At 46.8% G+C, this 71,325-nt stretch overlaps 2 protein-coding genes across 4 annotated transcripts in view; one reads left to right on the plus strand and one right to left on the minus strand.

The window, feature by feature from the left end:
* Positions 1 to 3,477: 3,477 nt before the first annotated feature.
* Positions 3,478 to 56,197, plus strand: rab27b (RAB27B, member RAS oncogene family). 2 transcript variants are annotated; one of them, XM_086187622.1, is made up of 6 exons: positions 3,478 to 3,725; positions 43,579 to 43,750; positions 45,977 to 46,065; positions 50,263 to 50,366; positions 50,462 to 50,585; positions 53,384 to 56,197. In XM_086187622.1, the coding sequence occupies exons 2-6, from the start codon at positions 43,598 to 43,600 to the stop codon at positions 53,568 to 53,570; spliced, it is 657 nt and encodes a 218-aa protein (XP_086043748.1). In that variant the 5' UTR covers positions 3,478 to 3,725; positions 43,579 to 43,597; the 3' UTR covers positions 53,571 to 56,197. The 2 variants fall into 2 exon arrangements, with proteins under 2 accessions (XP_086043748.1, XP_086043749.1); XM_086187623.1 differs by lacking the exon at positions 3,478 to 3,725 and adding an exon at positions 27,806 to 28,334.
* Positions 56,198 to 60,036: 3,839 nt separating this feature from the next.
* Positions 60,037 to 71,325, minus strand: part of LOC147244349 (uncharacterized) — a 51,124-nt gene continuing 39,835 nt past the window's right edge. For both annotated transcript variants that reach the window (XM_086186985.1, XM_086186986.1), the window contains exons 9-23: positions 71,212 to 71,310; positions 70,328 to 70,486; positions 69,926 to 70,114; positions 69,702 to 69,760; positions 69,438 to 69,585; positions 69,255 to 69,359; positions 68,454 to 68,606; positions 67,229 to 67,396; positions 66,570 to 66,743; positions 65,321 to 65,410; positions 65,151 to 65,234; positions 64,605 to 64,723; positions 63,976 to 64,084; positions 63,246 to 63,409; positions 60,037 to 63,011 (exon numbers count right to left, since the gene is read on the minus strand). In XM_086186985.1, coding sequence (XP_086043111.1) covers positions 62,885 to 63,011; positions 63,246 to 63,409; positions 63,976 to 64,084; positions 64,605 to 64,723; positions 65,151 to 65,234; positions 65,321 to 65,410; positions 66,570 to 66,743; positions 67,229 to 67,396; positions 68,454 to 68,606; positions 69,255 to 69,359; positions 69,438 to 69,585; positions 69,702 to 69,760; positions 69,926 to 70,114; positions 70,328 to 70,486; positions 71,212 to 71,310 — 1,947 coding nt within the window. In that variant the 3' untranslated portion in view covers positions 60,037 to 62,884. The remainder of the gene's footprint in view (positions 63,012 to 63,245; positions 63,410 to 63,975; positions 64,085 to 64,604; positions 64,724 to 65,150; positions 65,235 to 65,320; positions 65,411 to 66,569; positions 66,744 to 67,228; positions 67,397 to 68,453; positions 68,607 to 69,254; positions 69,360 to 69,437; positions 69,586 to 69,701; positions 69,761 to 69,925; positions 70,115 to 70,327; positions 70,487 to 71,211; positions 71,311 to 71,325) is intronic.

The following is a 71,325-nucleotide window of genomic DNA, read 5'->3' on the forward strand; positions in this document are numbered from 1 at the left end:
AGTACCTTAGTGCTAGTACAGTAGTGTTAGTACAGTAGTGTTAGTACAGTAGTGCTAGTACCTTAGTGCTCGTACAGTAGTGTTAGTACAGTAGTGCTAGTACCTTAGTGCTAGTACAGTAGTGTTAGTACCTTAGTGCTAGTACAGTAGTGCTAGTTCCTTAGTGCTGGTGCAGCAGTGCTAGTACCTTAGTGCTGGCGCAGTAGTGCTAGTACAGTAGTGTTAGTACAGTAGTGCTAGTACCTTAGTGCTAGTACAGTAGTGTTAGTACCTTACTGCTAGTACCTTAGTGCTAGTACAGTAGTGTTAGTACCTTAGTGCTAGTACCTTAGTGCTAGTACAGTAGTGCTAGTTCCTTAGTGCTGGTGCAGCAGTGCTAGTACCTTAGTGCTGGCACAGTAGTGCTAGTACAGTAGTGCTAGTACCTTAGTGCTAGTACAGTAGTGTTAGTACCTTAGTGCTAGTACCTTAGTGCTAGTACAGTAGTGTTAGTACCTTAGTGCTAGTACAGTAGTGCTAGTTCCTTAGTGCTGGTGCAGCAGTGCTAGTACCTTAGTGCTGGCACAGTAGTGCTAGTTCCTTAGTGCTGGTGCAGCAGTGCTAGTACCTTAGTGCTGGCACAGTAGTGCTAGTTCCTTAGTGCTGGTGCAGCAGTGCTAGTACCTTAGTGCTGTTGCAGCAGTGCTAGTACCTTAGTGCTGGCACAGTAGTGCTAGTTCCTTAGTGCTGGTGCAGCAGTGCTAGTACCTTAGTGCTGGCACAGTAGTGCTAGTACAGTCGTGCTAGTACCTTAGTGCTAGTACAGTTGTGCTAGTACCTTAGTGCTGGCACAGTAGTGCTAGTACAGTTGTGCTAGTACCTTAGTGCTAGTACAGTAGTGCTAGTTCCTTAGTGCTGGTGCAGCAGTGCTAGTACCTTAGTGCTGGCACAGTAGTGCTAGTACCTTATTGCTGGTGCAGTTGTATTAATGCCCTATTGCTGTTCCTTAGTGCTGGTGCAGCAGTGCTAGTACCTTAGTGCTGGCACAGTAGTGCTAGTACCTTATTGCTGGTGCAGTTGTATTAATGCCCTATTGCTGTTCCTTAGTGCTGGTGCAGCAGTGCTAGTACCTTAGTGCTGGCACAGTCGTGCTAGTACAGTAGTGCTAGTACCTAAGTGCTGGCACAGTAGTGCTAGTACAGTAGTGCTAGTGCAGTCGTGCTAGTACCTTAGTGCTAGTACAGTAGTGCTAGTACCTTAGTGCTAGTGCAGTTGTATTAATGCCCTATTGCTGTTCCTTAGTGCTGGTGCAGCAGTGCTAGTACCTTAGTGCTGGCACAGTAGTGCTAGTACCTTATTGCTGGTGCAGTTGTATTAATGCCCTATTGCTGTTCCTTAGTGCTGGTGCAGCAGTGCTAGTACCTTAGTGCTGGCACAGTCGTGCTAGTACAGTAGTGCTAGTACCTAAGTGCTGGCACAGTAGTGCTAGTACAGTAGTGCTAGTGCAGTCGTGCTAGTACCTTAGTGCTAGTACAGTAGTGCTAGTACCTTATTGCTGGTGCAGTTGTATTAGTGCCCTATTGCTGTTCCTTAGTGCAGGCGCAGCAGTGCTAGTACCTAAATGCTGGTGCAGTAGAACTAGTGTCCTTACACTGGCACAATAGTGCTAGTACCTTAGTGCTGGTGCAGTTGTATTCGTGCCCTATTGCTGGTGCAGCAGTACAAGTGCTGGTGCAGTAGTGCTAGTATGTTAGTGCTAGTGCAGTTGTATTAGTGCCCTATTGCTGGTGCAGTAGTGCTAGTATGTTAGTGCTAGTGCAGTTGTATTAGTGCCCTATTGCTGGTGCAGTAGTGCTAGTATGTTAGTGCTAGTGCAGTTGTATTAGTGCCCTATTGCTGGTGCAGCAGTACAAGTGCTGGTGCAGTAGTGCTAGTATGTTAGTGCTAGTGCAGTTGTATTAGTGCCCTATTGCTGGTGCAGTAGTGCTAGTATGTTAGTGCTAGTGCAGTTGTATTAGTGCCCTATTGCTGGTGCAGTAGTGCTAGTATGTTAGTGCTAGTGCAGTTGTATTAGTGCCCTATTGCTGGTGCAGTAGTCCCTAAGTGCTGGTATGTAGTGCTCTGTTGTATGAAGCAGCCCTTCAGTGTGTACAAGCCATGTTGTAGGGTTCTTCTTCCTAAACCTGGAGAACAGTTCTTCAAGGTCTTGACCATCGTTGACCATCCAGCTCACAGTGTGTGACGTTGCAAACATTACATCACGTGACTGACTGTGAAGAAGCGTGAGAGCCACCCAGACCCGCGTTGCCCTCTGCCTTGAGACGCGCGTCAGTTGAAGTCGAGCGTTTCCACCTGTTGAAGAAGGAGGAGGAACATGGTCGGCTTTAGGACCCAGGCAAATCAATTCTCTGTAGGCTTGATAAAAGGCAGCATCAGCGACAGTGAGATGTTTCCTTCATGTGCTGCAGGAATTATCAGCTCGAAATATATGGCCGTCCAATTTGGGTGAACTGAATTAAATTGACCGCTTCTACAATCTTTGCCTCTAGACTAGAAACATTGATGATGTTAAGAAATATTTTCTTGGTGATTTGAAGATTTGTAGCTTCAGCTTCTGTTCCTTTAACCTGGAAAAGACCTGGTGTAGTATATCATTATAAAGTCTGAAATAAAAGCTCTCCTCTGATTGTATTTCAAATAAGCATAAATGCACAAAATGCTCAATTTAGAGATGTAGGTGATCAGTTTGAGTCCATAAATTACCAACCAGTGAATTACAAGCCAGCTTGGCGACATAGAACTCCACTGGAGAGAAAAAGTATTAAAAAAAAAACCTGACAAGACTATAGAGGAAATGAATATAAAACTGTGTTTTTTTTTTTAGATGTAGTAAGAACACATGGTGCTCATATTACCCACAATGCTAATCAACCACCCTCAGTGGCGAGAAACTGAGGAGCACAATGATTGATAAAATGCGTCAATCCAGTAACCCTCTAGATTAGATATTAGATTTGGAGCTACGAAGCATAATCCATCATTCCTTCAGTAAAGGGCCCTTCACGTGGATGATAATATTCAATTTCCATTGACTCTGTTTGAGTGTTGGTTATTTTGTTGTATTTATTTGTAGAAAAGGGACAAAGAAGTATTACCAAACTACAGATACATAGAGAGAGAGAGAGCAAATGAGGCTAGTTCAGTCCTGGGTTTTATGCCCCTCTAGCATTACCAAATGTCACATTATAAGTTTGCATGAAGATGCATTTCATATTTAATTTTGAATTTTTTTACACCTTGTATTTTATAGCTTTAGTTGACATCATTTGATCTAAACACCGTTATGAGTGACATCTACATTCAGCTGCTAATTAATACCCCCCCTCCCACACACACACACACACACACACACACACACACACACACACACACACACACACACACGTACACGTAACTGAAAAACGACATCCGTGTTGGGAGTTTCCGAGGTGTCCCTGAAGGCGTCACGAACGTCAGTTCTCCACCCCTGAGGAAGCCGAGCTCCGTCCGTCAGGCTCCGTCTCAGGTCTACTCTTCCTCGGCTGCACCTCTCCGACAATCAGAGCCGAGAGCAGGTGGCGGATCTTCCTCTCCATCGGGACTTTGGGAGAAATGCGACGTCTGGGAGGAGGAGACGAACTGGTCAGAGACCCGCAGCAGCCCGCGGAGAGGACGGTGTGAGTTTGTTTCCTTCGCGTCAACCACAGGTGAGTGGCAGCGGGGGGAGAGCGCCTGGCGCCTGCTGCAGCTGGGGTGCTGGTGGTTGTGTGTCCGTGCGTGTTCATGTTGTTGAGCATCAGTGGCAGCGGCTGGAGGCTGGAGGCTGGAGGCTGGAAGATGGAGGCTGGAGGCTGGACGGAGGCTATGAGTCATAACCCGGCGCTACTGCCTCCGCTGCTGCTGGGAGCAGAGTCCGCAGCCTCATTCCTGCCCACACAGCTGCACGGTCCTGCTTTTCTGAGCAAATGGAAGCCTGTTATGTTATTGTGTGTGTGTGTGTGTGTGTGGTGTGTGTGTGTGTGTGTGAAAGACCTGTCATGCTTTTTGCTTTGAAGAGTTTGCACATGGCTTCTGACCCACCAGGGTAGAAACGATCCATCAGGCTCACACAGGAAGACACTCCTAATAAGTGTACTTGATATGTACTTTTGCTCTGAGACTGTCAGCTGCTGGCAGGAGACATAGCAGTACTACAACATGCAGTGATACTCTACCATCTACCAATCCGTCCTTCATTGTCCCAACACGAAAATATCAACTAAGTTTCTCCCTTTTTCAGTCGTTCATCTTTCTTGAGCCTGTGTAGTCTGGGAACCCCTGGGTGTCACCCAGCTGATAAGTCCCAGTAAACCTATCAGAGAGGGAGCGACGTCCTGCTCTCATCACCCCTCTGATGAATGTCATAACCCTGCCATGACCTCCTGCTGAGAACTGGTACAGGGATCTAGGACAACCATGAACGAGCCCACGTAAAGGGGCGAGGCGAGCTGTCGTCTCATGTCAGACGGGTCCCAAGACACGTTTCGAGCTTGCGGTGCCGCGGAGCAGTTGAGCCTCCAACACTGGAACAAGGACAGTGAGGAGCAGCAGATGAAGGAAGAGATGGATCAGTTCTACTACAGCACATTAGTCCCTGAGCCTGCTACACCGATGAGAGGCAAATATTCTCAGATGCAGGAGGGGGATGCATTTGTTTCCATTCATACAGTAAATCTAGAGAGAGCAACAGCCAGCGTTCCCTGGTCGTGCTCCTCTCTCTACTCCTCCTCCTTCTCCTGCCTCCCACCTGCAGCATATTGACAGGGACCAGCAGGATTCAGCCTTCCTAGGATGATGAATGATATGATCAGATTCCCAACTGACAGTGAGACCTTACTGTAGTTACAGAAACTCTTTTTGTGTGTGTGTGTGTGTGTGTGTGTGTGTGTGTGTGGCCCCACTATCATGGTGTTTTATGTTTTTTTAAGGAATAAGTTTGATGGCATGTTGGGGTTAATCCATATGGTGCTTTCATGTACTCAGTTAAAACGTAGTACAGAAGGAACACGTGAGTGGGAAGGAGGGTCTCATGTGTGAGGTGTTGACGTGGTCCTGCTGAGTTCTGGAGCCGTAATTGAGTCTCTCAGCTGGCATCTGTTTGTTGCCGTGGTGAACTTTGATCCTGTTGTTGAGGTAGTTAATTAATTAATTTCTATTGTTTGATGCCCCCCCCCCCCCCCCGTCCTGTTGCTTGGCCAATGAATATCTGCTTCTCAGGGATCGATCCTGATGACACACATTGCTCTGCAAAATGATCGTGAACTTGTGTGGCGTCTCGTCCAGCTTGTGGGTCGGTTTGGGGTCTTGACCCTCTGACACGGGTCATGTTAGCATGTGCCGAGCTGCTCCTCATGGTGAGGTGCAGTTTTTACAACTGCTGTGATGAGGAAGGGAGGGAGGGAGGGAGTGAGCGAGTGAAGGAGTGGAAAAGTTTATTTACCTGTATAGAATTTAAAGTGCCAGAATATTAATAATAGTACAACACTTTATTAATACTTTAATTAATCTGACTCAGGAGACCATCAGCTGCACTCACCTTCCTGGGGTGCAGGGTGGGGGTGGGGGGGTTGGGTGTTCAAGACTGTTACTGTTATTGTTGATGGTATTGATGGCGGTGAAGACAGGAAGGTGGAGGAGCTGTTTCATATAATAGGAGGAGAGCCTGTTGTCTCCTGTAGGTTGTGAGGCGGTGGATTAGCTGGAAGTGAGTCGGCCGCCACCACTTCCTGCATCAGACCAGCGCGCTCGCCGGTGTGCTGATGCAGACACGCTGTGTCCCAGCTGCTCCCCGCAGCATCTCCAGGCTCCTCCCACTCTGACCCCGGCGGGGTCGCGTCAGGTCGCCCCGTCATTTTTAGGCTCACTACTGTTGGAGCAACATTCTTTGAACCCAAATTTTCTACACAAACCTCTGAAAGTATTACCTTAGCTTTTAAAACCTCTCTAGCTTTGGGTGCTGCAGGGGAGATAACCTGTGGGCTCCTGCAGGGGGCAGGGTAGAGCTGGGGGGGGGGGGTTCTAGCCCAACTGTAGCTAGAAGAGTCTTTATTGTAGGTTAACAGCTCAGTTATACAAAAGCTGAGTTTCTTTGTTCATTTCTTTGATTGATGTAATTTTCATTTTCATCAGCAGTAAATGTGTCACCTTCAAATGCTCAAGAATCGAGGTTTGAAATTCTGGTGATTGTGTCTCACAGCTGTATTTGTGTGAATTTGGCGTTGTCTTAAAGAAGCCTGCTGCTAACTATGACTGAAAACATTCAAGACATTAACCACGTTAGCAGCTACTGACAGTAAACACTTAGCGATGTAAACTGGACCAAAGGGGTCTTCAGTGCTTTACCGGTGTATTCTCATATTTACGGGCTGACCTGATAGTGGTCACTCAAAGCCCACGAGCCTTATTGGACCGGCTGCAGACTTTTCTGTGAAACGTTTAAGTTTGTGTGTGATTGAGAAAGAGACAGACTGAAAGAGAGAGAACAGGAAGTGACTGGGGGAGACGGATCGATACTCGCGTTGGTTGTTCTGCTCACTAATCAGTTTGGAAGTACATTGTCTCGTCTCAGCTGCCACGTTTATCCGCCCTCGTAAATAGCAGGATTACAACTGCTGGGAAGGGAACTCTTTGCCGTGCAGTGGCGTTTAGAGTCTGATATACACACACTTGCAGCAGTTCTCCGAGGGACCCTCACTGCACTTGATCAAGATAATAAACACCTCCAGGTGGGTCAGTGTTTTCCACATATATGCAGGCAATAAAAACAACCCGTATTCAATGGTGCCTGTAGGCTGATAGCTGAGAGTAAGACATGTTCAAGGTCCCCTCGTACACCCAGAATTTTGGGTTTACTCGTGTGTTTTTTAAATTTGAACCAAGTTAACCAAGATCCGTTTCTGAGTTTATCACTGGAAAAGTATCTGCAAATACTTGACACCATCCAGCGATCAGAGGTCTGCACCAGTGAGAGCCAACAACGGGGTTCAGCAGAACACCAACACTGTTCCAGTGAGATGCGTGCGTCTAAGACGTCAGCTTCTTGATCCAGCTCCCAGGAAAAGTGCCAGTGCCTGGAGAGGAACAGCAGGGACTTCACCCACACAGCCCATTAAAGAGAAATACAGGCAGCAGTCCTCTGCCAGGAGGGAAGTTGACCTGGAAAAAGCCCAACCAAGTACACTATCACACCAGACTGGAAAGCACACTTTCCTGAAGCATTCTTGTGAGCAGCTTACTGGTGAAATTCCCTCGTCCTGACAATAACAAATCAGCAGTTGTTGGTGCTGATGGTGAAGCAGCCTCTGAGGATGCCGTCAGAACCGTCCGTTGGTCCTACCTGGACCTCAGCTCGGGGGGAATCTCACCCTGATCTTCATCTCTTCCATTTCTCCCAAATTCAAATGGAAAGTTTCTGGCAAGTTGAATCTACAAATGTGCTCAAGTCGGTGTCAGTGATGGCGTCACCCCTGCCTTGTAACGAATCAGTCCAGCTGACAGGTGAGGCATGCCAGCATTACTGAGCTAAGACCTTCCACTCGTCTTCTGTGTGTCAAGGTACCTGATATTAGCAGCAGCTGGACCAGGCTGAACCAGAGGGTCCAGACCTGCTCAGTGACTGATGAGAGTGCTGCCATGCCACAACTGGGAGGATTGCAGCTGCCAGGAATCACGTCCAGATCCTTGTAAGGTGGCGCCATGCACGAAGGGCGTGTCAACAGGCCTCAGGGTCTGAAGTGAACATTCATTGAGCAGGCGACAGCTCTGTTGGACGTTCCTGCAGTCACCACGTCAACGACGCCTTTCCTCCAAAGGAAACTGCACATTTGAAAGCGTTCTTTTCTGGAGCTGCGCAGCCATGAGCCACGGAAGCAGGTTATCCTTGTCGTCAGGTTCCCTCCTCTTAAAGTCTCAGGGAGTCTTCAGTTAAATACCTGAATAAAGGTCAGCGCTTAACAGAAGCAGCAGATATTTGACCTCTGCTGAATAAAACACTTCAGTAAATACTGCACTCGTATAGTTTAAAGGGTTTGGAAGAGTAAAAATATTGTCATTGCAAGTGCAGGAGAAGAATCTGAAGAAGAAGAATCTTAGTAGTAGTGACCTTGGAGTCATGTGACCGTGGTGTAGTTCCTCCATAAGCTAACCTCCAAAGGCTTAGCACTGCCAAACATTGGATTCAGGCTTCCAGCATCATCAGAGTGGTTCATTCGTGAAGATGATATTGATGAACTGAACCTGGAAGATCATCCACTTTTGTTCACCACAGAGCTGATTTACGAATTCAATCACCCACAACCACATGGAACAAGGAAATGACCACTTCCTGTTGATGGAGGAACAAGGAGATGACCACTTCCTGTTGGACTACAGAAATACTTCCATCCCTCACACAATCACCCCCTGTTGGACTACAGAAATGCATCACCAGCCCATGACGTGTCATCAGGTGGATGGATTCTGTTCATGGCAGACGTGAAGTGCTCACTAGCACGAATTTCAACAAACCATTTGAAAGTTCTTGGATTTGTTACTTGAGCTCCTGAGAAATGGGAGTGAAAGCAAGAGTTGCATTTCTACTTTTCTGGTGTGTTTGGAGATGTCAGGCTCTCTATCATGGGGATGCTCCAGCACCGTTTGGCTGAAACCTTTTAATTAAAAACTTTGTTTCCGAAGAGGCAAAGATCAGAACTAGCAGAAAACTGAGAGACAGAGAGGTTTTTTTTTTTTTGGGATAAATTCTCTGTGAATTAATAAACTGGACATAAGCACAAATGAGGAATATCAGTGACTGCCAAGAACACGCTGTGAGACTAAACACAATCTGTACTCATTTGTCTCCATCTCTCAACTTTCATCCAATTGCTCTGCTACTTTTTATCTGTCATGCCAGAAAAATGTTTCCCTCTTTCTTCATTTCCACCCGTACGCCTCCATCTTTGATGTGAGGACTTTCTCTTCTGGTATTTGAAAGATGAAACAGATGTAGTCTTTCTGCTTCCTCTCTGCGCTACGTGTTCGTACTCAAAGTTTTTCTTCAGCAGCTTTGACTCAAACAGACTTTGATCAAGTTAGAGATCATGTGATCCGGGAGACAGAGCCTCTGTACAGCATCTGGTCCTTTGGTTCCAGGGTACAGTGTTCCTGCACAAACCATTTCCCTGCCTCTGACATGAACCCTCTGCAGTTCTGCCACTGTTGGTGGCCGGAGGACAGAAATCAGTCGATTTCGTGCAAATTCACTGGACCCACAACACGGTTCCGGTCCATATTAAAGCTGGTTAATATGACAAACATAAATGAATGAAGAAGAATAGTGTTCTACTTTGCTGTTGCAAAAAGAAAATCAGTTATGGTGTCTAAGAAGGGTTTTTCTTTTAATGTGATGTTTATGTTCAAGTACTTTTTAATGGAGGAAGGTTTGTGTGAATGTTTCTGTGTGAGCTGGCAGACTCAGAAAACTAGGAAGGAGAGAAGTCAGGCAGCCAATGGCCAAGAGATCCGCTAGTGGAGTAGAAAAGAAACCAACCATGGACCATCTGAGCAAGTGATCAGAAGAATCAAAGTGATCTTAATTATTCCAGGATTGAGGAGGGCCGTTAATAACTGGTCGTTATTTTTAGTGAAACATGATTGAAGGAACGAAGGAAGCTAAACAGTGACAATAGAAGGTTCTTCACTTGAAGAACATCCCCCATCCACCTGTTGTTCCATCCATCCACCCGTCCATCCCTCCAGTCATCAATCCGTCCACCCCTCCATCCTCCATGGAGGAAGCATGGCTCAGAGGTAGAGCGGCCGTCTAGCAACTGAAGAGTTGCTGGTTCCATCCTCACTTCCCCCGGTGACCATGTCCAAGTGTCCTTGAGCAAGATACTGAACCCCTAATTGCTCCAAATGAGTAGGGTGGTGCCTTGCATGGTAGCTTCCACCATCAGTGTGTGAGTGTGTGTGTGTGTGTGTGTGAGTGTGAATGAGAGGACACTTTAAAGCGCCTTGAGTGCCACGAAGGTAGAAAGGCGCTGTATAAATTGAGTCCATTTACCATCCTTCCGCCCGTCCATCCATCAATTTATCCACCTAGTCCTCCATGCATCCGTCCTCTCACTCCTCTATCCACACGTCTATCCATCAATTTATCCACCTAGTCCTTTATGCATCCGTCCTCTCACTCCTCTATCCACACGTCTATCCATCAATTTATCCACCGAGTCCTCCATACATCCGTCCTCTCACTCCTCTATCCACACGTCTATCCATCAATTTATCCACCTAGTCCTCCATACATCCGTCCTCTCACTCCTCTATCCACACGTCTATCCATCAATTTATCCACCTAGTCCTCCATGCATCCGTCCTCTCACTCCTCTATCTACACGTCTATCCATCAATTTATCCACCTAGTCCTCCATGCATCCGTCCTCTCACTCCTCTATCCACACGTCTATCCATCAATTTATCCACCTAGTCCTCCATGCATCCGTCCTCTCACTCCTCTATCCACACGTCTATCCATCAATTTATCCACCTAGTCCTCCATGCATCCGTCCTCTCACTCCTCTATCCACACGTCTATCCATCAATTTATCCACCTAGTCCTCCATGCATCCGTCCTCTCACTCCTCTATCCACACGTCTATCCATCAATTTATCCACCTAGTCCTCCATGCATCCGTCCTCTCACTCCTCTATCCACACGTCTATCCATCAATTTATCCACCTAGTCCTCCATACATCCGTCCTCTCACTCCTCTATCCACCCGTCCATCCATCAATTTATCCACCTAGTCCTTCATGCATCCGTCCTCTCACTCCTCTATCCACACGTCTATCCATCAATTTATCCACCTAGTCCTCCATGCATCCGTCCTCTCACTCCTCTATCCACACGTCTATCCATCAATTTATCCACCTAGTCCTTCATGCATCCATCCACTCAATGTCTCCATCCATCCATCCACCCAGCAATCATCCATCCATGCATTCATCAGTTCATCCACCCACTCCTCCATCCATCCATCCATCCATCCATCCATCCATCGATGTCCTACAGGCATCTGTCTTCTTCCCTTTGAAGATCAAAGAGGAGTTTCTCTGTGCTGAAACTCATGAGAGGGATCAGTTCTAATAATATGAATTAATTAATTATTAATTCATGTAATGATAATAATGATTCTATTGATCTGATCTGCTTGGTTGTTTGGAGGAAGCGCTCATCTGCTCGTCAGACTTCATTTTTCCCGTATGAAGATGCAGCAGATTAGAAACTAATCACAGTGCATGAATAATACATACGAGCAGCAGCAGTGGATGTATCCACAGGAGCGCCACACTGGGATTTGTTCACCTTGTGTGTGTGTGTGTGCACGTACATGCTTGCGTGTGTTTGGTTTGAGTGTATATGGTGAATGGTGTTTTGATTGTATTCCCATTGGTAATATATACATTTAATATTCAGCAGTTGCAGTAATTGCATGGTTTCTTGGTTTTTGGTGACCTGGGTGTGTGTGTAGGGTCAAAGGTTACATCAGTGCAGCTGGTGTCCTTCATCTCTGCCTGATACACACTCATATATGGAACTTGTGTCTTTGTAAATTGTTTGGTCTCAGAATCCCTCATCCACTCTCATGCTGCTGGAGTGTAAGCATCTGGCTGCAGACATTAAGTCGTATCATGGTACCACTGCTGGGAAACATGCAACAGCTCAGAGGGGGTTTTCCCATTGGGCGGTGCAGCTCTTTATTTCTTCCAATAGTAGGAGCCTTGGCTGGAGAGGAGAAAGAGGGGGTGATGGAAGGGATGGGGGTGATCGGGATGACGGAGGGGGTAGGGGTGATGGGGTCTCTACCTCTCCATTGATCCCAACAGTGTGAAAACACGTTGACCAAAAATTTGGGCTTAAAGCCTGCAGACGGAGCTCAGACAGATCAGAGTCGTCAGCTCGGTGCTGTCAGCAGGACGAGCTGCTAATAAACAGTCTAGTTTTACCAGAGTAAAGGAGCGTAGTACAAAGACCATTCTGTCTAGTTGACAGATACTGACATGTTTTGTTATATACAACGTGGGTTGTTGTTGTTGGTGGTGTGTGTGTGTGTGTGTGTGTGTGTGTGTGTTCTGTTGCGTTAGAAGGAGTTGAAATCTGATCATATTTGGATTTTGCAGGAAGGAGCAGAGTGATGCTGCACTGTGGTCAAATATCACCTCCTGTAACCACCAGGTGGAAATCAGCTTGTCGACATCTTCGGGACGCTCCTCATAGATCTGACCACATGACCAGTTACTACAGTTCCCTGTTCTGTGGCCCAATATCCAAAATGGCTTCCACCTCGACATAGTAACCCCTCTGTCTCCCCAGTGATGCAACACCCGGACGCTTCTTAACGATTTTGAGATGATGTGGTGAAGTCTGTAGGAGGAGGGCATCAATGTGCAAATAAAACATGTCATTATCTTGCCAACAGGTGATGCTACAAGTAATCTGCCCTAAATTTTACTGGACTCTTCCTTGGCTCATGCCCGGCCACTCCACCACGTTTTGAGAAAATCAGCCTTGTAGTTTTAACATAATTCTGATAACAGTCAAATGTTACGGAAGCATGACCTCCTCCATGAAGGGATGAAGAGGAAAAAAAGACAACAGCTGGGGGGGGGGGGGGGGGTGTTGATGCTCCAGAAAAGACTGATGTGTACCAGTTTTGTTCTTTGCTCTTCATGAGCAGAAACAAAAAGCTGCTCAGAGTGTAAAAACCAAGAGATGTGGCAGGAGGGAGGGAGGCAGGGAGGAGTAACGCAGGAGAAAAGAGGGAGTGACAAAGATGAGAGAGAACGAGATAAAGTAGAGGGAGGGAGCGAGTGAGGAACAGCTAGTTGCCTGGTGACAGGGAGAATGAAGAGATAAAGTGAAGAAGAGGAAGGAAATGAGGAGGAGGCGGAGGAGGAGAGGTGTGGAGTTGTTTTCCAAGTGCAGAGTTACTGGTCACGATGCTGCTGTCGTCCTCGTACCACGCTGGCTCGGCTTCTCTCAGAGGGCCAGCGGCAGAGCTGCCTCTTTCCTCTCTCATCATGGGTTTTTAATGATAAGACAGACTCAGATTTGTTTTTTTTTCAATTGTCTTCCCCTGTGCCTGAGTCTCATATCCTGATGTAGGTCATCATCTCATATCCTGATGTAGGTCGTCATCTCATATCTTGATGTAGGTCGTCATCTCATATCCTGATGTAGGTGGTCATCTCATATCCTGATGTAGGTGGTCATCTCATATCCTGATGTAGGTGGTCATCTCATATCCTGATGTAGGTCGTCATCTCATATCCTGATGGAGGTTGTCATCTCATATCCTGATGGAGGTCGTCATCTCATACCTGATGTAGGTCGTCATCTCATACCTGATGTAGTTCATCATCTCATATCCTGATGTAGGTCATCATCTCATACCTGATGAAGGTCATCATCTCATACCTGATGTAGTTCAACATCTCATACCTGATGTAGTTCAACATCTCATACCTGATGTAGATCATCATGTCATACCTGATGTAGGTCATCATCTCATACTTGATGTAGTTCATCATCTCATATCCTGATGTAGGTCATCATCTCATACCTGATGAAGGTCATCATCTCATACCTGATGTAGTTCAACATCTCATACCTGATGTAGGTCATCATCTCATACCTGATGAAGGTCATCATCTCATACCTGATGTAGTTCAACATCTCATACCTGATGTAGTTCAACATCTCATACCTGATGTAGATCATCATGTCATACCTGATGTAGGTCATCATCTCATACTTGATGTAGTTCATCATCTCATATCCTGATGTAGGTCATCATCTCATACCTGATGAAGGTCATCATCTCATACCTGATGTAGTTCAACATCTCATACCTGATGTAGGTCATCATCTCATACCTGATGTAGGTCATCATCTCATACCTGATGTAGTTCAACATCTCATACCTGATGTAGGTCATCATCTCATACCTGATGTAGGTCATCATCTCATACCTGATGTAGGTCAACATCTCATACCTGATGTAGGTCATCATCTCATACCTGATGTAGGTCATCATGTCATACCTGATGTAGGTCATCATCTCATACCTGATGTAGTTCATCATCTCATATCTGATGTAGTTCAACATCTCATACCTGATGTAGTTTAACATCTCATACCTGATGTAGGTCATCATGTCATACCTGATGTAGGTCATCATCTCATACCAGATGTAGTTAATCATCTCATATCTGATGTAGTTCAACATCTCATACCTGATGTAGTTCAACTTCTCAAACCTGTTGTAGTTTAACATCTCATACCTGATGTAGTTCAACTTCTCAAACCTGATGTAGTTTAACATCTCATACCTGATGTAGGTCATCATCTCACACGCTAGCCACATATGTGATATGAGAGAACTCTGTGTGTGTGTGTTGTCCGATAGTTACACTTTTAATCGGGTCTGCCACGAAGTGTGAGACAGGTCACAGTTTTTGCCTGCCAGTGACAAATGTATTGTATCAGATGAGGACCTGAGATGGGCCCCTGCTGTGACTTTGCTGTGGCTAGCTGGCCCCTGCTGTGACTTTGCTGTGGCTAGCTGGGCCCTGCTGTGACTCTGCTGTGGCTAGCTGGGCCCTGCTGTGACTCTGCTGTGGCTAGCTGGCCCCTGCTGTGACTTTGCTGTGGCTAGCTGGGCCCTGCTGTGACTCTGCTGTGGCTAGCTGGGCCCTGCTGTGACTTTGCTGTGGCTAGCTGGCCCCTGCTGTGACTTTGCTGTGGCTAGCTGGCCCCTGCTGTGACTTTGCTGTGGCTAGCTGGGCCCTGCTGTGACTCTGCTGTGGCTAGCTGGCCCCTGCTGTGACTCTGCTGTGGCTAGCTGGCCCCTGCTGTGTCTCTGCTGTGGCTAGCTGGGCCCTGCTGTGACTCTGCTGTGGCTAGCTGGGCCCTGCTGTGACTCTGCTGTGGCTAGCTGGGCCCTGCTGTGACTGCTGTGGCTAGCTGGCCCCTGCTGTGACTCTGCTGTGGCTAGCTGGGCCCTGCTGTGACTCTGCTGTGGCTAGCTGGCCCCTGCTGTTGCCAGCCTGCCCCCTGCTGTAACCCTGCTGTGGCTAGCTGGGCCCCTGCTGTGGCAAGCTGGGTCCCTGCTTTTGCTTGCTGGGGCACCACTTTGACCTTGCTTTTGCCAGCCTCTCCCCTGCTGTGGCTAGCTGGCTCCTACTGTGACCCTGCTGTGGCTAGCTGGCCCCTGCTGTTGCCAGCCTGGCCCCTGCTGTAACCCTGCTGTGGCTAGCTGGGCCCCTGCTGTGGCAAGGCTGGGTCCCTTCTTTTGCTTGCTGGGGCACCATTTTGACCTTGCTTTTGCCAGCCTCTCCCCTGCTGTGGCTACCTGGCCCCTGCTGTGGCTAGCTGGCTCCTACTGTGACCCTGCTGTGGCTAGCTGGCCCCTGCTGTTGCCAGCCTGGCCCCTGCTGTAACCCTGCTGTGGCTAGCTGGGCCCCTGCTGTAACCCTGCTGTGGCTAGCTGGGCCCCTGCTGTGGCAAGCTGGGTCCCTGCTTTTGCTAGCTGGGGCACCACTTTGACCTTGCTTTTGTCAGCCTGTCCCCTGCTGTAGCTACCTGGCTCCTACTGTGACTCTGCTGTGGCTAGCTGGGCCCCTGCTGTTGCCAGCTGGGCTCCTGCTGTTGCCAGCTGAGCTTTGTTGTGACCCTGCCATCTGTGGGGAGCTGGGCCCCTGCTTTTGCCAGCTGGGCCACTGCTGTGCCCCTGCTGGACCCTGCTGTGGCTAACAGGGACCCTGCTGTTGCTAGTGGGGCCACTGCTGTGACCCTGCTGGGCTAGCTGGGGCCCTGAGTAGGAAGTGCTGGTTTTGCACAGGAGTACAGGACCCATTGATGGAGGGGTGGGGCCATGGGTTGTGTGCTGTGTTTTGTTCAAGTTACTGAAAATTAGTAATTAGTTACTTTTTGGAGAAGTAACTAGTAGGTCTGTAATCAACCAAAGAAATTCTTGGTCGACTGAAGCCCTCAAATTTAGACTATAAATCAACTAATTTTATATTTGAAAACTAGACTGTGTCAACTATCAGCACAAAACCTGTTGAGGAATATTTAGACAATTGTTTTTGTCAGGTTATAATAATTGACAGACGCTATCATTGGTCCTGACAGAGCCAGACTGAACAGAGGAGCTCGGCATCGCGGCTGAGACACAATTAGACTTTTAACTTAAAACTTTACGCTCAAACACAAAAGGCAAGTCCACTGTAAGAATTTTTACAATTAAAACAAAAACAATTATTAGACTAAAACATTGAAATGTCAATTCTGATACGTTCATATACTCAAAACTGACGGGGCAACCTAAGGTGGACACGTTAGCTCACCGTTTCTAGGTGATAGGCTGTGTTTGTAGTGGAGCTCTGATATACAAACTGCTGTTTGCAAACTTTGCATTCGACTTTTTTTCCATTCTCTATTTTCATGAAATGCTGCCACACTGCAGATGTCTTTGACGTGGTGGACGAGGACTGACATTAAATGACACCGTGAAAATTAAATAGACATTCATCAAACCATCAGACGTTGGCCTTCTAGTACTCTTCAGTCTGTCTGTCTCTAGCGGGTCGGGCCAGTCCAAAATAGCAAAACAAGGGGGGTGTTCAAAGATAGATTGTTATCTGTGAAACAAGGGTGCTTTGAAAACCCTTTCCTCCTGATGAAATTAACGTGGCAAAAAATCGACCAATCAGAATTTTGGTCGAACCAGAACGTATTGACTAATAAATCGACCAGTCGACTGGGAGATTACAGCCCTAGTAACTAGTAGGGCCTGACTGATAAGGATTTTTATGGGGCCCATGCCAATTTCGATCTTAGGGAATAAAAAAATTACATTAACCAATATATCTGCCCACTAATTTTTAAAAATTTTTCATATAAAAAAGACAAACTACCTGCTTTTGATGGCTTAAATACGGTTCCAAAAACTTGTTACAAAGACTTAAATTGAAGGGCAACCCCCTCTATCCTCTCAGTAAACATAAAGAAGTCTCTCTGACAGTGTCAACATTTACAAAGTAACACATTTATTGCAGTAGAATTGATGGCAGGACTGTTACTGGTGTTCGTTACACTGCCCAGGGTCTAATTAGGAGGTCAGTAGGTGTGCATCTGTAGGTGAGAGGCAGGTGGACAAACAGCCTCATAAAAGTCTCTGGTAGAACAGGAGTTGACATGCGCCCCTCGGGTGTCCTGCGTTCATTTTCTTTCCTCCATGACGTTAAAACTTCCCCCAGAAACGCTTTTCCCTCCTCAACGCCATAAGTTAAAAAACAGAGTCCATGGCTCCTGAAGAGAAATGCAGCCCTCAACGGTTTTAGCAGGGCGACGAAGCGTTGGCCTAACTTGGTCCGGTCTTATGTAGCCTGGTAGCATGCAGCTGCCTGAGTGAGAGTTCTTGTTACTTTGAGGTACTGTAACGTTACCGTGACATCATTCATGGTGCCGGGACTGACTGGGTTAACTAGTTTAGCAAGGGAGCTAATATTTAAGCTAGGTTATCCTCACTAACTTTAGCTTGCTAACATATCAGGTCACGCTCGACTGATGATATCAGGGAAGCGTGACAGACACAACGAGGCGCGTCATGGGAAACTTATTTAGTTATTTGTGTTTATTTCACAAACTAGTTATCATGAACTTGCCTTTGAGGCAAACTGCTGGGTTTTAGTACGCATGCGCTGTTGGCTTTTCAGTACCGTTCACTACTGCACTCTCACTCTGTGGGGTTGCTATGGAGCACGAGAGGAGTCAGAGCCCCCCCTACTGGATACATGAGGACATCATTTACAAGAAAAACACCATATTAACGTGTTTTATTACTGACAATTACGTGTTGAAATTGTCGTCAATCGGCCAACTTTAGGCCGATTACCAATTATGCTCTAATGGCTATAATGGCTATGTAATGGCCCGACCGGTTAATCGGTCGGTAACTTGTCACTACTTACTGTAAGTGAGTTACCTTTCTAAAACTTGACTCTATCTCTTACACTGTATAGAAAGGTAGTTACTGTCTACAATAGAATAGAGGCCAATAGAACAACTGTCTTCATCCCGAGGGGAAGTTCACTGCAGCTCACATCAAACCTCCACCAGGGTTTAGTAACGTCTGTGTCACTTTTCGTGTGCTTCAGTTTCAGCACTCATGCACGAGTTAAGAACTAAACAGGAACTAAAGAGGGATACCACCATTCAACGTGGATTCTCACTGCAGGCTGTGCACCATCAGTCAAATGACAAGTCTGTGGCTGCTTTTATTTATGTGTGAATGGAAAGATGAAGCGATCTGCTGTCTAATCTGACATGGTGCAACATGGATGTAAAGATGTGTTCAGGGCCCAGGAAGACTCATTATCAGAGGGTTTTATGATGGCTTCTTCCTTGATTCTCGTCAAGAAAGCTGAACTTTTTCTAGGTTCTTTTCTAAAGAGGCTACATGCTACTAACTTGTTTCTAAGGTCTCATCATTTGACTTCAATCTTAGACCTAGTCTCTAGTCCCCCATAACACAGTGATTGACATGGTGCATCACCTTGAGGGATGAGAGGACGGTGTCACTGTCTGATAGATGACATCATTCGTCCTGCTGTCCTCCACAGGTGGAGATATTGTCATTTAGTTCTCGTCTTGTTCTAATCTTGCGATTTGAGTTCTTTTATTTGTTGGTCATTTAAAGTTATTCGATGCAACATCAAGAGGAAACACAGTCCAGAAACTGCCGTGAACAAGCACATGCACATCAAATAAAGTAGATCAACACAGTAAAGGAACATGTAGAGAATGTTACTACACTCAAACACCCCCAGCCAGACACACACCTGATGGGGCAGGTTAACGAGGGGAGCGGGACTTGATGGAGGCATTAACAGGTGTCTGGATGCTGTATTTCCTGTTTACACTTTCAGGTTCCAGTGATAGGCTGCACAGTGGTGCAGTGGTCAGCACTGTCTCCTCACAGCAAGAAGGTTCCAGGTTCCAGTCCCAGCTCCATCACAGGATCTTTCTGTGTGGAGTCTCCATGTTCTCCCTGTTCCTGTGTGGGTTCTCTCTGGTACTCCAGCTTCCTCCACAGTCCAAAGACATCAAGAGGGGACGAGGCTGATTGATACTCTAAATTGACTGTAGGTGTGACTGTGAGAGTGAATGGTTGTCTGTCTCTATGTGTTGGTCCTGTGATGGACTGGTGACCTGTCCAGGGTGAACCCCACCTCTCACCTGAAGGCTGCTGGGATAGGCTCCACCCCCTGTGACCCTTAATTGAAATAAGCGGAAGAAGATGGATGGATGAGTTCCAATGATGTCATTGTCATTAAATTGCTTCAACTTGTTGATTGAGGATCACTTTAGTCCTTCCTCAATCAGTCACGGCTTACAGCTTCCGGTGGACTTGGTCCTGCTAAGACCTGGACCTCGACCTGGATCTGGACCTGGACTTAACCCGGCCACTCAACAACCAGAACTCACCCACCTGGACACCCACAGACAACTATTATTACACAGAGTCCAGTATTACCAGACGCCAAATATTATAATACTTAAGAAAACTATGTGACACACACACACACACACACACACACACACACACACACACACACACACACACTCTCACTGACTTGGAGGGGAGGAATGACTCATATTGCTCAGGTGCAGGTGTGAGTTTGTGACGTGGGCGGGCCGACTGGTCAAGTTTGCCAGTAATAAATGACACATACATGTACAAAACCTCCTCAGAGTTCTGTCACGTCTGACAAAGAAATGCTTTGTCCTACAACAAAGGAGTGTTTTATACTTCTGGTTTTGCCTGCTTGGACCATGACCACATGACCACAATACCGAGGTCATGTGACGCCTACCACGGGTTTAGCTCATTAACATCATCCTTGTTGAGGGAGGCGGGGGTGTGGTGGCGCCGTGTCTCTGGGCAGGACGATGAGTCATTCTGAGCTGAAAGGAGCAGTGAGCAGATTTCCAGGGATCCCTGCTCAGGAAGTGGATTCCATCAGAAGAATGTTGTGTTTTCTGCCCGTCTGTCTGGACTGTGTCACCAGGCCCTCAGGGACATCCGTTGGTACCCCCTGGCAGGTGCAGAGAGGACACTGCTGAAGTAATTGACCTTGTTGCAACATGGTGGAAGAGGAGCACCTGACCCACACTATCAGCGTTTATTTCTTGAATAATTAGTACAGTGCAAGATATCATAATACAGATAGAACCGGTTCTGGACCAGAACCGCAACACACTTAAATTGCTGTGTAACTGGAGTCCCTCTCATGTACCTTCTCCTGGTGTGTTTAATGAAAAAGGTCAAGAATTTGATGGATCAACACTTGAGGGGCCCGACATGAGCATGCGTGTCACAACACACGGGTCCTGATACATTGCAGTATATCATCATAAATACCGAAATACTTGACTAAATTAGGAACAATTTCAACAAAAGCTGAAAATAAAACCCATATTTGATAACTGTACAGACAAATGGCTTAGCGTTATTTAATTCAGAATAGCGGTGGGGTGTTGGAGTCAGGTGGTGAGACCGGTGATGTTCACATATCAGCTGATGCTCTGTGCAGATCCTTATACTGATCCAGATTCTATACCATAGTACAAATGCATTTCCGTCACGTGTAAATTGAATGGGTTATTGCTCTAAATGTGTGAATTAGCTCTCATTACTAAGGAGAAGTCTTGTGTTTTTTGTCCACTGTAGCCTCCTGATGGAACCGTAACCATCACAATAATAATAGGATTGGACTCAGCGCCAGTTCAGGGTGATGAGTATTCGGATCAGACATGAATGAAGCATGAAGACTTGAACTAATCTGATAAACTCACCATCTCTTTCGTGACCGCGTTGATCCATAAACAAAAATACTTCCATTAGTCTCCACTGCTCAGTTTCTGTGACTGAAGCGTCTGTGCTGGTGTGAAACATCTCCAGGACCTGGTTCCAGGATCAGCGACCCCTGATGACCTCAGAGGAACGTGACACTGATGCAGCAATCAGCTGGCGAGCTACAATCATCTCCATTGTGCCGGCAGGAAACAACCGTGTTTGCCTCATTGTGCTGCAACAATTCCTACCTGTTCCCAGTCTGAGGTGCTGCTGTCTGCTGACTCAGTACTTCAGAAGTGACGTAACCAGCCAGCTATTGTAAAGTTGTAGTACTTAAATGTGAGCAGGCTGATGAGAACTGTGCCGTGTGTCTGCAGGTTGTTGGGGCTGGCAGGTAGGAGATAGGTGGAGCAGCACATTGCTAGCACGTCATTGGCTCCTGGTTGGTCCATGACCTGAGGATCAACGAGTCCAGACACAGCAGGTCACTTCTAAGAAAGTGCTGTGTTGTCCATACCTCTCTTCAGACAGTGTAGATGGGTTTTTGGCAATGATGAGATGAAAAAGAAAATTACCTTGATGAACTTAAAGATCTGACGTTGGTAGATGTTGAGCACTAATGAGAGAACAGAGTGGAGCAGGAATGAGTCTGGAAACCTGGAAACAAGAGCATCCGCAACCAACCTCAGTAGTTTAGTTCCTGCATGAAATCGGGTGTGTGGTTCAGCAGCAGAAGATATTTGAAGGGTTAATTCTACCATCAGATCCATCAGTGAATAGCTTAGTGGTGTGAGCTGGGAGTCATGTGACCCTGGTGTAGCACATCCACAGGCTAACGTTAGCTTAGCACCGCTAACTGTGGCATTCAGGCTTCCAGCATCATCAGAGGGGATCATTAGTGAAGATGATCTTGATGAACTAAACCTGAAGATCATCCACTTTTGTTCACCCCAGAGCTGATTTACTGATTCAATCTCAGATGGAACCAGGAGATCACCACTTCCTGTTGGTGGAGGAACCATGGACATGATCAGTTCCTGTTGATGGAAGAACCATGGAGATGACCACTTCCTGTTGGTGGAGGAACCATGGGCATGATCACTTCCTGTTGATGGAGGAACCATGGAGATCAACACTTCCTGTTGGTGGAGGAACCATGCAGCTGAACACTTCCTGTTGATGGAAGAACCATGGAGATGACCACTTCCTGTTGGTGGAGGAACCATGGAGATCAACTCTTCTTGTTTGACTAGAAACGAACTACGACAAACTACCAGACCTCTTGCGTCCTGTGGACCTGCTGTCAGCGTCACAGACTCATACAGCAGTGCTAAAGCAGCAGGTCTTTGCAGACCTCATGTTCATGCTGGTGCAGGCTTGACATCAGTTTCCTCACGTGTGCTCCAAGTTGACTCTCGTGGTGTCAAACACATGATGGAGAACATTATTTATGTCATAATGGGGAGTTTGTGCCTTTTTCAGCAAACCGTGTTGCTCCTGCTGGTGAGCAGCAGCTCTCAGCACTCGCCTGGTGTTAGAAGAAGAGTTCTTGGCCAATACATGAGTGTTTGTCCCTGGGGACGGTTTCAGAGGACGCACCTGAAGTGATTCAGACTGGCCTGCAGGAGGCACCAGACCAATTGTTTCCCACTCTTACAGAAGACTTGATATTGCAGCAGGCGGCACGGTGGTGCAGTGGTCAGCACTGTCGCCTCACAGCAAGAAGGTTCCAGGTTCCAGTCCCGGCTCCATCACAGGATCTTTCTGTGTGAGTCTCCATGTTCTCCCTGTTCCTGTGTGGGTTCTCTCTGGTACTCCAGCTTCCTCCACAGTCCAAAGACATCAAGAGGGGACGAGGCTGATTGATACTCTAAATTGACCGTGGGTGTGACTGTGAGTGTGAATGGTTGTCTGTCTTTGTGTGTTGGCCCTGTGATGGACTGGTGACCTGTTCAGGGTGAACCCCGCCTCTCACCTGAAGGCTGCTGGGATAGACTCCATCCCGGCGACCCTTAACAGGATAAGAGGGAGAAGATGGATGGATGGATGGATGATGCAGCAGCTCATTTGCACATTGTAGACACCTTATCTTTAGGCAGGTTCATGAAGGACCAGTCTACTGCATCTGAGAGACCCTGGATGTCTGTATGCTCGTCAATAACTCATAATCAAAAATCCCTACTGTTGCTGCTCCTTCCTTACAGAGACATTTCCCCTCATAAAGTTGCTACTGGTAATGACTGTTAGGTTTGGAACACCCTGGTGAGGGGATGAACATATGAAGCAGTCATCGTGTGCACCAGCAGGGCATCTGAACTCAACCACTGCGTCAGTTTCACCACCCTCAGGAACATTCTGCTGCACAGACCCGAGAGGCAGCTCAGGCTCACTGTCAGGACGTCACTGGCTACAGGAAGCTGATGAAGACCTTCAGTGGAGGAGTCGTTGGATGAATGACATCATCACTGGCTGGTGATGAACTGGCATCTTGGAAAGGACGGGGAGTGCAGCAGCCACGTGAGCCGACTCTGGACCAACGATGTATTAATACGTCTGCCAGCTGATTGAACGGCCGCTGTGTGATCAGGAAGATAAGAGGGTGTTTCAGTTGATGGTGGAAAAGCACATCGCAACAACATCTGAGGAAGTTTCAAAGCTGTCAAACCTCAGCTCCGGTCACTCTTGTATTTTCATTGGACTCCACGTCTGCGTTGCTCAGGAGACTTTGGTATTGATTTGAACTGACGTGTCTCTGAGGGCACAAGCGGTCCCACACCATGCCAGCGGAGGAGTTCCTCCTCTAATTATTCATGTTTTTTTCTTCATAAATCAACCATCTTCGTGTCTTCCCTGTGTCACACTGGTGGATTTTTTTCCCCATCAGCTGTTCTGAATATGGTTGCAGGCTTCTTTTCACAAACAGAGAAAGCTGCACAACATCCCCTCCGTTCTCATTCTGCTGTCGAAACAGATAGCAGCAATTACTGTTGTGTGACCAGTGAACCCTTGTAAACAAATGCCAGCTGTGTGTGTGTGTGTGTGTGTGTGTGTATGTGTGAGTGTGTGTATGTTTGCAGCTATGGTACGTGCCTCTCTCCGCTGTGTATCTGTTCTCACTACCAGCAGGGCCTATTTAATACATTAACACATTTAATATTTAGCTCCTTCCTTCTGGTTGACTGGGAATCCTGGGAAGTGGTGTCCTTTGGGCAGAGCACGTCTAACATCACAGTCTTTGCACATTGTTTTGGAGCCAGTTGTCCTTTTCACATTCAGCTAATGGGGTTGAGAGTGTGTGCTGCGGCTGGAGATGGCCCAGTGGAGCTGTTGATGCTGATTTGATGGGAGAACATACACGGACATGTATACTGTCTCTATGAGGACAGGGGGGTTTGCAGTACTCAAATGGAGAGCTTGTGTGTTCTCAGTAATTCCATCCTGTGGTCCAGTGGCCTCCCACTTGCCTGCCCAGCATCATGTATTTGCCTGTTAAACAGCTTATGTGGAACACGGAAAAGACGAAACTGTGACTGACATCATGTTGATGATGATGATGATGATGACGACGATGATGATGTCACTCTCCTGCTTATGCTGGTTTTATGGCCACTCAGCCCTCACCTTCAGCACGTCTCCATCCTTCCAGTCAGTAACAAGACACTGTGGTAGGAGGACAGAAGTCTCAGAAAACCTTCTGCGTGAGGTCCATTTGTCTAGTTCTGAAAGATTTGATAAATTCTTACTGGTATCATGAAGAAAGAATTAGACTGGCTGATCTGACCAGGAGTCCAGGTGTTGTTTGGATTAACTGACGCTGATTTGATGTCTACCTTTCTACAAATACTAGTTGAAGTATTGTTAAGGCATTAACATCTGGGAATCACCATCTCTGTGCGGCGAACAGCTGAAAGTGAAGAGGGAAAAGTTGGCCTGGGGTCCTTTTCTGGTCTGCCTGCTCCCACTGAGTCTGTCTCTTCAGTAGCTGCACCAACAGCCGCTTCCTCTACTGATCTCAACTTTCCACTTGTTGACCTGTCCACTTTCCAGAGGATCAGTTGGAGCCGGTCAGTAAGATTCTACTCTCTGTAGACCGAAGGATTCAGACGTGGCTGCAGGGCTCAACTCTGGTCTCCCAGGCAACAGCAGACAGGGGTTATGATTGGAAATGTATGTTCAGACATGATTTAATTGTGGAGCCCCCTGATAACAGTTAGCATGTTAGCTTGGTGACTCTGGCGTTTCCCTCTCCTTGCCACTCTCCACAGCCTGGCTTTGTGACATCACATTTCTACACCATCGCCCTCTCTGAGCTCTTTTCTGCATTATGTTGTTTTTCAGTCCATGCACCTGTTGTTCCACATATATAAGCTATATATAAGCTGCAGTTAGTTTTAGATGCCATTCTAATACCGTCATCGTCGTCGTCGCCATTCTAGTACAGAGATAAAAAGAGACCTAACCCAGTTGTTTAGAAGCCAGTGCCAGCTAGCTTACTGTGGTGTAATGGCAGCTTTTGATGGGTCAGGCAGAGGTTTAGTGGCAGATGTGCTGTAAACGGGAAACCAGCAGAGGGTGGGTAAAAGATTCCTGTCCCCACATGATAACAGGGTCGAGCCGAGTTTCACCTGAATGGTGAGAACAGAAAGTAACTGACCTGAAGCAAGAAAATATTATCTCCTGCTGTCAGTGGTGCCTGCAGAGCTGCTGATGGATCTCATTTGTCGTGGTGGTGTCTGTGCTGTGGTTCGGTGACCTTTAACATCACCTAAAGGTCACAAACATGAGCTGCAGGATGCTTTTCCGTCTGGACGCGTGGAGTCTGGATGACATGGAGAGAGAGGAGAGAGTGGAGAGGGAAGAGAGAGAGAGGAGAGGAGAGAGAGAGGCTGGCTAGAGGGGAGAGGGAGAGAGAGGAGGCGAACCCCTCATAATTTACTCTAGAAATCTCGTGGTTGTTGGTGGAGGTCAAGCTGAAGCCTCCACAGTAGTTTGTTTTCACTTGTGTACTTATGATTTCAAAGGTTGCTGATGATGGCAACTGTCACAGAAGAAATCGGAAATTATGTAACCATGGCAACGTCTCCTTCTGGGTATCAGCATCTTCAACATATTCTCAGGTTCTTCTCCATTGTTCATGAGTTTTTCGTGATGTCAGACACAAAGATGAAATAGAACAAACACTGAATGATGGTAGCAATCCAACTCTCAGCCACCAGCACACGCTGATGTCACGCCTACTGGCCTGGACCCTCAGATGCAGCATCTGCATGGAACGCTTGGTACACCGGACCAAGATGGCTAACTGCTGTGCTGAGTGGGTGAGTGGGTGAGTTGGTGAGTGGTGCCGGCTCCCACCACTTCCTGCATCAGACCAGCGCTCGCTGGTGTGCAGCAAAGACCCTCCATGTCTCAGCTGCTCCCTGCAGCGTCGTACAGCTCCTCCCCCTAAGACCCTGCTGTGATGTCACTCACCTGATCCTGAGGTGGCTCTACATAGTAGCCAGCAGTGTGTGTGTGTGTGTCACCTCTCAGCCTCTTTCAGTACCCGTGGTCAACAGGGTGAACAGTGTCAAAGGGGTCAGCGGAGTAACGGGGTTAGTGTATCTCTGAGGACTGACAGACGTTCGGACATATTGGTTTCTGTACGAAGGAGCCTGGCAGAACTGCTCCAGACGTGTATGATAAGAGTGCTGCCACAAAACCTGACTTTCTTCAGCTTTATTGAATAGATGAAGACGTGCGTCTCAAATGTAAGTCGTCCTAACACCAGCAAATGCACGAGCAGTTTAGATGCTACGTTGTGACTGAGCCTGGCTGTGACTGATTTGGCATTTCTACCTTCAGCAGCACGACTGGGTGGTGTGTCTGGTTTAACTGGTTAGGAGAGCACAGAGGAATAGAGTTTTGGTTGTCAAGATAAAACCACTGGTAACCAACAAGAGCTGCTTTATTGTGTCGTCTGTACAACTTCTGACAGCAGCAGACAGTACCTTGATATGATCAGATGAGTTGTAGACAAGTACTAATGTAAATTAAGTGTGTATGTATAGCAAATACACGGTATTACAGTATAGATACACAGTATTAACTACAGGAGCTAACTGGAATCATGAAAATGTTATGTAACGGTCACATGATACATCTGATGACATTATCATGTTGTGTGTTCTTAAAAATAAAGTGTTGTCCGGAGTAGTGAGTGTGTGCCCCCCCCCCCCCCCCACTTCTTCAGGAGCCACTTCCTGTGATCGAATCTCTTGAATAAATTTTAAAGTGTAAGGACTTGATGGCCTCTGACAGCCACATGGAGCCACATGTGAAATACAGGGCTTCCTCCACACATGAATATCATTCGTACTTCCTGTGTTACTAGTGCTGCTACTACTACTACTACTACTACTACTACACACTACTACAGTGGCTGAGCTCTGGACACACACACATGCACACACACACACATACACTTTAAAAAAACTCTTTTATACATACATATGCATATATAAAATAATTTTTTAATGTGTAAATACGGGATGGCCTCCGTCAAGTCAACTTGTCTCTGCTCTTGAGCAACATCTTAAATACACAGCTTCCTCCACACATGAATGTCATTCTTACTTCCTGTGTTACTGGTGCTGCTACTACTAGACACACACACACACACACACACACACACACACACACACACACACATGCGCCCTTATCAGTTAGTAAGTGCAGAGGAGTGCAGCCTCAGGTCATGTTGGTGGAAGTCACAGTGTGTGCATGTATGTGTATGTATGTGCAGTGGGTGTGTGAGAGACAGCGTGTGTGTGTGTGTGTGTGTGTGTGTCCAGAGCTCAGCCACTCCCTCTCATTACACAGAGAGATGGAGCTGGCGACAATAGCAGAGAAGGAAGAGACAGAGAGAAACCAGGTAACAAACCAGTGAGCAGGTCGACGACCTCCGACTGCATGAACTCCCTCAGGTAGAGGATCAGGTAGAGAAAAAGCTAGTTAAGCAGCAAAACCTTCAGCTAGTTGTTCAACCAGTTAGTTGACAGGCCAGTCAGTCTGTCAGTCAGTTTAGTTACCAGGGTAGTTACTCCTTTTTTTAGTCAGTCAGATAGTTGGTTCGTGTCAGTCAGCAAGTTAAGCTGCCAGACTTGAAGGCGGTGCTACTAAACTAGTCATCAGTTCATCCATTCATCTGAGCAGCAGGCAGCCAGTAGGCAGATCAGTGGGTGAGGGGAGTGTCTGAGTGAATGGTCGATACTCACTCATTCACTCAGTCGGTCAGTGTGTAGATAGATGCCAGGCTGCTGGTCAGCTGCTCTGGACGCCTGGTTTCTCCCTCAGGATCTGACACCAGTGAATCAGCTGAGGAGCCACTGAGAGGTGAGAGTCACACATCGAGCAGCAGCTTTGTTCCTCAGCTGTTTTGTACTTTCTCGATATATTCTGTAACTGCCTTCATGTGACAGGCTGCCGGGCAAACCCAGGGGCTGTACCGAGGGAGCAGCAGTGAGGACAGGGCAAAGAAATGAGGGTCTGAGTGTGTGTGTGTGTCTGTGTGTGTGTGTGTGTGTGTGTGTGTGTGTGTGTGTGTGTCTGTAGCTACAAGTCTGTAACAGTTGCTGTGTTGTTGCCCTTGGCTGCATCATCCATGCTGGGGGGGGCAGGAGCTGGTCATGCTGTGTCTCATGATGGTGGAGCTGTGATGAAGGGAAGCATGACTCCCACTAAACCCGATTCTGTCAAGGTTCTGTTTTAATCTCGTTACCGTAGTGATCAGAATGATGGCTCTGCTTTGACTGGTTGGTTCTTCCCTCATGCCTCACAGCCCTGTTCAGTCAGAACCAGGTGGTTTGGGTCTGGTGCTAACTACCAGAGCAGCCTTGGGCCCCCCCATGGCCTCCCTCTGGCACAGACGGAACAGAAAACCGTTCCTTTCTCAAGCCTGCTGAAGCCGAACTGCGCCACGATGCAGTCGATGTGACACGTCCCTGCTACTGTGGTAGTTAACTTTAGCTCTAAAGTTTCTAACCTGACGGCTGAAGCCTGGAGGGGCGCCACCTCTCCAGCCTTCTCCGTCTCATCTTTGCTGTGGCCAGAGTCGTTGGTGGGGGGTTGGCACTACAATAAAAAATATCATATCACAACTTTTCAGTGGTGGGATTATATTTTTTTCATTTTTTTTCCCATGTTGATTTTTTTTAGACCATTTTACGAGTAATCCAACGCTAGTTAGTTTAAAACCAATATGAAACCAGAACAAAGAAGCCTTTGGGTGGTTCTGATAATCCAGGACCGGCTGCGCTTGAGCCTCATGTTTGAGGAATTGAGCAGCAGGACGCCGTGACACTGAGAGGGAGCGATGTGAGAGACTGCCGGCGGTAGTAAAGACTTTCAAACCTTTTTTCTGAAGATGAGGTTTTTATTTAAATCCTTTAATTCTGTAAAAACATCTTAAATCCGTCATTTTTGGGCGTGTAAGCTGCTTCCTTCTGGAGGCGAATCTGTCAGCAGTGGCAATGATGAATATCAGCAGCTGAGAAAAAAACTGCTTGTCAGAGCATAGAACTGCAGCAGATAGAATCTGCAATGCGATGGTGAGTTGTGGACTAAGTCTTCCCGATCATGCACCGTCATATCACACCCCTACTTGTTGCACTTACTTTAGTTCAGAATCATGTCTGAGGGCTGTTGGAAAGTTCCTGGAAAACTGGATTAGTGCCGGCTGAGAAGAGCAAATGCTGCCAGCTCTGTTTGTTTAATCTCTCAACTGGTTTGACTGCAGGAGGGAAGTGTTGTCACGGTAAGATATCATTCAAAGATAGTAAATGCTGCTGCAGTTGTGTGAGATTCCTGTGTGGCGTTTGTCTTTGGTTTTGAGTTGCAACAGAGTCAACAAAGTGAAGGAGCAGAAACAGTAGAGAACCAATCGGGTGCTCTGTCTCTGGCTCAGCGTGAAACTAGTCAGTAACCACTGGAGCAGTTTCTATCATATACAGATGCAAATTTCTGCCAGTGAGCGCTGACAACTCTTCAGTCTGATCCTGGATCAGCCTTCATCAACGCTGAGGGAATGTTTCTACATGTGTGTTCCTGATTGCTGAGTTATGCTCTCAGATGAGGGAATCGTGTTCTGTGGGTCCTGACGCTGTTGGAGCTGATCGATCAGCATGGAGATTTTATTGTTTGGTTTTGTGGTGTCAGCACTTGTTGCCAGTGCTGGAATATCTGAAATATCTGTCCTGATTCAAGCTCTCCACTGACTCATGGTCAGGCTGCTAAGGGGATCAGCCAATGGGAGCATGTCCTCTCCTGCAGCTGACCTGTGATTGGCCAAAACCTACTTTTGAACCTACACTTGAGCTACATTTGGGTGAAGGGTTATTATGAAGTTATTGTTCTATGATGCCCAGAAAAATTGCATAAAAGGTCTTAGATACGCCACCTTTAACCAAATCACGTTCACCTGTTGTACGTGATGTCCTTTAGCTTACTAGTGTTCTGTCTGGAGTGCTCTGGTCTGAACTGTTCCTGAAGAACTAAATGGTTCTGTTTAACTGCACACCTCTAGTCTTTCTAGTTGTTTTGTCATGAGTTCTGAAACAGGGTTTTCTCTAGCTGGGGGCTCGTGAAGCACCAGCCTCCATCCAAGATCTGGACACTTGTCCTGCACAGGGCCACAGCTAACTGTGCGAAAGGCAGGGTCACCTGGACAGGTAACCATAGAGACCAGCAGGTGTTCACACTGGCGTCTACAGACTACTGAAAATCCCCAGTTAACCTAACATAGATGTGTTTGGTCCGTGTGAGGAAGCTGGAGAGAAGCTACACTGACAGAGAACACGCAAACTCTGCAGCTCAGCTACAACACAGCACTGCCCTGCCATAGAAACATGCTACAAAATTGTTCTAATGTTGTTCTCTGGTGATGTGCAAGATACATCAGTTTGACCACACACACACACACACACACACACACACACATACATGCGCAGCCCTTGACTGGGGGAGAATAATACCAACATGAATGACCTGTGATGGTGAAGGAGGACAACTTGGTTCACTTGTCACAGCAAACTTGTCAAGAGGAAATTTAAATGATGTGTGGAGACATTTTGCTGACTACATATGTGAACTTTTCGTTTGTTTGTTTAAACCAAAATTAGTGATAGCAGATGAAGTAGAACTTGTCACCTCGGTCTAAAACTGATCTCTGTACATTTCCTCTGCATTTGCTTGGACAGAAAAGCTGTGATTGGTATCTCCGTTTCCACATGAGAAACCAACATGGAGCTCCGCATGGATTCTGAACATAATATAGAACTCTGGCATGAAACTCCATCAGCAGCCTGGAGCAGTTCTGACCCTCAGATTTGATCCCAGGTCAGTTAAGGAAAGCCTTGAGAGCTGGAGAGGCAGCAACCCACCAGATGATGAAAGTGACGTGGTCATTTAGTCCGGCTCTGCTGAAGCGTCACCTGTCCTCTTGTTTCCGTCTGGTAGTGAAGTCAACATGACGCCAGGTTGCTCCATACATGGACAGAAAAAGGCATAGCTGCAAACTCTGACAGAGATCACACTTGTTTGGCAGTGATGCTCCACTGCCCTGCAGCCAGCAACCACACACATCCAGTCAGATGACTGATCGTGTGACCTCCAACTCAATAAGCAAAGAAGTAGAAGGTTACTGTGTTTAAATGGAACCTGTGAGTTTGTGTTTGTAACTTGTCACAACTCATGAACTCTGAAATGACAGAAAAGGTCCAGTTCTACCGTCAGAATACCCCAAAAAGGATGGTGTGTTTGTGTGTGTGTGTGTGTGTGTGTGTGTGGGGGGGGGGGGGGGTTCAATTGTCTGTACATAGTGCCCTTTAAACAACAGGAACACACTGTGCTGTCGATGTTGGACCTGTGGCCTGACCACCCGTCAGCAAATGGACTGACCCGGTGCTGCACAGACTCGTGCAGGTGTGTTAGCCAGTCAGAGAACAGCAGCGACACCTGCGCTAGGACGCTAGAATGGAGGCCAGTTGGCTCACATCAGCTGCTGTCTGTCCCACTGACACCGTCAAACCAGCTGACTGCTCTGGTCTGTTTGAAGCTACTGAGAGCAAGAAGAATCACATGACTGTGGCGATGAGACAGCGCTGGTTTGCTCTCATGGGTTCATAATTATACACCATCAACCCTGGTTATTACTGAGTTCTTCCTAGCTGTCCCTCCCTCTCTCCCTCTCTCTTCCGCCCTCCCTTTCTCTCTTTCTCACTCTGTTAAATGAAACCAGGTGAGGGGGAGAACAACAGCAGGATTGGAGTCATGAGATCTTCAGATTGCAGCTCAGTGCTCAGTTGTGTTTCCCTGCCTCCATTCAGTTGCCGCATTAATGGTCATCTGATTCTACTTGATTAGGTTTTGCTGCTGGATGTTATTCCTGGAATTCTTCTCCACTGTGTGTCTTTGCTCAGCCGTGCTGGGTCTCCCTGCTCATGAAAGCTAAAACCCTGAAACATCAGGCAGCTTCAGCCTTTGTGTGGTGGAGTGAGTGTATTGAAATGCTTTCATGAAGTGGATCCCGAGTTGCATCACTGCTGTGTTAAAGCAGCCACAGACAGACAGGAGCCGAGCTGGTGGGCTGTAGGAGAGCTGCTCCACCAAAATACTGGTTGATATTCGTTGAAGAATGACGGGAACCAGGGTGTGTGTGTGTGTGTGTGTGTGTGTGTGTGTGTGTGTGTGTGTTTGTTCTGTAACCATGAAGATCATGACATCAGAGCTAGAAGGAAGCTAATCCTAGTCCAGCGAACAATACTGTGGAAACATGAAGCCTCGAGTACACAAACATTGATCAACACAGAATTTTAACCAAGTTAGAACAACAAGTGCTCACATGAGTTTTAACGCCCTTCAACAAGCAGACTAGACTAAATTGTTCTCGACTGTATCATACCAGACTAGAGTGTACTATGCTAGACTAGAGTAAACCATACTAGACTATACCATTCTATAACAGAATGTACTAAACTAAACCAAACCATACTAGACTATACCATTCTATAACAGAATGTACTAAACTAAACCAAACCATACTAGACTATACCATTCTATAATAGACTGTACTAAACTAAACCAAACCATACTAGACTATACCATTCTATAATAGACTGTACTAAACTAAACCAAACCATACTAGACTATACCATTCTATAATAGACTGTACTAAACTAAACCAAACCATACTAGACTATACCATTCTATAACAGACTGTACTAAACTAAACCAAACCATACTAGACTATACCATTCTATAATAGACTGTACTAAACTAGACTAGCCCATACTATACCAGGCTGTACCATACTAGAATAGTCTGTCCTAAACTAGACTGTGCTAACTGGACTAGTCTAGACCACACTAGACTAGACTGTCCTAAACTAGACTGTGCTAACTGGACTAGACTAGCCTAGACCAGACTGGACTAGACTAGACTAGAATAGACCAGTCTGGACTGGACTGGACTACTACTAGCTTGCGTTAAACAGCAGCTAATGCGGATAAAAATGAAAACAAAACTGAATGATTTAAATAAAATTAAACCCTGGAACTTGTGATGTATTAACGGCTGCCTTTTGACCTCCTGGCCTCACCTCCTCTGCCTCCCCGCAAACCAGCAGCTATGCTGCCCTTTTTACACCCAGCTCTCACACAGCGTTTGCCCCCCTCCTGCTGTGGGATTAGGGAGGAAGAGAGGAAGCCTGATGGGACGGATAGATGCATGTACTCATCCTGTACACTGAGCGGTTCACAACACCACATTTATATTTCACATAATCTGGATCGTATCATACCATCATATTATCATATTATCATATTATCATATCACACTGACAGCACATGACCTTCTCATTTTTGTCAAACAGTGAATCAACCCTAATTATTTTGTAACTGCTCTTAACATCAATTAGCTGATGCTAATGCTGTGGGAGGGGCGTGACTAAGATGTTGTTAGGCAACAGCTGGAAACAGTACATGGACACATGTCAGCGGGTCTCATCATCCATCTCTGGCGTTTGTTTTGGATCTGGACGTAACCCGGGTCAGGAACTGGACTAATCCAGGAAGGTTGTGCCGTCGTCATCTCCAGAGTATTGAAGTGGTCATGAGGCAGGTGCATGTCAGTAACATGACCCTGTTTAGTGAAAGCGTCTTCTCCTGAAACCCATGAACCCTCCTACCCAGCTCTCATGGACACAGAAGCTAGGAGAGCCGCTGAGGCCACGCCCCCCAGTGAAGGATGAGTCATCAAACAGTTGATTGTTTTTACAGGAACAGAAAACATAGGGATTGAGGTGGAAAATACTCTGATTCTCATTTTTTTCACTTATGTTTGACTTCTATCAAGATTCATAAACACAGGATGCAGGATTGAAGAAGAACAAGAATTATTTTATTTTAATGAGACCTTTAATTTCTGGTGAAGTCGCACGGACGTGGCTGCGCTCCTTTGGCTCCACTTTGTGGAGTCAGTAGCTCATTGAGCAGCTGAACTCTCTGCAGTTAAACAATAGTCTGATCATCGGCTGCAAGATGATATTTCGACGAAATTCAAAATGTCAGACTTGTAAATGAGTGTTTGACAGTTGACAGTAATACAAAGAAGCGACGGGTGACATCACGGTGGCTCCGTCCTCAGCTTTTATAGTGAGAGTAAAAGATGTTTGATGAATGGAGAGTGAGCAGAAGTCACCAGACATCAGTAACTAAAAGATCCTTGAGATGGAGAAAGCCATCTGCTCCCACAGCCTGCTGAGTCTCACTTATTGATCTTTCTGCTGTGCCGTCTCAAATACGCCTCATTGTTCCGTTAAGTGGTTCTGAAATGTTTAAAGGTTTTCGACAGTCTGAGTGTCAAAGCCGAGGATGTGGGGACTAATGGAATAATCGGATCTACATCCCTGTTAGCTGTTATCGATCGCTGCCAGCTGAGGATGGATCGCTGAGGACAACAAAGACCTTTGGTTGACAGAACAAATGTCTGACCCGTTTAAGATGATCCAGAGGTCACAGCAGTCAAAGGTCGATTGACCTTTTACAGTACATGTAAGAGACAATCCCAGGCCTGGATTGATATGGTGTAGAACCATGTATGCAGATGAATTATTTGTTTGGAGACTTCTGATGGGAATCATTATTTAGTCGATTCTCTTCTCCTCCATCTTGTTTGGTGCTTACTTTGATCAACATTTACCATGAGGCGGCAATCTGAGTTGATCACATGACTGACCAGTCCGTTGCAGTTACTCACTAATTGATTTTGCATTGTTGGACTGTTCAAATGCTAAAACAGTTATTTGTTTTCTACTGTTTAATGTTCTCATTAACATGGAAGTGGACGAACGTGTTTGCGTCATGTTAATGTGTTTATCCTGTAAATAGACAAAGGCAAATAGCATGTAGAAGCCCTCAAAGCGTTTAGCATGAAACAAACATGTTCACATAGTCACAAGACAACCTGGAGGCCCAGCGGCGTCCGAGGGTCCGACATCACTCAGAGATGAGAAGGTCAGAGAAGCTACAGCACCTTAGAGGTTCTGTTCAACTAATCTGAGCCGATTCATCAGGTGGTGGTGTGTCAAAGACTGGCGTGTCACTGAGGAGCCGAAACCCCCGGCTGCTGTCAACACGTATGTCATAATACAGTCATGAGATCATATCGAAGCGCTCGGCTGGTGGGGGGGTGCTACTCTAGGAAAATCTCCACTGGGTCGCATTTGAGGTTAAGAACAAACGACCCATCAGGTCGTATTGATTTGGAGGACTCGTTGCGAACAAGATTTTACACCAAGCTTCTGAATTATTATGGACTGACAGACTTCAGGGTGGCACGGTGGTGCAGTGGTCAGCACTGTGGCCTCACAGCAAGAAGGTTCCGGGTTCCAGTCCCGGCTTCATCACGGGATCTTTCTGTGTGGAGTCTCCATGTTCTCCCTGTTCCTGCGTGGGTTCTCTCTGGTACTCCAGCTTCCTCCACAGTCCAAAGACATGCAATTGAGGAGTAGGGTAACTGGACTCCTAAATTGACTGTAGGCGTGGCTGTGAGTGTGAATGGTTGTCTGTCTCTATGTGTTGGCCCTGTGATGGACTGGACAGGGTGAACCCCGCCTCTTGCCGAAGGCTGCAGGGATAGGCTCCACCCCCCATGACCCTGAACAGGATAAAAGGAAGAAAATGGATGGATGAATGGATGAATGACCGACTTCAACAGAAAATCCAGTCTACTTATCTGTGTACTTGGTAGCGGCCGGCATCTCAGCCTGCCAAAGGGAAGCACGGGAGTTGTTACATTCCACCCAAAACACACTTTTGATCATTTCGAGTCTAATGCTCCTCACACTGGGCTTCGCTTCTTGTTGAACTGATCAGATGAGCTGGACATATCACACAGCCACTCACCCTGGGCACCATCATGTAGGTGGGGCCTCAGGTCTTTGCTGTTCACCTTGCATGTCTGCAGCTTTTCCAGGTTGATTGAGTGCGTTGATTGGCTGCTCAGCTTCAGTGAGATCATGCAGTGGAAACGGAAGTGAGCGAATCAGCAGGAGAGTTTTGTCGAGATCGCACACACAAATACGTTCTTCTCATCGCACAACATTCCTGACATCACCAGTCCATCCTGAGTCTGTTCATCAGGCACTTCCTGCAGCCTCCCCTCCCCACATTCTCACCTAACAACATCATGTTCATTTCGCTAAATTGCTTGAATGATGCACTCTGACAAATTGTCATGATTTGAGTGCTGAAACTATTTTAAACCGCTGTGAGCCTCTCCAGTGAGAAGAGACAGACGAGTTCTGTCAGCGCTACTCAATAATTAACACGGTAAAGGCCAAGCTGCATCCTCTCGCTGCTGCCTTCAACCGCGCACACGACGCCTGTCAGACACCCAGCCAACGCTTCTCCTCACCTGCTTCCCTCTGCGTTTTACAGACGATGTCGAGATGGATTTTTATGGTGTTTTGAAATCAGAAACACTTAAAACTGACAGGCCTGGTTTGGGAATCGGACCTTGATGTAATGGAATATTTTAAACAATAAGGGTTTCATAAAGCATCGGAGCTCCAGCAGGGAGGTGAAGATGTGGAGGAACAGAAGGCGGCATTCAACTTCTCACAGTTAAACAACTTAATAAAGCAAACTGAATAAAATAGGTCAGCTCAGACTGGAACTTGTGTAAATACTGGAATTATCTATAAAAAGCCGTAATACAATGAAAGAAAATACATGTCAAAAAAAAAATCCCATTTGGCACTTAAAGTCCTCAACCTAGAAAGCTGCGGATCATCTGTTACTGTGAAGAAGACACGCCAAGAGCGACTTCCTGCCCCGATGCTGAGAAAACTCTCCACCACCCTGCCTGTGACGGCTGGAGCTGAACCCTCGTCATTGTTTCAGCGTCGGTCATTTAGATTTCGTACAGTCAAACAATCATTTTGAGCAGTACCACTAAAGCATTAGATTAATTGATTTGTTACTGCTTGTAAAACATAGCTTCTACCAATCTAGTAAAACATTTTGAAAGCAGTACTGCACAAGAACCTGTTTTTGAATGTCTTTGTTTAAGTTTGTCTGCACTGAAATTACTGATAGTTTTCAAACGTGTGTTTCTGTCACTAAGCAAGTCGTTTATGTACAATACACAATATTTGCAGTATGACTAGTCAGCAGAGTCATGCAGTGCCGTGTGTGGTAGGTCCATGCAACCCTACAAATGAGCGGAGCAGTATTCTTGCGTGATCTGTTGTGATCTTAGAAATCCCACTCACTGGGTCACATGATCTGGGCAGAAAGCTGGAGGAGGCGCCCCAGGAAAGAGAGAGACTTGGATCTTTGCCTGATAGTTCCGAATAAAAGAACCATCCAGTGCTACTAAGTATGGGTTGTGAGAGTTAATGCATTGTGTATTTCTCAAGGTGATTACTTATTTGTGATTCCAGAAACGCAGAAAGAGCCAGCGACGCATATTTAGCTTGAAGCCAATGGAGACTGATGGCTAACAGCTAAACTGTACAAAAATGTCCGTTTACAACCCCCCAGGTCATCATCTGGTATAATGCACATATTCTTAATCCAGACGCGATCAGTAATCCACTAACACTTTGATTGAAGACCAGAGTAACCAGAACCGTTCCTGTTCCTGGCACAAGCGTGGTTGAGCAGGCTGCTTACGCCCATTCAGAGTGATGATCTACATGGTTATTGTGCTATGAAATGAGCTCTGTGACGTGCTGCACATTATCCGGATACATCTTGCATCTCTGAGAAACATAGCAATATAGCAACAAAGTGGTTTTCCACATTTAGAAAATAAACAGATAAATGCTCTGCTATTGTTTCTCCCGCAGCTTCACCGCTACAATGGGGTTTGCGTCCATAAATGCAGCTCTTGGTGGAGGAGACAGTAGAGGAGGAGTCTGATGGCTGGTTTAATACTGACCCTGATGATACTCCAGCTGTCTCCTCTCTGAACTGCTGCTTCTCTCCTGGGCCAGTTTTTTTCCCATCTCCTGTTGTGTTTGATTGTTCATACATTTTTAATGCCCCTGTGGAGTTTTATGGATTTGTTCTTGCTTGTTATTGAGACAGGAGGTTTAGCTCGCACTTGGGAAAACCTTTTCCTCTACGACCTGAATGTAACAAAACGGTGAGGCAATATTTCTGCAATAAATTCTACCCATTTATATTAATGAGGTTGACCAAATATAAGAAAAAATACAGAGGTTGTAACTACAGTTCAGCGCCAGCAGACATGGCATCCTGCTTAACGAGCAATCGGCTCGGCTGTTTTATTATACCGCATGAGTTGGATCTAGGTGAACCTGATGAATCAATGATATTTTTGTATTTAACATTGAATGTATTTTATTGTGGCTGTTATTTATCAATCATCCTTTCAGTCATTGAAATTTTTCTATGAAAGTTTCCTCCAGCAAACAGAAATTACAATCATACTACAACCTCTTAAACAAGGCAGTAAAATCGCACGATTTTATGAGACAAATGTGCATAAATGTGACGTGTGACTGCTCACTTTCTTCTGTGCATTCTCATCCTGTTGTGTTGCATATTCAGTCAAACATGGAGGCAGAGCTGTTGTTTCCCCTCCTGTTGGCTTCTCTAATCCTCACTTGAGCAGTGGCGGCCAACCCTGGTTGCTGCCACGCGCTGAAACTCACCGCACAGGCACACAAACACAGACACACTGACTCAACCTCATTCATACCTTGATAACTTCCTTATTGACTAATCTTGCCCGTATTTTTTTCCGTGGAAGCACTGCTACCTCTCACAGAGGTAAACAATGAGGCCTTTAAAAGAAAAGGGACATTACAACTGTTTTCTAAGGACAGAAATCATTCTTCCTCCGAGTGGACTAGTCTTCATTTGCTCAGCCGATTGCTCAAGTAATCGTTGCATATTTATGATATACATAGACTAATTTATTAATTTATTACATTTTATTAGTGATGACAAACAATAGGATAAATGACATGACTGTATTAATTAGCCATAAAAATGTGCATTTAACCAGCATGTGCACAGACAGAACTGCTCAGACTCCAACAGTTCTGTTGCTCTGCCACCGTGTTTGTGACTGAAAATGACGTTTTCTATCAAAGCCTCTCGCTGAATGAGCTGCACGACTTTGTGTTGTTGGTTTGCTGGTGTGGGGTTGTCTGATTAATTACAGGACGGGATGGTTCTACTCAAAGTAGCAGCTGATCTACTGAGTAGGACCAAATAGGAGGGGAAGGTGATGGGACACATAGTAGTAGCAGTAGCAGTAGTAGTAGTAGTAGTAGTAGTAGTAGTTTTGGCATGCTCCTGTGAGCTGCTGTCAGTGATCTTACGACCTTTATTGCATTTTCCCATTTAGTCAACTTGTCATGGTCACTCATTGATTAACAAATCATTAATAAAATTAATCAGAGTGCTACTGTTACTTTGGTCCGTGTTGTTTAAATGCTGTTTCAGTGGCTTTGCCCCCTTTAAATACTCGCCAGGGGTGGAAGGAGTACAGAAACAAATCTACTTAAGTAGAAGTACTGTTACTTTGATGAAATGTTACTTAAGTAGAAGTACTGGTGTAAAAATTTACTCAAGTAAAAGTAAAAAGTAGCTCACTTAAAATGTACTCAGAGTAAAAGTTACTTAGTTACTCTTTGGGGGGGGGGTCAGGAGTGTGTGTGGCAAACCATCAGCCACCAATGCTATTGAACTGTTAGTTACCTACCTGTAAGGTAGCACTGCTAACATACACGTCAATGGCATCGTTAGCTACTGTACTGAGTTATTGATTTAATGGAACGTTATCTTACCTGTGCTTGCGCAGGTTTGATGCCGAGATTTTGAACACAGATAACAAAGCTTACACTGCATAACCAAGCTGTTCCCGTCTCTGTTCTTGATCTCGAAAATGTTCGTCAAACATGGCCATGGATTCATTTTGTTTTGTTCATCTTCGCCTTCCTCCTCAGCAGCTTGTATTCGTGATCTTGTTCTTTCGGTCATTACCCAAAGCTCATGACCGTAGGTGAGGGTTGGAGCATAGATTGACCGGTAAATCGAGAGCCTCGCCTTCTGGCTAAGCTCCCTCTTCACCACAACGGACTGGTTTAGCACCCCCATCACTGCGGACACCACCCCAATCCGCCTGCCAATCTCCCGCTCCATCCTACCCTCAGTTGTGAATAAGACCCCGAGATACTTAAACTCCTCCACCTGAGGTAGGACCTCCGCCCCGACCTTGAGTGGGCAAACCACCCTTTTCCGGCTGCGGACCATGGCCTCAGACTTGGAGGTGCTGATTCTCATCCCAGCCGCTTCGCATTCGGCTGCAAACAGCAACAACAACAGCAAGAGCTGGAGGTCATGGCCCGATGGCGCTAAGAGGACTACGTCATCTGCAAACTGCAGAGATGACACTCTCCCGCCACCGAACTCGACCCCCTCCACCACCTGGCTGCGCCTAGAAATTCTGTCCATAAAGGTTATGAATAGAACCAGTGACAAAGGGCAGCCTTGGCAGAGTCCAACCCTCACTGGGAACAAGTCCGACTTACTGCCGGCAACGCGGACCTGGCTCTCACTCCTCCGGTAGAATGACCGAATAGCCCTTTGCAGAGGGCCATCCACCCCATACTCCCGGAGTACCCCCCACAGGGTGCTCCTGGGAACACGGTCGTAAGCCTTCTCCAGATCCACAAAACACATGTGGACTGGTTGGGCAAACTCCCATGCCCCCTCCAGCACCCTAGCGAGGGTGAAGAGCTGATCCATGGCTCCACGGCCTGGACAAAAACCACATTGCTCCTCCTCAATCTGAGGTTCGACTATCGTCCTGACCCTCCTCTCCAGTACCCTGGCGTAGATCTTACCAGGGAGGCTGAAGAGTGTGATCCCCCAATAGTTGGAACACATTCTTTGGTCCCCTTTCTTAAAGACGGGGACCACCACCCCTGTCTTCCATCCAGAGCCTTGAGATACCCAGGGCGGATCTCATCCACCCCCGGAGCTCTTCCACCGCGGAGTTGCTTAACTGCCTCTGCGACTTCTGCCCCGGAGATTGGACGACCCCCCCCCCCCCCCCAGTACTCCCCAAACTCCATGGAGTACGTGTTGGTGGGATTGAGGAGTTCCTCAAAGTACTCCTTCAACCGCCCAATTATCTCCCCAGCTGACGTCAGCAGCCTCCCGTCCTCACTGTAAACAGTGTGGGCAAGTTGCCGCTTTCCCCCCCTGAGGCGATGGATGGTTTGCCAGAACCTTTTCGGAGCCGACCGATAGTCGTTCTCCATGGCCTCACTGAACTTCTCCCACGCCCAAGTTTTTGCCTTGGCGACCGCCATGGCTGCACACCGCTTGGCCTGCCGGTACCGGTCGGCTGCCTCTGGAGACCCACAGGCCAGCCATGCCCTGTAAGCCTCCTTCCTCAGCCTGACAGCTCCGCCGCGACCAGCCCCAGCAGCCTTACGGCCACAGCTCACAGCAGCCGCCTCAACAATGGCAGAGCAGAACATGGCCCATTCAGACTCAATGTCCCCCACTACCCCCGGGATGTGGTCAAAGCTCTGCCGGAGGTGGCAGTTGAAGATCGTTCTGACTGGTTCTTCCGCCAGGCATTCCCAAAAAACCCTCACTACTCGTTTGGGTCTGCCGGGTCTGTGTGGCAGCTCAGCTCCTCTCTTCACCCGAGTGTCCAGAACATGCGGTTGCAGGTCAAATGATATAACTATAAAATGAATCATAGACCTGCGACCTAGGATGTCCTGGTGCCACGTGCACCGGTGGGCATCCTTATGTTCCAACATGGTGTTCGCTATGGAGAAACTGTGGCTTGCACAGAAGTCCAATAACTGAACACCACTCGGGTTCAGGTCGGGCCTGCCGTTCCTCCCAATTACGCATCATAGCATTTCAATATACCAGAATATTGGATTTAGCAGTTTGAATGTCTCTTTGCAAACAGTACATGGTCAGACCAAACTTGTAAACCTTTGTGGTTGCATGCAAACCTGCTGTATATAAGTATCATATCCAGTCTGCCAGTGCAGCCACCCTCTGTTAGAGCACACTCACCCTCTCAGCTGAGGGAATTAGAGTCTTATGATCGTCTGTCTAAATATACCACGTATGGCCATGAGGCAAGAGAAAACAACTCCATGCCACTGCTGACTCTCACTATGTTTTCTCCCTCCTGCATCACTTCTTAGTGACTCCAGAATGAAGGAAGAACCAGCCATGTAGATTTAGCTCTAAGCTAATGGAGACTGACAGCTAACAACAGCTAAACTGTCCAAAAAACTTGCACAAACTCTCCAGGTCGTCATCTGGTGTAATCCAGGTCTCCCAAATTCAGCCGTATGATGAGTGATTCACTAACACATTGATTGGAGATCAGAACTAACTAGAACTCCTTCGGTTCTGTGCTAACGAGAGCACACAAGCATGATAAGGTTGGCTAATGGGCCAGCTGTTCGTTCTGAGGGACTGTTGAGACTGTGAACATCAGCTCAGCAGACTTTAGCTCGTACTGTGCGTGCTTTATATTTATGATTAATTCCATTATGGAGTTTGATGTAGACCCACATTCTAGGTGAAATGGCTCAGGAGGTAGGGTGGCTGTGTGGTAACCGAATGGTCACTGATTCGATCCCTCAGAGACTGAGCTCATACCTGCTGATGATGGGTAGGTGGGCCCGCTGCATGGTAGCCCTCCTCCATCAGGGTGTGAGTGAGTAAGTCAACACTCTGAAGAATAAAAGTGTTCAATAAATACATTCATCTGTGTTAGATTAACTTGTGCGTTCTCATACTTGGGCGTCTTTCCTTCCCACACTCAAGCCCCCCCCCAGCTAGCCGAAGGACCCCCACCCATGACTCAGTACTGTCTGGAGCAATAACACCAGAAGCACCCGTTTTACCCAGCATACCAAGGGCAGTGACAAGTGGGCACGTCAGGTTTTTGTGTTAACTTCATGCTCAACTTTCACACACTGAAACATGTCGAACTGTAAGTCAGTGTGTGTGTGTGTGTGTGTGTATATGTTAACGTGTGTGTCTGTCTTCCACAGATTTATTTTGGTCATCACTATGACTGATGGGGATTATGACTACCTAATAAAGCTCCTTGCCCTGGGGGACTCTGGCGTGGGGAAGACCACCTTCCTATACCGATACACAGATAACAAGTTCAACCCCAAGTTCATCACCACAGTCGGCATCGACTTCAGGGAAAAGAGAGTGGTGAGATTCTCGTCGCTTACATCCATTGTTCTACTAACAGCAGCAGAGAAGCAAACTCATCCTGCGCTCCATCACAACTACACCAGCTCCTCATAATTCCCCTCATTCATGGGTGATGGAGGCTTGGTTACCATAGTTACCGTGGCATTTGCTCAGACTTTTAAGGGCTTGAGTTAATAAAGAACTAAAAGGTCATGTCAGGTCTGGATTGTTCAGGTTATTGTGCACAGACACATCGGTGGAGTGGCGATAGACTGTCACAGGACTGACACATGTAGGGACCCGCAAACAGTCACGCCGGTGGGAGACTCCCAGAGTCTCCAGCTCCCCAGCTAGCATGTTTTTGGTGTGTGGGAGGAAGCCTGAGAACCCACACAGACATTCCTCTCATTGCTGTTGCAAGAGAAACAAAACCAGTCGCATACACTTCTTCCCCACAGAAAGTATTAATTTCATATTGCTGAATGGTTTTCCATTTTGAATCTTTGCCTCGCAACACAGGCACATGTAAGGAGAGACAAAGGACATGAAGAGGTGAGGTGGGGGGACTGACACAACGACGCAGGACCCAAACCCCTCTCTTGACTCCTCGGAGGACATGGATTTCCTTGAGCTCACCCACCGTGGGGCTGGGTCGGTCCTGCTCGCCTCCTTTGGTGTTGCTTTCCTTCGCCAGTCAGATATATGAGAGTAACATCCCCAAACCAGTGAGAGGACACACACGAGCCAGACTGAGGTGCACACATTAGTGTTCACACAGATGGCCGCTGAAACGCTGGCGCTGCTGGCTTATGTGCAGAATAGAAAGCATGAAGCCAAAGAAACCGTCGCACTTGAGACAAATATGAGCCAGAACTGACCCACCAGGCCCCTGGCCACCAGGCGTGGCACTGAACAGCAGGTCAGGGACCATTGGGTCAGTGACCACTGGGGTCAGGGACCAGCAGGATCAGGGACCATCAGGTCAGTGACCAGCGGGGTCAGGGACCAGCAGGGTCAGGGACCAGTGGGGTTAGGGACCAGGGATTCAAGGACGAGCAGGATCAGGGACAGCAGGGTCAGGGACCAGTGGGGTCAGGGACCAGCAGGGTTAGGGACTAGCGAGTCAGGGACCAGCAGGGTTAGGGACCAGTGAGTCAGAGACCAGCAGGATCAGGGACCATCGGGTCAGGGACCACTGGGGTCAGGGACCAGCGGGTCAGCATGTCTAGATCTAGTAATATTAGATCAGTAGTGGAAACAGCTGTGGGGTCAGGGAGGAGGGCGTCCTACACGAGTCTGGACAAATATCTGCTTCCATTGGTACTGAGCCAGAGGAGGTGGTTCTCATGCTCTCGCTATCAGATGAATTTACATCACATTGTCAGCTTCCACTCTCAGGTGTCAACCAATGTGTTCCAACAGAGCCCAACAGAAGCAGCATCAGGCCCCCGCTTCAGTGTTCAAAACTGGAGGAATGACGTGTTATTGGTGCTGTGGCTCTGTGCTGCGTGACGAGCTGTGCTGCTGATGTTCCCTCTCTGTATTTTCACACGGGCAGAGGGAGGTGATAGCAGGTTACACGCCCAGCTGTGTAAAAGGGGCTGAATCAGTCCGTTTTCTTCACTCACGCCATCAGATGTACGAGTCGTGATTGATCCCCTGTTTTGAAGGTCAGCTGGCACCTGAGAAACTTCAGATGAGCAGCTCAGATGAGACATGGCGTGTCACTCGCGCGCACACACACACTAACACACACACACACACACACACACACACACACACACACACACACACACCGTGTCTCATCTGAGAGGATCAGATGTGCGAATGATGCCTGAGGCTTCACGAGCAGCTGCAGCAGCACTTCATCATGGTGAAGACCTGCAGAGATAATCACAACCAGAGCGAGCGGACGCACGACTGACACAACACTTAAAAACACGTCAGCCATCAGCATCCATGAGTGTGAAGGCTCCTGCTCTCCTGCAACCCTTCACCGTGCCAGGAGCTGCACGTGGGCATGTTACTGACGAGCCTACACAGCCTTAGAAATGGAATAATAACGAACAGAAATAATTATCATCCCATTTTTGGGTGCATGAATGCTGTTGCTTAGGGCAGGGGGTGGTGGCTTATTGTCTAATTCTCTTCTTAATGAGGTCAAGTGCTTTACAGCAGGTTTTCTCTCTGTGTTCACATTCACTCTCATTTCCAAGTGTAAACCAGCGCTGTGCTTCTCCTCAGGTGTACACGGCGGCCAACCCCAATGGGACGACCACGGGGAAAACGTTCAAGGTTCACCTCCAGCTCTGGGACACAGCCGGACAGGAGAGGTGGGCGAAGTTGCGAGATGTTTTCAGGTTACATCTCAAGGGCCTACCCCAGGCGCCTTCGGGCGAGAGGCGGGGTTCACCCTGGGCGGGTTGCCAATAGAGGGAATTGAAAACCAGTTCTTGTTGAGAACTGTTTCCCGCTGTTTCAATTCCTTGGAATCATTATCCAATTTTGCAAGCGATTCCCTTATCGATTCCAGTGGGCGTGAATGATGTCACCTCGTGTGGCGACGTCATTCACCAGCCAGCGGGAAACATTGCATAAAACGCTTGAAAGTTAAGTTACTTTTCACAAGAGGGAGGACAACAGGGCAACTTGCAATACTTGCAAAGTGGCTATTTCATCAAAGGGAGGACATACCACCAATATGCAGAAACATTTGCACACACAGCATCCGATTACTTTGAATGAATGCTGCGTTTTCGATCTGCTGCGGAAAGAATCTCAACCCAGCAGCAGCAGCGTTAGCACGTCCTCTGCTGTCAATACTGCAGGTGACCAACCAACTAACACTGCCTATCATGTGAATGCTACCTGACTATTGGGTTTGTAAGGTCATGTTACTTCTTAACGAAACAAAGTTTATGCTAATCGACCTGTTTGTTCTCTTTTTTTCCAAATGAGAATCGTTAAGAGAATCAATAAAGACCTGAAAGTTAAGCAGGATTGAAAATGGAATCAGAATCGTTAGAGTCATCCCTAGTCACCAGTCCATCACAGGGCCAACACATAGAGACAGACAACCATTCACACTCGCAGTCACACCTACGGTCAATTTAGAGTCTGGATTAACCTGGTCCCTCTTGATGTCTTTGGACTGTGGGAGAGGCTAAGAGAACCCACGCACACCTTCTGCTGTGAGGCAACAGTGCTGACCACTGTACCCTGTCCCCAAATCAGCCTGTAATAACCCCCTCTGAAGGAGGACGTAGTCGGTGGTGTTTGTTTTCAGCAAGATTAACAAAAAACTTGGTTTGCTTTTTTTTGCTCCACCAAATATAGTTGTCGTGTGTAGAATGAACCCATTTGAATTTGGGGCAGGGAGTTGTAGCGCCACCTGGTGGCGACAGGAAATGAGGTGTTTTGTTTACAGTTTTTAACACAGTATTCCCTGGGCTCCAGGTGGTCGACTGTTCAGCTCCACACATTAATCTGTTCCGTCATGTGAAATCCAAATGTCGTGTTTCTCCCTCCCTCCCTCCCTCTGAGGAGCAGGTGCACACTGGCATGGGTGGTGGTGGGGGGCGGGGCAGGACCCAGCATGAGGGTGGTGGGTGTAAGTTCTATCCATGGTGCAGTGTCACACAGAGTCTAAGCTCATTGTGTCAAGTGTGATGTGATGGAGAGACTAAAAACGAAAGTATAGCTGTGCACTTTGGGGAACACGTGTACTCTCCTCACCTGACGGCAAGGCAAGGCAATTTTCTTTGTAGAGCCCATTTTCACCACCAGTTTGTCTCAAAGGGCTTCACATGGCATCATAACAACATCCTCTGCCCTCAGACCCTCACATCGACTGAGGAAAAAACGGTGGATGAGAACATGACCCACTCAATCTCTTCTCTCAGAATGGAGCCTCCAGCCGGTTAGCCTTAGCTTAGCATGTCACCCCTTCAAAAGGAAGGAGGAAGGGGTGTCCTGCTTGACTGCAGTGAGTTCCTAGAGTCTCCACTGGTTGCCTGGCAACCTCACTGTGAGGTGACATCACTCCAGGAAGCCGCTGTCCAGTCAGTCCTGAGCTGCAGCTACCCAAGAATGTCAATCTGCTCTACTCAGTGGTGAAGTGGAGCTCTTGTATTCACACTGACGGATTAAGAGGAAATCAAATTCAGAGTAGATGATGGTGTGTGTGTGTGTGTGTGTGTGCGCATGTGTGAGATAGAGAGAGAGAGTGTCAGAGAGAGGTCCTCACTTAGATCCATCCCTGATCTGTTGAATTTGTTTGTAAAGGCCCGATGAGTCACTGCAAGATGAGTCAGTGTCAGTTACATAATTTTCATTTCTTGAGCTGCGAGTGTATCAGAGCAGATTTAATATTTCAAGAAATAATTTCAAGATGATTTAATCAAGCGGTTAATAATTAGTGCCGTTGTGTTTGAGTGGCTGATGGGAGGACGTTCCTGGAGCTTTGTCCTGCTTACGTACCACAGTCACTATTTGGTCATCAAGCTGGTTAAATAGAAGCTATTCAGGTGGTTTCACGGCGGCGTCATGTTCCGGCTGCAGTTCCCAGCAGCAACGTTTTAGACTTGTTGATCTTCCAATAGTTTAACTTGCTGAGATTTTTCCAAATCTGTAGTTTTGGTGTTTCTATGGTGGGGTCAGGTTGCTGGTGGATTACACCGGCAGCTGAGGCTTTATATAAACGTCTCAACCGCTTGGACGCCCCTGACAACATTTCCTGCTAACATCTGCGTAGACGTGCATGTGCGTGGTTACACTGCATCCTTTTCGGCCTGTTTTTGCATTCGGGAGTCTGACTCCACTTCACTTTGCCATTTGAGTGGGAACTTCCTGTCTGGCTCAATCTGCTCTGTGCAGCTTGAAGCATCTTCCGTCAAAAATAGACTCCCTGCCTGGAGGCTTCTGGGTCACATGTGAAACTCAAGCTATGGCACAAGGACACAATGTTATCGTGTAATCAACGTGTACATGATAGAAACCTCAACCAAGAGAAGTCAACCAACCCAGCAGAGTCTGAGCAAGTTGGGACGAGCCGAGTCAGGTGGTAATGGGGCGTTGAGGCGCAGCAGCCCAGTTCAAATCGTATCAGTTCACTTCAGTGAGGCCTGCAACAATCCCACGCTGCCCATCTGTGCAGACCCAAACTTTAGATGTTTGTTCACAATGACAGTGAAGTCAGATTATTTTATCATTTCAAAATGTGTCAGTCTGTAGCAAACAATAAACCAACGACAAGGAAAGAAGTCCCCCCAAAAGACGGTTAGTTAACAATGATCGTACTGCTGTGGCGCCTCTGGTGGCCAGATGGACCTCTGAGAACAACACCAAACCCAAAACTGGTGTTGATTGGTTGCTAGAAAACAAGTTCAGGACTTTAATTCTGACCTGCTTGTTTTGGTCCAGTTCATGTTACTAATACCTGATGTGCCTGAGTTAGTACTGGTACTGCTGATATACTGAGAGCCGCCTGACTCCTGCTCTCATGTCTTATGTATCCATTTGTCTGACATGTTTGGAGTCGTTGTTGTAGTTCTTAACCTTGAAAAAGATAAATCTGTTGCTGCAATCAAGGAGCACTCACTGGGAACGAGTCTTTGTCGGCGCTGATTCAGATGAATAGGATTAAAAAAACTCCTCTTCAACAACACAACGACTTCCAGCCTCCTAAAGGAAGAGTAACTCCTGCTTTAATTCAACGCTCACGTGAGGAGACGCTTACATGGCCTGAGTTTATCAAGGTGTAGGTATCACCTGAGACGTGAGGGACGTCACATGACCCTGATACTGCGATGGAGAGAAACCCCATATCAGTGTCCAGGTTTTGGTTTGTGCAGGGGTCTTAAGAGCAGCACAATCCTGGAGCTAAATGAGCTGGCGCTGCACAGCTGACCAGCTGCAGCTACGTGATGCTGCTCTCAGTCGCTCTGGGACATCACGGTTGCCTTCACTGAAACTTTGGCATCTGCGTTTCACAACGTTCACATGCACAATAATATTCAACTATTATTCCGAAATTGACAATATTCCACACTTCATAATTGTCGCGTAAACCTCATACTCTGGTTGATTTTTCTGAATTCAGCATTTGATTCAGAGATGTGCTGGTAATATTTGGGTTTCTGCAGCGTTTCCATCATAGTGAGAACATTCTTCTGGAGCCAGGTTTCGACAACAGTTCCAAGCTGTCATCTCACCAGCTCTCCCAGTTCACAGCAAGATGTGGAACATGCTAGCTTGATGCTAGCGTGTAGCCTGCTAACAAGCGTGATACCTAAGCTTGAACTTCCTAAAATACAATCAAAGTCTTCTTGATACTTGATGATGTCATCACATAGTAGTAGAGTCGTAGTGTGTAGTTGTTCAACCAGACAGGAAGGCAACGACGACTAACTTCCGTCATTCTGACGAGCCTCACATATGCAATTTGGACATTGACAGTGTTGTGCAGTCAGATATATTCAAAGTTGCCTTTAAAATATGAAGATCTGTTTGTCTTTTTGTTGGTGCTCCAGGTTCCGCAGCCTGACGACAGCGTTCTTCAGGGACGCCATGGGGTTCCTGCTGATGTTTGATCTCACCAGCCAGCAGAGCTTCCTCAATGTCAGAAACTGGATGAGTACGTTCTTCCTGCAGCAGCGTCTTCATGTGGATCTTAAATCTTATATCAACCATCCAGACTGAGGGTTTCTCTTGCATCTGATTGATTTCCAGGCCAGCTACAGGCCAACGCCTACTGTGAGAACCCAGATATCGTGCTGGTTGGGAACAAGGCAGACCTGGCCGACCAGCGCGAGGTGCAGGAGAAACAAGCCAAGGAGCTGGCGGATAAATACGGGTGAGTTCATGAGGTTACGGTATCGGTGACACGGCACTGCCGGATCAATACTCCCACAGTCACTATGGATGAGAGTAGTGAGCTTGTTTTGAAACTTGGCACTGCTACATTTTCAGTTACACAGTTGTGAACGATGCAACTTTTCATTGTATTTTGTTTACAATTCGTGTTCTGTGGTATTCTTTAAGTACCAATGGGATATATTCAGCAGTACCTCCATGTACTTGTACCATTGCACCAATACCTGAAGGATGACAATGTTTAAAGAAGAGGGAATCACTCCATGCATCCATGCCCCAGTGTGTGTGTGTGTGTGTGTGTGTGTGTGTGTGTGTGTGTGTGTGTGTGTGTGTTTGTGCAGCCTGACTGCCTGAGTGGCTGCACAGCTTGTAGGCTGAATAGATTCCTGAGAGAAGTATGGTGGTTATACTGGAGATGCAGGCGACGTTAGCCTGGATGAATCCCTCCTCCACGCACCTGAAGGAATTATTGTCTCCCGTGTATCACATCTGCTGCATTGACGTGTCCCCCCACCTGCTGCTGTTGAAGTGGTGACGACCAGGCGTCTGGCTCCCGGCTGTGAAAGTCATCATTCGTGACCAGTAGAACTCATTTCACCAGTTTCATTGCGTCTGTGGAGTGTAGAGAAACTAGTTAGGAACATGTTCCCTCTGGGTTCAGTCTTTGGTGAAGGCCCTCTGCTTGGTGAACCAGGGTCAGGACGGTACTGAACTCCAGAATCTCCTGTTGGCTTGAAATATGAGTTTTAATCAGTGTCAGCTGATAGAATTCGCCAGCAGCCATGTTTGTCATTCTATCCAGTTAAAGTGACAGCCAAAATACCAAAGAAGCTGCTTTGTTCCAAACTCACTTACTGAAGATTTATGGTGAGTCGGATTGTTGTTTATGGTCAGATGTCCCACTGCCTGTCAGCGTTCTGCTGTAGTGGAAACTCCCGCTGGCTTGGTTGTGTTTTCGTAAGCTAATAGCAATTATTGTGGGCAGTCCAAACCCCAGGATGTTGTGACAATGTCCTTTCAAAATAAAAGGGGGTAGATAGGTAATTTTGAGTTTTTGAAGCTTCTCCATAACTGGTGAGCAAACTTTACAGAACGTCCCGGTCTGACAGCAAATGTTTGCTATTGAGTGAAAGATTTTCCCAGGGGGAAGCTTTGTCAGAACTTGGTATGTTCAGGCTGCTACTAGCAAGCTAGCCCTGAGTTTGTTGTTCCTCATATCCATGAGGATTCAGAAGATTCCATTTGAAAGATTCTCCAGCAAAATAGTGCCAGAATATCACTATTGATTATCAGCCAACTGACATTCATAGTTGTTTTCCAGCTTTTGTTGCACAATGACGTAGTAAAGTTTCTTCCAGGAGCAACAACTGTGGGCTCCAGATGCCCAGCTACATGCTACGCTAACATAATGGCAGATAAGTCAGGGGCACCCAGCAAGTGACATTAAACACCCCCAGCATGTTGCATCATCTGGCCACATTTCAGACTTTGTGAACTTGCTGGGAAGCAAGACCTCCTGATGTTTAAAGCATGTCGTTAATAACGGGATTGTGTATGTAACCGCTGTTATGAACTGATTTGAAAAACAGATACGTGCAGTGATAAAGAATATTGAATATGAGATGCACGGAGCAGTGCTGGGAAGTTTGCACTCAGCAGCTGTTAGCAGACAGGATTGTGCTCTGGAGCTCTTGAGCTCCATCCACTACTACAACCATCGTAAATGGAGTTCTGACCAACTTTGGGCTGACACAAGGGTCCGATTGTGCAGGTTTAAATCCCAACTTTATCTTTAACTTATTAAGATTGCAATATTTCTAATATATGTACCCTACTGATGAGGTTAATGCAGACTCTAAATTGACTGTAGGTGTGACTGTGAGTGTGAATGGTTGTCTGTCTCTGTGTGTTGGCCCTGTGATGGAGGGTTCAGAGGTATTACAACAACTACAGCAGTAACATTAATTTACAATTGATAAATAATTCACAACAAACTGGAGAACAGCAGTCGTCAGTGGTGTCGTCCATGATTAAATCAAGAAAATCTTCATCATCTGAATTATAGATTTGGAATTTTTAATGGAGAAAAAGAAAATATTCAGTTTTCTTTTAACTCAGAAACTGAAGTTGTTGGTGTAATATTTATATTGGACATAAGTAGTTATTATGGAGAAGAATGTGGGGAATATTGAGACATTGCAGGAGGAGATCTCAGAGACTCCAACACGTAGCAGTTATTCATTGATTAGCAGCTTTCTGCTGACACGGTAACCTGCACAGGTACACAGTGAGGTGGTGCAGTGTTGCAGTGGTCAGCACTGTGGCCTCACACCAAGAAGGTTCTGGGTTCGAGCCCCGGCTCCATCACAGGATCTTTCTGTGTGGAGTCTCCATGTTCCTGCTGGGTTCTCTCTGGTACTCCAGCTTCCTCCACAGTCCAAAGACATCAAGAGTGGACCAGGTTAATCCAGACTCTAAATTGACCGTAGGTGTGACTGTGAGAGTGAATGGTTGTCTGTCTATATGTGTTGGCCCTGAGATGGACTGGTGACCTGTCCAGGGTGAACCCCGCCTCTCACCTGAAGACTGCTGGGATAGGCTCCACCCTTCATGACCCTTAATCAGGATAAGTGGAAGACAATGGATGGATGGATGGATGGATGTTCACAGTGAACCCTGATATAAAGTTGTCCACTGAAAAGGTTGTGATGTTGCTGGATGACAGCTTCCTCTCTCTCATGTAGCTTTTCAATATTTCTGACTTCCTGTTCCTGCCAGGATCCCGTACTTTGAGACGAGTGCAGCGACAGGCGTGGAGGTGGACAAGGCCGTGATCACGCTGCTGGACCTGGTCATGAAGAGGATGGAGCAGTGTGTCGACAAACCACCTGCAGAGCCGGCAAATGGCAACGGGGCCACCAAGCTTGCTGCTGCACAGCCCAACGAGAAGAAATGTGCATGTTAGAGGAGGAGTGGATTCAGGAAACACTGCTAACACTCCTCAGCTGTCTGTCCTTTCTACTCCTTTTTTCATTCTCTCCTTCTCGTCTTTGATTGCATGTTTCTTTGTTGTCTTTGTTTCTCAACTCTCTTCTTCCTCCTCTTTTATTTCCTGCCCTTTTTCTTCCTCCTCCACCTTCCACTCTAGCAGTGAAATGACCCTGCTGTCCTCTAGTGGACATTCAATGTAATGCAGTCAGCCTGTTGCCTTTGAGTGTCATTCAGGGGACGTGGACAGGATGGGGCTGTTCCATCACGGTCACACACATAATGTGCCTCATTGAAAACCTGCAGCCTGGGACTTTAGCTCTGCATGACCCCCCCAATATCTCTATATATCTATTTAAGTCTCGTCATCTCTTTGTGGTGGTGGGGGGGGGGGGGGGGGGGGGCTGGGCTGCCACTGCACCACCAAGAGTCTGAAACAACTTGTCAGGCAGTGGAAATGTTCCTCCTGGACCAGAGTGAGCAGCTGCCTGGCTGAAGAGGTTTCCTTTCTTTTTCCTCTGTTTCACCTTGCTGTCTGTGCTGTACCTGCAGTCGCCACACGGTGATGCTGCAGTGTCGGTCTGGTTTACTGGAATCAATGTACAAAGCGGCAAACACTGTTTCTGGGTGAGCGTGTCTCTGAAGACTCGTCCCTGTCAGCTGTGACGTGTCTGCCATTCTACACGTTGACCAGTGATGGCTCTCCTTGTTGTTTGTTTTTAGCTATAACAAATATTAGCTTCATTGCTTCTAATTATTGATAAGTTATTACAGCTCAACACAAGGAGATGATGATTATTAATTCTGTATTATCCTGACCAGCTGAGGCCTGTTTGAGTCTGGAGGAAATGTTACCAGTCAGCATGAGGGAGAACCTCAAGAAACCTCCTTTCCAGCTCAAATGATGCATTCAGGCTTCTGGGAGAAAGTGAAATTCCCATTTAGGAATGTCCCATTTCACACGGTGATAAAATGGTTGCCCCAGGAAAGCTGCTCTATTTCTGCTTTGTAACAATTTTGGCATCAGCCATAAACCAGTCAGCGAGAGACGGAAGCTGAGGAGCTCTAGGTTTTTGTAAGTTAACACTGATGAGTGTGTAACTAACGGGGAGCAGCGAGCCAGAAGCCCCACCTTAAACTGCAAAGCTTCATCTGCTCTGATGAGAAGAACCAAGTCAACGTTGAAGAGACGTGTTTGCGCAGACAAAATTTGCTGCCAATGCTGCCATGCTGGGTTTTGTCAAGCCTACTTCTCAGAGCAGTCGGGAACCTCCTGGTTCTACAGTGTTTCAGCACGTTCTCCGACCTTGGTGGTCAGAACTTTGCTCTTGAGCACACCACGAGTCTTGTAATGTTCTAAATCTGATGAAAATCTTTACAAGCGTGTTTTAACGTCACTGACTCCTTGTTTACACATTTGACAATGTTGCTAGCTGGGTAGCATAGAGTATCAGAGCTTGGCTATTTAGCTTAGCAGTAGCTACATGTGCCATGCTAATATTACCGGAGGAACTCATGCTTTGGAGTTGGACCAGTTTATGGTGTTTCAGTAGTTTTCATTTAGAAATAACGGGTGAAAGATGCAGAATAAATATTGTTACTGTCTTTTCTGAGGGTTGTCAGTGAACCTGGGCTCCACCTGTTACAGCAGCACGTCACGACCCCTCGCCTGTCCTCCTGACAGAACTGCGGGATGCTGCTCGTTCCTCACCGACTGCCGCTCAGCCCAACAGAATTCTCACCATGAAAAGCTGACACGGATCAGCAGATGTGTGACTGGTGTGTTCCTGCTGTACACCGGCCGACTGCAGGTCTGCAGAAGCACACATGTTCAGTTTGTGGGACCAGTATGGGTACAGCATGACACGTGTGCAATGGAGGAAAGAAAAAAAGAAATAGATGGACATCTTTGCTGGATAGTTATTGACCAGGATAAATGTTCCAGACAGACCTGCTGTCTCAGCCCTGAAAGCTTTATTTCACTGTAGCGGGACAGATTTGAGTCTGGAGTTTTAGACATGTCAGTGAAAACTGTTTGGCTCTTGGGACCTTGTGACAGTGGCTGGTTAACACTTAAAGAACATTAAATGACATATTAGAAAAATATTTAAGAGATACAGATAACATCTTTTTTAAAAAGACAATCAAATAAAAACCCAGTGGTGATAAAAGCTCCAGCATCGGGGCGGCGAGGTCTGATCCTCCGGGCAGCTGATTTAGGTTTTGACCTCTCATCTGGAAACGGTTGCACAGAGCGAAGTCTCGTTTCAAGGCCCAAAACAAGCTAGAATATAAAGTGAACAATTATTTGTATGAAAGGAACAATGAAATATAGATTCTTAGCGCCACCATCTGGGTCCGTCTGTTTGTGTCAGTGGGATGGAGCCAGCAGGTGGATTTTCATGAAGAGTTGGAACAGTTCAACACTGGCCTTGATGGAGTTCTGCTCCCTGCATCTCGTCTCTGTTATTTCTTAACTTATTGTTATGTTCTTTTTTCATCTCTCTCTCTCGCTCTCTCTCTCTCTTACACACACACACACACACACACACACACACACACACACACACACACACACACACACACACACACACACACACACACTACTTCTTTCGTATTTCTCCACATAAACAAGAGAGAACGATCTTGGCTGCTGTCTTCAACATGAAGATGGCCGAGTGCTGGCTTCTCTAAAGACCAAGTTGGAGACTTGGTTCTTGCCCTCAGCTGGACCAACTCTGGCGCTACAAGAAACCGTGGAACAACTTTGATCATGTTTTGTTGCGTAACATTATGATTGTGCACCATTGTAATCGGATTACCCTGTAAAATCAAAAATTAGTTGAGTCACATTTGCCCGCTGACATCTTACTCGAGCAGTGAAAACATCCGTCCGTGACGCTAGAGGGAATCAAACGCAGGTCTGTTTTATTTATTTTTTTTGTCAAATCATGGTACAAGATCATCTCCTTTTGTTTGATGTGCAATTCAACAAATTTGTTTCCATCAAGTAACACCTTGATCTGCCTTATGTCGTGAAAAACCTGCTAAACGGCTGCTAAACCTTTACTTTGTTCCTCAATGAAGGCGTCAGGGTTCAGGACAGTTGTCATAGTTCAGCTCCACAGAGTCCAGACCATCACAGTGAGACGAGCGTGAACCTGGTGGCAGCCGAATGCATCAGCGGTCACGTTTAGTAGCCTGTACATGTTGCAAATTAATGACACTGCTGTGGTCCTTTTAATGATGATACGATTTTGACTTTCAATATCTGAGTAAGTGTTTTGTCAGTAATATTTTTGTAATGTGCTCTCTGGACCTGTTAAGAGAAGGACTCAACAGTGGAGGTGCAGTAAAGCTTTAATCTGCCAATGTGCCAAATAAACTAAAGAAAACACCACAAATAAGCATTTGTTTTGTATAAAGTCGAACCTCATTCTGCTTTCACTGTAGCAAACCCACCGGTCTGCCAGCGTCTGATCTCAGTGCCATTAAACCCTACCCACGGTCTCATCTAAGCTCAGCCTTCATGAGGACCTCAGACGGGGCGTAGCTGTTAGCTCACATCTGTAGAACCGGCCTCAAGTTCCATGGAGTAGTTTCTTGTTCCAAGCTCTCTTCAGGAAAGCAGGTGGTACTTCAGGTTCATTGTCTCCAAAGATGTTACCTGAAGGATTAAACTTTCCGCTGCATGAACTCAGTTTCTGGCCACTTGTGGAGTCACGTTAAGTCGCTCTGCTGTCAAAGCAGTTTTAGAGATAAATGTCTGACTTTGGCGCTGCTGCTGCTGCTGTTTCTTTACCTGCGAGTTGTTAACTCTGGAGCGATGCAGCTTGGTAGCTAAAGACAGCAGCAAAGCTGAGGGACGCTAACGCGAGTCTGCTGAGCTGATGGTAACTCTGTGGGTCCCTATGAGAGCCTTCTCTGACATGGCAACACACATTACTGTGAAAATGAGGATTCATGTTGCTCCAAAATGTCACAATGAAACAAGAACTAATTGCATTAAAGGGACCATTTGTAAGCACCTGAACAAGCTAGCACCCGTCTGTCTTTGTGATATTCGTCTCTCACTCAATAGTTCGTCACTGTACCACAAAGGAGCAGTACCAGAGGGCCTGGAGAACCTGCAGGTACAGTACGGAACTATTGATCCCTCTCCCTGGAGCTTCTTTATCTGCCCAGCTGCCCAGTCCTGAAGGAAACTAGTTCCATCCATGCGTATCAGCGATCTCATTCCTGCTGTCGGTACTCAAAACTTGTCACCATGACTAAGTCTCACAGTGGGTCCGCCATTGACATGTGTTGCCCCCTATTGGTTTAGGTTGGCACTTTCCAGTAAATTTCAAGTCAAGACAGCCCAGTCTCATGTAAGTCCCCAGAATGAAGCTTCAGGTTTTGAGTCCCATACAAATCCAGTGTTCTTTACCAACACTGGTGTCATTTCGGCCATTTTACATGTTACGATGTTAAAGCCGACAGTGTAACAAAAGTTTCTAGTACACACTATTTACTAGATTCTGAGCGTACAGATAAAAGTAGACATATCAGGGTGACTTTGGTAGCCCAGTACTCCCAACACTGGTGACGTCACTACATATGTAACAATGAAGTTGTTGGCAGGTAACGTTGGGACGTGTTGTGAGCCTGGGGAAAGCATTGTGCCTCTCAGGTCATGGGGCTCAAGATCAGACCAAGTCAGTGGAGTCACTGTCGAGCCTCTTTGTTGAGGCAACGGCTAGCTTGTTCAGACCCCCCCCCCCCCCCCCCACACACACACACACACACTGCTTTGGGTTTTCACCTTTTCACAGTTTTTGAAAAGCTTTCCTGTCTTTAGTAAGACTGAAGCAGTTCGTTCACGAGTCAGAACACGTCATAGAACCTCATTGAGGAACAGATTTGGGCTCAGTTTCAAGAGAATGTTCTCCATAATGATGTAAACTTGTCGGAGGAAGAAAAAAGTGAAAGGTGTTGAAACTCGAGCAGGGAGACAAACGTCTGTAGTAAAGTTTGTATTGATCACTGGCAGGAGTTTTCTTGATATCAGTATCTGCGTCTCATCCCATCTGCTCATGGACTCCTTCGTGTTTTAAATCCAGTTTCTCAGTCGTCCAAACCTAAATTCTTAGCTTCGCGTGATGATGCTCATCGCATCTCCTTGAGTTTCCCTTTCACATGAAATCGTACTGAAACCCTCTCCTCTTGAGGCATCTCCATGAGCAGTCTTAGTCCTAAGCTGTAGTTTATAGAATTTTGAAGTTTACACTGAAGAATCATGTTGTGCCTGTTTGAAGTCTTCTGTCTATTTTTTTGTAAAGTTTGTGAGCTTCTGAATATTTGAAAGTATTATTGATCCTGGAGTGCAAAGCGAAGAGTGCAAAAGAGAACAGGAGTCACGTCACGATCCAAGCAGACAGCCGCTCAATCCAAGTACCTCGAAGAACTTTTATTTTTGGAAAACCTTCATGTGAAATCTCTCTGATGCCTGCAGTTTGTGAACATTTGGGTTTCCTGTGTGTGTTGGGTCTGTTGCACTGTCAGCATGTTTGACGCCATGAGAATGAAATGACCTGTGATGCATTCGGTGTTTCTGATGTCAGAGCTGCAAATAAATCTGTGTTTGTTATATCCGGAGTCTCATTTCCTCCCAGAGGTTTCTGGTGGAGATCTCACCTTGGCTCTTGTGTTCCTCAGGTGTCCTGCCTCTCTTCCTGGACTGGACTTGAGTTGATTCCAACCTTTCAGCTGGTGTCCAAACCTAAACCAGTTTGATTTTATGACAACCGGCATGGAGGCTGCACGGTGGTGCAGTGGTCAGCACTGTGGCCTCACAGCAAGAAGGTTCCAGGTTCGAGTCCTGGCTCAGGAATGGGATCTTTCTGTGTGGAGTTTGCATGTTCTCCCTGTTCCTGTGTGGGTTCTCTCTGGTACTCCAGCTTCCTCCACAGTCCAAAGACATGGATTTAGGGGACGAGGCTGATTGATACTCTAAATTGACCGTAGGTGTGACTGTGAGTGTGAATGGTTGTCTGTCTCTATGTGTTGGTCCTGTGATGGACTAATGACCTGTCCAGGGTGAACCCCGCCTCTCACCTGAAGGCTGCTGGGATAGGCTCCACCCCCCTGCGATCCTTACTTGTAAGGAATAAGCGGAAGATGACGATGTTCCTCACGATGCCACGATGAACGATGCCACCTCACTCATGTTATGTTTAATTATGGATAAGTGACGGGGCATGAGGACCGGTACCACTCAGGTCCTACACAGGGTCGGCCAGTCCTGCGGTTTACAGGCGCGGGATGCTTGTTGACTGATGGCACGCTGGGAGAAATTCTATGAATTCTTCTCCACACAGATGGCCGATAAAAGCAAGTTGGAGTTCGTGGAATTAACATGGAGGTTTTCAACTGTTCCGAAGACAAAAGAACCAATGATCAGATTTAAAAGTGGAGAAGATTTTATTGAAGAAAACTTCTCACCAAAAAAAACAAACAACAAAATAAATACCAGAACAGAGAACCAGTAGAATCTAACGTGTCATTAGACCTTTTTACATGGAGGCACTTGAGTGATGCGAGGAAACAAGAAGCATGACACAAAAGTGACTCTGTGTAGCAATCATTCTCCCTAGATGAGAAACTATTTCGTATAGAAAACTTTCCAAAAAGCAAAATACACCAACAAATGTAAACATGTAATCCAAAGTGTGTCTTGGGGTTAAGAACAATTCCCTCAAATTCATTTTATGTTCAACTTAGCAACAAGAGGAGGAGGAGGAGCTGAGTTTCCTTCAAATTAAAGAATCAATCCACGTCCGCACGAATACACTGTATTTTGGGGAAATATGCTAATTCAGCCAATAACCTTCAGTTAAAGCTCTATTTTCCTGGCGTAGCCGCTGGTGAGCTCAAGTCCCTCAAAGGTCATCAAACACACGTTTCTCCAAAACAATGTTTTACCTACATCACATTGTTATAACCATTTCAAACTGTGACAAATGATCATTTTAATCGTGTGTCTGTCTTCTTGAAAAAGGGGGGGAAAGCTTACAAACTGAGTTTCTTAACAAGCAACAGTTTCAAGACACAACTAGAAACCAGAACATTCCCACATTTATTTGACTTCTGAGAATTCCAGTTGTGTTCCAGTTCGTACTGCTGTTCATCCTAAAGTTAAGGCTCCATTTGGAAGCAATAACTGAATCAAGATGTGTGTCCAGTGTCTGACTGGATTTTTGACTTTTCTTTTTTGTTTGTTTTTGATACACAAAAAAAGATCCAATCCCATGAACAGATCCTCGCATAAGCAACTCTAAAATCCTGCGAATCCTCCTCTAAAATGAAGTCTCACCCAGCACTCGATTACAAAAACAGAACAATCTTCAAGAGATAGAAACAACAAAATAAACACAAAAAAAAAGCATTCCATATAAATACCTGCACTATTTTTGTGTGGGAATCAAGAAGAGCAACAACCAAATCCGACCAGATCCCTTCTGTGTGTCATTAGCCTTTAAAAGATCAACAACCAGGTGAGGACGCAAACCACAGATCCACTCGCAGCCGACAGACGGGAGACCCCTCCCATCCACGACAGATCCATCAAATAAACACTTGAAAGGCCTTAATCTGAGATGTTGGGGTCCAAACACCTTCACACCTCAATCAGACCATCCAGACGTACAGCCTGGACAACACAGCTGGATGAAAGCCCCTGCTTCTCTGGTGTCACGCGAACGCCAACAGGCTCATGAACACCTTTGGGACACCAACATTCTGCTACTGTCGGAGGACAGCAGAGAGATGCTCCAGGAAAAGAACCATGGTTCCGTCCCTGTTGAGGGTAGACCATGGACACTTGTCACTTGTCAGGCTTTTGGAAATTTTGACAATGAACCCCCAAAACACCTGCAGCTGCACTGCAGCAGCCAGTTTAGGCAACTACACTCATGTGTTCATCAATATGGATTCACTCCGTCACCACAAGCACCTCCCCAGCTGTTACACCAACGAGTACATGAACACGCAAAATGAAAAATACCATCCATCTTTCTTTCTTTCTTTTCTCACAATCTGTCAAAGTGAGGGGGGATTATACAGCAGACGTAGTAGAACACACCATAGTAATCAGTTCATTCATCAACTCCAGCATGATTAGAACCTCAAAATACACTTCAGCCCAACCAACAACACATAAAGTAAAGACTCAGACCTGGGCCCGGACCCGAGGGCTGTGTGAGCAGCCTGAGCTCGTTAACCTTTACATACATGTACTACAGAATACATGCTCTTCTCCCAATTCAGTACTTTCACAGTACTCGAGTGCTGATTTGATTACGATTGATGTGCTTTTCCTTTTTCAGATATGAATGTCAGGCCCTGGAATCAAATATGTCACTTGGAAATTTACTTCATCATACTTAAAAATAAAAGACATGCAATGTTTATCTCATTGTTTTAAACTTTGGCAAAGCTGAACATAAACATCTAATATTGCAAATCCCCTAAAAATCGAATAACAACATCCTATAATCATCAGCCATGAAAGACTTACACTGGTGGTTTTAGCTTAGAAAACTGCAGAATCCTGGACATTCGATCTCAGGACGATAAAAAAAAAAACGAATCTGAAGAAAAGTTACATTTTTAAGTGAGTGTGTGCGTGCGTGTGTGTGGGGGTTCTGGAGCAAGGACAGTCTGCGGTACTGTGGTGCAGTGCTGACCCCGGCCTCCCCTGAGAGCCTGCGTGTCTACTGGGATTCCTGCTGGTGACCAGTTAGTCAAGTCCTCAATTTACTCGGAAGATTCCTGGAAAGAAAAATTTCCTTTGGTTTTAATCACATGGATGAAATTCTGAAGTCTGCTTCACTTCACTAAATCCACCCCATCAACTTCTGGCAGACAAGTACTCAAAGCAAATGGAGAGGAATGGCTCCAGGAGCAGGAGGCTGACGACCTGATTCATACTACAGATACACACCTGGACACTGATGACCACAGTTCTTTCCAGGAACCTTTTTTTCTCCAGGAAATTACAGGGTCCTCAAAACACAGTTTCAAAAACATTTGAATTTACAGCAGACAGAGTAAAGACAGATTAAGGGTTTTTCTCCTGTGAATGGGTCAAAACTCAACACCCCACGGCAGCTGCTCCGAGCATCAGCTGCCGTGCTGAGTGAGTCTTGGTGGGTCATTGCCAGCGTTCGTCTCTCGTCACACGTGGACAAACCCTGACGACAGCGTCACCTCTTCTACACTCTGGTGTTGCGATGCGACCTGCCGGAGAGTTTAGACTGTGGTGACGTTGGGCTGCAGCTGCTGCTGCTGCTGCTGCTGATCCTCATCTTCATCATCCATGCTCAGGTCCAGCCGGAGGTTATCCAGAGTCTGACGGATGGTCAGAGTGTCCTTGCGCCTGTTGGGACAGAGACACAGAAGGTCAGTTCTCATCTTCCCCTGGAACTGACGTGGAGCTACATGAGTAGGAGAGAAGGGGAACTTTGAAATCACACTGTTGGTGGAGGCTGCTAACACACACACACACACACAAACACACACACACACACACACACACACACAGACTTCGCCATGTTCTCTCTCTAACTTCTAAAGGTACGATACTTTGGTCATGTAGTGGAAGAGAACGTACTTTGTCTGCATGTGCTGCTCCAGCAGCTGCCTCTGCAGCCGGCCGTTGGCCTCCCTCTCCTCAGCCAGCTCCCTCTGGGTGTGGCGGCACTGCGCCTCCCTCCTGCTGGCCTCCTCCTCCGACTCATTTAGCTGACGCTTCAGCGAGCGGATCCTCTGGGTCATCTGAAGGACCAATCACAGAGATCTACTTAGTTGGGACAGGAATGTTTAGAAAGCACGAGAGCTCTTTACTTTTGAGTCCGTCTGAATGTTTCACAGCACCGAGTGTAACGAGTAGCACGTGTCTGTTGAGGTCTGAAATCCAGAACTCCCTCTCAGCTGGGAACGACCAGTCAGTGCTGGCTCTCAGCTTGAAAACCCCTCTAACAAGGGAAAAGGCTGCTGTGCGATCAGCCTCATGTTTCCTGTCATGGAACCAACAGATAGCCTGACGCTGACCGCACACACCTCGATGTAACACTAGTTTGACTGGAGAGAGCTGGTAACAGCAGTGCAACACCTTCTGTTGGTTGTCAAAAAGTTGGCACGACACACAAAAGGGTCTGTAACGAAGAGCCGAGAGAACACCGCTGATCTGACCTCCGCCAGAACCGGTCCAGACGTGGAGCTCCCAACCGACACTCCTCAAACAGGCTTGTTGGACTTCAGTGAGTTTTACCTAAGACCATCATTAGTGTGTGTGTGTGTGTGTGTGTGTGTGTGTGTGTGTGTGTGTGTGTGTGTGTTACCAGGTCTTTCTGTTCGGTTGCTATCCTGTGCTCCTCCTCCATCTGATCACTCAGCTCGTTGATCCTCCTCTCCAGCTTACTGATGGTATTTGTCAGAACAGCTTTGTTCCTGCACCAAACACAAGTCAATCATTTTTATATTAGTCTAGTTACTCTGTTCTGATGCTGTGTTGCTTGTGTGTGTGTGTGTGTGTGTGTGTGTGTGTGTGTGTTGCACCTTTGCAAGCGTTTGTTGGTACAAGAAAGGCATAAGTGTGTAGATTGAGGAACCCTTTTAACCACCAGTTTGCTGCTCTGCCACAGACTCACTGGTGTCGGTGCAGCACAATGTTTGACACAAGTCAAGAAATTTCCAGAAACTAAAGACCAAATCATACGTTTGAACCGTAATGTACTGCACATGCATCTGAAAATGATTGGTTCAACTGAAAACCAGTCATGATTTGTGTCTGTGGAGGTAAAACCTGAACCTGAGACTCAGAATTTGGGGCTGAATAACTGGAGTGAAGAGTAAGATGTGGATCGAGGAGGGCTACTTGAGAGAGAATGTGTACAGAATGTATGAAAGATACATTTTATGATAAAATACAGCGTCAGATTACAACATACAACAGGGTCATGTGACTGACCTCTCCTCAGTCCTCAGAGAGTTCTCCAAGTCCTTGACTCTGTTCTCTGTCCTGGAGATGACGTCCTCCTGAACTCTGGAGCTCTGAAGCTCCTCCAGCTCCAGGCGGTGTTCGCGCAGCTACATACACACACACACACACACACACACACACACACACACACACACACAGATTTTACAACTCCGTTCCTTCTACACTGTCTCTATTCGTACAAGTACTACTGTATTGTATGTATCAAGTCATGAATCATAAAGATGAAGTCTGTTGTGTTTCACAAATGTGCTGCTGTGTAGCTGGAGAGGGGCTAACAAGCCGCTAGCCGCCCTTCCCAGGTGAGTGTTTGAGTGGAGGCTGGTTGAGCAGGCTCAGGTGCAGCAGTGGAGGCGCCTTCACGTTTGGGATGCTCAACAAAATATATATATATATATATATATATATAGTATGTATGAACTGATATTTTTGAGGTTTATGTCCGTGATGCTGGCTCAGATTCACACAGACACAGACACAGACACAGACACAGACACACACACACACACACACTACCTGTCTCTCCATAATGGCCTTCTCTGTCTCCAGCTGGTCGTTCTGATCTTTCTCCTGAATCAGCTTCAGCTGCAGCTGCTCAGTCTGACACAAACAAGTTCTCAGATCAGTCGTACGTGAGAGCAGCCATGAACGTGTCCCGCTGCCCTCCAGGCTCCTGCTGCGTTTACCTGCTCTATGGCTCTCTTGTGCTTGGCGGCCCAGCGCTGCTCGCTGTCATGCAGCTCCTCCAGGTCACTCTCCAGGTCGATCAGCTTCTCCTGAGAGGTTCACAAGTTTCATTCAAACAACTGAACTTTTTTTCAAACGGCCTCTGATCCCAGGTCAGGGCCCATGATCTCATCAGCAGAGCACACTGAGCTTATTTAGAAATGGGACAGATTAAGCATCTTCAGAAATAGCAACATGATGAATTTTTTGGATTATGGAATTAGCACACTGATTGCTAAACAGGATTTGCATAATTAATACCCCATTAACCCCAAACTGCTGGTTTGCACAACTGATTAATTCAAGTGGACATCTCTGTTTCAGTCATGAGGTCATGTGGATCATGTCAGGGACGCATCGGGGAAAACAGAGATACTGAAAATAAAAAAATGACGGTTCAACCGTGGTGATGCTGCTCAGGGCTGAGAGTGAAGAGGAGAAGTTTGGCGAAATTCACCTTTCCACCAAAGACCCGGGACGCTTTTAAGATTCACGACACGGCTGAGGGTCCTGCTGCAGGGGAGTGTTGGCGGGTCAAACTCAGCTGATCCAGCAAGCTGCTGTCCGGCTTCTACCAAGACCCAACAAGCCCAGTGTGTATTTACACTCCTCACATATCCTTGCTGGCTGCCAGCACCTAAAATGATCCAGAATAGCTTTGGGGCCGACATGCAGGACCCGAGAGACCCAGTGGCCCAGTGGCGAGGCTGACCACTGGAGACCTGAAGGCCAGACGGCCAGAGACTGGAAGGTGAGGACCACTTCTGCAGTCAAACTCAAGACTTGACACATGTTTTTTTCCATAACTATAATTTTTATAGTTACAAAATAATGAAATCTGTGCTTGGCTTTGAAATCATATGTTCTTGCTTGTTTCAGCAGAGCTGGCAGAGATTTAACGTCGATGAGCTCCACAGCAGATGTCAGTGACTCAGTCCTTCGGCTGGCGGCGCCTCCATGACTGAGTCCCAGTTTGCAGGGATTCTTCTCACTTATCAGGCACTCTGACGCTGAGATGTGACTTGTCTTGCTAGTGTGAGATTGAAAGTGACTCCGTGCTGGATGAGAACATGTACATGCAGGTCTGTTGCTTAGTGAGACTCAGGGTCCAGATCGTGGACATTTCTCGCCCCTTTCAAAATGTAATCTTGTTCAACACTTGAGTGAAAGCAGGAACTGAGCCAGTGCGGGTGAGGGGCTGCTCCGTACCTGAGCTAGCTTCAGTTGTTTGGCCAAGTCGTCTTTGGTCTGGTTGGTGCTGGTCAGCTCCAAGTGGAGGTCGTCCACCGACCTTTCCGCCTGCCTGCACTGCAGCTGGATCCTCTCTCTCAGCTGGATCTCCTCCTCCAGTGTCCGCTCTTTTTCAATCAGCTTACCTGACACCTGGTGGGGAGGTGCCATCAGACATCATTCTACTGTCCAGACAGCTAGTCAAGATTGTCTGAAACAGAGGACAGACTGAAACAGAGGACAGACTGAAACAGGAGGACAGACTGAAACAGAGGACAGACGGAAACAGGAGGACAGACTGAAACAGAGGAAGACAGACTGAAACAGAGGACAGACTGAAACAGAGGACAGACTGAAACAGGAGGACAGACTGAAACAGAGGAAGACAGACTGAAACAGAGGAGGACAGACTGAAACAGAGGACAGACTGAAACAGAGGAAGACAGACTGAAACAGAGGAGGACAGACTGAAACAAAGGAGGACAGAACAAAACAGAGGACAGACTGAAACAGAGGAGGACAGAACAAAACAGAGGACAGACTGAAACAGGAGGACAGACTGAAACAGAGGAGGACAGACTGAAACAAAGGAGGACAGAACAAAACAGAGGACAGTTCATAAAGGTTGATGGATGTACCTCCCCCTGCAGCCTGCTGACCAGAGCCTGGAGCCTCTGCAGCTCCTGGTCCTTCTCCAGCACTGACTCCTCCAGCTCCTCCATCCTCAGCTGGGCGTCCTCACGCAGCTTCTGCTGCAGGTTCACCTCTGCTGAGGACTGCGTGGACATCTGCATGGCCTCGCTCAGCTGGAAACACACAACACGCTCTTTACATGCGTGTCTCTTTAAGGGAAGGCAGCTATCAAGTTTGATGGAGTGGATTCAGCAGCTAACCACCGTGCTGGCTAGTATCTTCTGCTTTTGCAGTTTCTATTGTCCCTTACATGTTTATTTACTAGTTTGGATGATGAGAAACAAACAAACAAACAAACAAACAAACAAACAAACAATCCCTGAGAGAAAATACCAAGATTTCACATTAAAGATATAAGCCAGGAAAAGATGAGTTTGTTGAAGGAAGTAGAAATAAAGACACTCTTTCCTTTGGTGGCTTTCTACTGAACTCCAGGAGACGTTTAAAAATGAAGATTCAAACTTTATGTGCTGACATTTATAGTTTGTTTTTCTCACTTTGGGAAGCCATGATGGGACAGTCAGCTGGGCTCAGCGCCAGTGTGTGAACGAGTTTGTCCTGAGGGGTTTCACTACGAAGCAAGTTCATCATAGCCAGGCTTTCTTTCAATAAGCCGGCTCGACAAACCCTACCACTCACAATCAGAGATAATTGGTGGATGAGCTCTTTCTTTGTCAATCAAAGCTTTCAGCTTAAGGCTCTCTGCGCGTCCCCATAAAAAGGGGCGTTGAACGCATCATGTGACTCTCTGGAAATGGAGCGATAGGTTAGGGTTAGGGTTCACATACGGCTGCTCCAGCAGTTTGTATAAATAACGTCTTCCCTCAGCTGAGAATCTGTAGCATTCATAGAGAAGGACAAGAAAAGATGGCGGATCACTCCGGGCTCTAAATACTCTCTCCCTCTGAGGAGAACCTTGCACAATAATTGCGGCGAGGTCCACCGGATTATTCAAAATGGTGATGCCATTTTCAAAAGAGGTGGTTAGTGAGAGGGCCAAAACTCAGAACATAACCTGCTCCAGACCAGGTTAAGTTTGATGCATCAGTTACCATGGTGATCTAGCCAAAAAAGAGAGCCACCTTCGTGACATTGACAACCCTGGCTTGAGTCTCACCTCGCCAACCCACTAATCTCACTTTGTAGTCCACCCCTCTGCTGTGTGTGTACCTCTGTCTCCAGCCTGGTGATGGTGCTGTGGAGCTCCGATGTCTTTTTGTCTCTGCTGTCTTTGTCCACTTCAAACTCCTCCAACTGTCTCTCGGCCAGCCACAACTTCTCCGACAGCACCTTAGCGTGCTGGGTCTGCTTCTCAAGGTTCTCCTGAACACACAGATCACGGAGCATGAGCCACAGCACCGACTGTGAAGAGTGTATGTTAAACACAGCTCAAAGAAACCAACAAACGAAGCTGCTGGCGGGAATGCTCCGTCCATGTTTGCTGAGGATAAGATGGAATGAAACGATTCGGGGTGTTTCTGAGTCCAAGCTGAGGGCCAGAAACGGGGTTCTGACTGTGCCACATCACACCGAGATTTGCAGGTTTTTCAGAAATAATAATAATAATAATAATAATAATAATAATAATAATAATCGGTTTTGATGTAACATATTTTGCTCTTTTGTCCTCTTTTTGACCAAAATGAACCTGGTGCTTATCCTGGCTTACCCTGTAAACCATCGAAGAACCAGTTTGCTTTTACACTGGCTGAGAGCTACAATGGAGCATCATGGCGTCACCTCGTACGTCTCAATTCTCCCAGTAATGCTCGCCATTCTCATTTAAATCAGCATCAACAACAACTCCATCATCTTTCTTTCTCTTGAGCTTTGTTCCTCGGTGCCAGCTCAGAGCCAGTTCTTTTGGCCAGGGGCCAGGTCTTTCTCTGTGGAAACAGGAGGAACTGCTTCCAGGCACTGGCTCTGAGCTAGCTTCAGAACTGCTTCGGAGGAACAAGGGTTCCAGTGTACCTCAGCATCCTGGATCTTGTTTTTGAGGGACTGCTGTAAGAAGTTGAAGGCGTACTCCTGAGTGTTGGCCTCCACCATCACGTCCCGGGCCTGCTTCACCTCAATCTGCATGCACAAACATAATCGGTACCATGCAGGCTCATGTCTACAACAACATCACTTTATGGTGTCATGTGACCCCACCTCCATCTCTCTGAATCTCTCTGCCATGGTCTGGTGCTCTCTCTCCATCTCGACCATCTGCTCTCTCATCTTCTTCAGCTCATTGGAGAGCTGCGTGTTGCTCCTCAGCAGGTCCTCGTTGTTCACCAGCAAGCCGCGCATCTCAAACCTTCAGAGACACAACCGTCATGCTACAGAAGCTTTTAAGGCAAACCCATGTTTGTTATTACACTTTAAATACAGTTAAATAAGGAAGAAGAAAGAAAACACAGAATCCTGTCCAACCTGATCTGGTTCCTCTCCTTCTCCATCTCCACACTCTCTGCCTCCAAGAACTGGTTACGCTGGAGACGACCACACACACACACACACACACACACACACACACACACACACACACACACACACACACACACACACACTCCATCACATATTGTGTTGTCTTGTTAGTGTAACAGTGGTTTCACTAGCTGACCCTGGAGTGATTGTGAGTCAGACCAGCTCTCTACCTTCTGACAGGCATCCAGCTGTTTGGTCAGTTCCTCAATGAAGTCTTTCCTGTTGGGTGCCCCCAGAGTGGCAGATCTCATGCTGTAGTGGCTCTGTAGCCCCTGAGATGGTAGCCCCTGAGATGGTAGCCCCTGAGATGGTAGCCCCTGAGATGGTACCAGCTGAGATGGTACCAACTGAGATGGAAACTGCACATGAGAAAAACACGGTAAGAACCACGAGGAACTATATTCGTACGGCACCTTTCATTCAAGAAACCTCCAGCTCAAAGAGAGGGGAAGAATAAAATCCTGTTATTACGGTGCGTACCTGTCGGGTTTATCCTGTGTGTGTGTGTGTGTGTGTGTGTGTGTGTGTGCGTGTGTGTGTGTGTGTGTGTGTGTGTGTGTGTGTGAGCTTACAGGGTTGGTAATCTCAGTCCTCCTTTTTAACAGGGCGTCGTAGGTGGAAAATCGGGGGCGGGGGGAGGTGAGGGTGGGCGTGGCCATTGGCACTGGACTGGTGCTGCGACTGTTGAAGCTGAACAGGTTCAACTCGGAGGTGGCTGGAGACATCACACTCTGAGAACAGAGAAGAGCAAGGAGGGTCAGTCACCAAACCAATGCTGGATGAGGTTCCTGGGGGGCTCGTGGATGGACAGCACAGTCACTGGCACGTTGGCTGCTGAGTATAAAGAGTGTACTGATGCTCCACTCCACTCCAGTGTACCACACACAGTATTGTACAGTGCAGTGGAGTTCAGTCTCATCAAACCTGTCCTGAGACCAGCTCATTGTAGCCTCTGCTGTTCCTGAGATTCTGCCACTTTAATCCTTGTGAACGAATAGATGAATATGAGACACAGCTGTCAGTCAAACCCAGAGAAGCTACTCAAAATGGAGAGCCATGTTTCTCTCAGAGGTAAATCAGGTGACATGAACACCTGTAAGCAGCTGATAGATGCGGTTAACATGAATGTGTCAGTTCCTATTCAGTTGTAACACTGGAGGGCACTTGGAAAATGTACGTTATGTCACTCTCAATTTGAGTGAAATACGTGATCTAGTAGGCCATCGTGACTGTGTTACACTTTATAGAAGACATTTTTGGAGTTCTCTCCACATCTCACCACCATTTACTGTTACCATGGAGATGAAAGACTGTAAATTACAGTGAAAATGAGCCCCAAAACAGCTCAAAGGTCAGATGGGTTAATAGCTGAAGTATAGAATAAAGAATTAGTCAATCAAGGCAACAGATCCATGATGAGACATCATCATAAAACATAAAACACCACGTTACAAACCTTAAAATCTGACATCCGGTGCGAGGGGTTGTAATCCATGGATGCGGTGGTGGTGTACGGGCTGTTGAACACCCTGGGGGGGCTGTCGACCACACCCAGCTGTCAAGAAACAAA

This window comes from Aulostomus chinensis, chromosome 19 (assembly GCF_037954235.1).
Source record: "Aulostomus chinensis isolate RoL2024-O1b breed Wild chromosome 19, RoL_Achi_v1.0, whole genome shotgun sequence".
Taxonomy (NCBI): Eukaryota; Metazoa; Chordata; class Actinopteri; order Syngnathiformes; family Aulostomidae; genus Aulostomus; species Aulostomus chinensis.

What these genes read in the sequence shown, in the direction of transcription:
- rab27b (XM_086187622.1), top strand. Translation starts at nt 43,598, where the DNA reads ATGACTGATGGGGATTATGACTACCTAATAAAGCTCCTTGCCCTGGGG. An exon ending in GACACAGCCGGACAGGAGAG is followed by an intron (nt 46,066 to 50,262) that starts GTGGGCGAAGTT and finishes TTGGTGCTCCAG; the next exon opens with GTTCCGCAGCCTGACGACAG. An exon ending in CAATGTCAGAAACTGGATGA is followed by an intron (nt 50,367 to 50,461) that starts GTACGTTCTTCC and finishes ATTGATTTCCAG; the next exon opens with GCCAGCTACAGGCCAACGCC.